Here is a 71,867-nt window from a genome sequence, read left to right as displayed (position 1 = left end):
GGATGGAATTTACTTTCACTTATTAGATTTAGTATTTTTTATCACAAATTTTAAGTAATAGACAGGTAGATGGAACATGCAATGTTGGAACTTGGGACATGCAGCTCCATGTTCAGGAAAAAACTTCGGCTTACCACGAGGAGCAGGCGGCGGAGGCGGCGGAGGGAGCACCGACGAGGAGAAGAAGGAATAGGTCTGGAACCTGAGGGCGCAGCTCACCTTTAGATCCGTCCCCCAACGCTACTGTAACAACATGTAGGCAAAAGCGCAACCGAGTGACCGAGGCACAGTTAACATTCGCTTTCCGACAGGTCACGTGTACGCTGTCCCATGCCATATATGGTCCCAGAATCTGAGAAGTTCACGGTCCCCCCCGCAAATCTGGACTCGCTCGCCGCCGCCTGCGAGGAGATCTCGTCCACCAGATCCCCGAATCGCTGATTGAACACCGTCGGATCCGATGCGCTCTGCGGATCCACGAGTGTTGGGGGAATAAGATTTTTCCCCCAAGTGACACAAATGCCCCCAAGAAGCCGCACAATCGCCGACCCTGAACAGCTGAAATCGGCGTCCGACTTCGGAACGCCCGACCTCAAGACATCCGACCTCGAGACCTCCGACCTAGGAAAATCCTGACGCTCAAGGTCTACCCTTGTCAGCCACCTACTACGGCCGTACTCCTCCGAGGTCCAACTGAGGACCATACCCTGCCACTGCTTCAGCATTTATTGCGCATGGCCGCTGTAACCCTCCGGTTCACTCTACAATTAATGTGGATCTCCGGCTTACTCCACCATTAATGCGGATCTCCGGCTTACTCCACCATCAATGCGGATCTCCGGCTTACTCCACCATTAATGCGGATCTCCGGCTTACTCCACAATTAATGCGCATGGCTCCTGACATCTACAGATCCTCGGCTCTCCACGGCAAGTTAGCCCAGCAGAGTCTGGTCAACCATGATAAGTCTCTGATCTCGGCCATACCTCCGACACCAATGCAATGATTCGCCTGGTAGCGTACTGGTTCGGGTCGTACGACGCCCTCACCGCCGACATCAGCACAATGATTCGCCTGACCGTGCGCCGACCTGAGCCACATGCCGAGCCGTACTATAGCCTCGCCCTGTTACATCACAGGTAAACCGACCCCCACCTATAAAAGGGAGCCTCAGCTTCTCAGGAGGGGGTTGGGAAATTCCGCGCCTTACAAGCACTCTTCATCTCCTCCTTACACTATCTGCCCCCTCCCTGACTTGAGCGTCGGAGGGCCGGCGGCGGAAAACCCGGCCACCGGTTTGTCTGTAGGCACCTAGACGGAGGACGCCGCCCGCTGACGGATCGCTGCCCCGCCGTGAGGATCCCCAGCTCCCTCTCTCCGGCCACCCCAGACGAAGGACGCCGCCCGCCGACTGGTCGCCGCCCCGCCGTGGTGACCCGCAGCTCCCTCTCCCTCGACCGAAGATTGCCCCCGGGTCCAATTTCCAGCAACAGTTGGCGCTAGAGGAAGGGCCCGAGTAGCAGTCATGAAGTTGAGAAGTAAGGGAGCCTCCAACGTCTCCCGGCGTCCCCCGCAAAGTCCTGGACGCTCTGTCCAGAATTCTCCAACTCCGGCTGACCCAGTTCCTCAGGTCCAGCCGGAACAGTTCAACGCCTTAGTACAGCAAGTCCAGGCCCTGGCTGCCGCCGTTCAGGGCCTGCGACGCGAGGAAGCTTTACCAACGCTTCCCCCGCGGGCCCAGGTCCCGCCGGAATTTCTTTCCAACAGCCCGGTTCTCCCCGGCCAGAATCTACATGGCTCCTCCAGAGCCAATAACGAAGAACGGACTTCCCCCCAGAGAGAGCTACCGGGGGAGGATCTCAACAGAAGACTCCAGCCTTCTGAGGCTGAGTCAGCCCCGGACCGCCGTGAGCCGGCGCAAACCGCGGCGACAATCCCGCGGGTGGGGGAGCTCGACAGAAAGGTTGAGCACTTGGAGCGCCAAATTGCAGCGCTCCACAGTAAGAAGAAGAGGCAGGAGGGAGACTTTGAGTTCACTACCAAGTCCCCCTTCTCTTGCCGGATCGAGGATGAGCCGGTTCCCGCAAGGTTCAAAATGCCTCAGGTGGAGCCCTACAGCGGAATCACCGACCCTCTTGACCACTTGGAGAGCTATCGGGCCCTCATGGCCCTACAAGGGTCCTCGGAGGCCATACTTTGCAAGGCCTTCCCAGCAACCCTCCGAGGGACCGCTCGGCTTTGGTTTTCTGGACTGAAGCCGAACACGGTGTCCTCTTTTGAGCAACTCGGCAGGCAGTTCGCCACCAACTTTGCTGCCAGCCGGCGCCAGCGACGGACGTCAGACTCCCTCCTCGACATCAAACAGAAAGAGGGGGAGTCCCTCAAGGAATACCTGGACCGCTTCACCGCCGCCACATGGGAGGTCCGCGAGCTAGACCAGTCGATAGCCATGTCGGCTCTGAAGACTGGGGTTCGCTCCTACCGATTCCTCTTCTCCATCGAGAAGAGCTTCCCGGCCGACTTCACCGAAATGTTGGCCCGGGCCCGGAAGTATGCCAAGGCCGAGGAGGCAGTTGCCTCTAGGCGGGGAGCAATCGAGCCCGCCTCTAAGGAGCAGAAGAAGCGCCGCGAGGAGCGCGGCCAACAGAGGAGCCGATCCCCTCGCCATGAGAAGAATCTCCCCAGACTGAGGAGCCCGCCCCGTCAGCAGGGGCGACCTCAGCAGAGGACCCCTCCTCGACCGAGGTCCCCACCACGGCCTCGGACGTACCCGAGAAAGTACGAGAACTATACACCCGTCAACGCCCCCCGGGCCGAGATCCTGATGGAAATTGAGGGTCGGGACTTCTTCCGACCCCCGCCACCTATGCGAGACATGGGATTTCCCCGTAATCCCAGAAAGTACTGTCGCTTCCACCGAGACCGTGGGCACGACACGGAGGACTGCTTCCAGCTCCGGGACGAGATAGAAGCACTCATCCGTCGAGGAGTACTCAACCGGTTCGTGAGAAACCGGCGCGAGGAAAGGAGGCCGGCGGAGGATCTCGTACCAACCGAAAATCCGGACGACAACAGGCCCATTGCCGGCACCATCAACATGATTGGAAGGGCCTCAGCAGGAGCAGCCACCCCGGGAGCACCCCCGAAACGCCCACGCACTGATGAAGTCATCTCGTTCTCGGACGAGGACTTAGAAGGGGTCGAGACCCCTCACGATGACGCTGTGGTCATCTCAATGATTGTAAATAAGTTCGATGTAAAGCGCGTCCTAGTTGACAATGGAAGCTCAGCCAACATTTTGTATTATCATGCCTACCAAAAAATGGGGTTGACAGAAGGACATCTCCGGAGGATCAACGCCCCACTGGTCGGGTTCACCGGAGATTCGGTCCCGGTCGAAGGTGAGACCAGCTTCCTTGTCACAGTTGGCCTCGCCCCCCGGGAGAGCACTGTGAGGACGGACTTCCTGGTGGTCCGACTGCCCTCGGTCTACAACGCCATCCTTGGGCGGCCAGGGCTGAATGCCCTTCGAGCCGTAGTTTCAACCCACCATTTGCTCATGCGGTTCCCCACCGGCCAGGGAGTAGGCGAGGTCCGAGGAGACCAGCTGGTCGCCAAGCAATGCTACACGGCGGCCCACGGAGTAAAGCAACCGACCGAGGCGACAATTCAGCCAACGGGCCCTTCATTGCCCATAGAAACCCTCGATGCGAGGGACACCCTCTGGAAGAAGCAAGTAGAGCCCGGTGAGCTTCTTGTTCAAGTTCCACTAAAAGAAAATTTTCCCGAGCTAACCGTGCAGGTCGGCTCCGGCCTCGGCGCCCGCGAGAGGGATCGCCTCGTCAGCTTCCTGCGGGACAATGCTGACGTCTTCGCCTGGTCGCTTGCGGACGTGCCGGGAATTGACCCTGAGGTCATGGTTCACCGACTCCAGGTGAGGCCAACCAGCAGGCCTCTAAAGCAGAAGAAAAGGGGCTCCGCCCCGGAACGGCAACGTGCTGCGGCCGAGGAGGTGGACAAACTCCTCGAAGCCGGCTTCATCCGGGAGGTCTCCTACCCGGACTGGCTCGCCAACGTAGTCCTCGTAAAGAAGGCCAACGGGAAATGGCGTATGTGCGTGGACTATACCGACCTGAACAAGGCCTGCCCGAAAGACAGCTTTCCCCTTCCAAGCATCGACCAGCTCGTCGACTCTACTTCAGGGCACCAACTGCTAACTTTTATGGACGCCTTTTCAGGGTACAATCAAATCCGAATGGCGCCAGAAGACGAGGAGAAGACGGCCTTCATCACCGACAAGGGCACCTACTGCTACAAGGTGATGCCCTTTGGCCTAAAAAATGCTGGGGCCACCTATCAGAGACTGGTCAGCCAAATTTTCAAAGACCAGATTGGCCGAAATATGGAAGTCTACGTGGACGACATGCTGGTGAAAAGCCGAGCGGCAGAACACCATATAGCCGATCTCGACGAGACATTCGCCAAGCTCAGAAGATACAAAATGAAGCTCAACCAGGCGAAATGTGCGTTCGGGGTCACCTCGGGCAAGTTCCTGGGTTTCATAGTGACCCAGTGCGGAATTGAAGCCAACCCGAAGAAAATCCGGGCACTGCAAGAGATGTCGCCTCCGAAGACAGTTAAGGAGGTGCGGCGGCTCGCAGGTCGAGTTGCCGCCTTGGGAAGGTTCGTCTCTCGGTCAGCCGAGCGCTGCCTCCCTTTCTTCAAAAGCCTCAAACGGCCGAAAGACTTCCGGTGGTCAGAAGAATGCCAGCGAGCCTTTGAAGAGCTCCGGAGCCTTCTGGCCTCTCCCCCGCTGCTCACCAAGCCCCAAAAGGGCGAGGTTCTTTATCTATACCTGGCCGTCTCCCCGGCCGCAGTGAGCTCAGTCCTCGTCCGGGAAGAGGACAAGCTCCAAAAGCCGGTCTATTACACCAGCCGGATTCTCAGGGATGCTGAGACCCGATATTCTAAACTTGAGAAGACCATCTTCGCTCTCATCATCTCGGCTCGGAGACTCAGGCCTTACTTCCAAGCCCACACAATAGCTATATTGACCGACCAGCCTATGAAGCAAATATTGCAAAGGTCGGATCGTGCAGGGAGGATCGCCAAATGGGCGGTTGAGCTCGAGGAATTTGACCTCGAGTATCGGCCCAGGCCGGCTATCAAGGCCCAAATACTCGCCGACTTCATCGTGGAGTGTACCTTGCCGGACGACCCCGAGTTGCCACCCGTATCTGCGGAGGAAGCCCCGAGGCAACCATGGGTCCTGCACTCGGACGAGTCTTCAACCTCGGGGGGTAGTGGAGCCGGACTCATCCTCACCAGTCCAGACGGAGTGGTGGCCGAGCAAGCCTTGCGCCTCGAGTTCCCGGCTTCGAACAACGAGGCCGAGTATGAGGCCCTCATCGCCGGGCTCAAGCTGGCGAAAGAACTGAAAGTGGAAGACCTGACGGCCTTCAGCGACTCCCAGCTGGTAGTGAACCAGATTCAAGGAGACTTTGAAGCTAAAGAGCCATCCATGCAAAAGTATCTCCAAAAGGTGCGGGAACTTACGTCTGCCCTGAATTCTTTCAATATTCAGTACATTCCCAGGGCGGAAAACTTCAGGGCAGACCAGCTGTCCAAATTGGCAACCTCCCGCATGAGCGAGCTTCTCAAGGGAACAATGCTCGAGTATCTTCAGATCCCCAGCACGGAAGAACCCGAGCCCACCATGTGCATCGACTCCGAGCCAAGCTGGATCGATGGGCTCGTCTGCTACCTCCAAGACGGGACCTTACCTCATGACGAGACGGAGGCTCGCCGAATCAAGCGCCAAGCCCCCCGGTATGTCCTGTACGAGAATAGACTTTATCGTCGATCATTCACTTCTCCCCTTCTCAGATGCCTCCGCCCCTCCGAGGCGGACTATGCCCTCCGAGAGGTCCATGAAGGGATCTGCGGAAATCACATGGGGAGTCGGGCACTGGCCCACAAGATCCTGCGGCAAGGATATTCTGGCCCACACTCCAGAAGGATGCGACGGATTTCGTCCGGAAATGCGATCGGTGCCAGCGAAACGCCAATATCCAGCGCCGACCTTCGGCCCTGCTGACTTCTATCATCGCCCCTTGGCCATTTGCCCAATAGGGGATCGACATCCTGGGGCCCTTTCCCCAAGCCTCCGGACAAAGGAAGTTCCTGGTCGTCTCCATCGACTACTTCACCAAATGGGTCGAGGCCGAACCCGTCGCCCGGATCACCGAGCAAAAGATGCGGGACTTCATGTGGAAGTCCATAATCTGCAGATTCGGACTGCCCCGTATCCTTATATCTGACAATGGTCGACAATTTGACAATATTCATTTCAGAAAATTTTGCTCTGAGCTCGGCATTGATCACCGTTTCACCTCGGTCGCTCACCCCCAGACAAACGGGGAAACTGAGGTAACTAATCGCACTATTTTGTAGGGACTCAAGGCTAGGCTTGATCGGTCCAAAGGACAGTGGGTCGAGGACTTGTACAATGTCCTTTGGGCGTACCGGACCACGTTCCGACTGTCCACAGGAGAGACCCCCTTCAACCTAGCATACGGCTCTGAGGCCGTCATCCCGTTGGAGATCGGCCTGCCTTCTCCAAGGGTGGAGCATTATGACCCCGACACCAATTCCTCCCAGCTCAGGAGCAACTTGGACCTCGTCGAAGAGACACGAGAGGTCGCCCGGGTCCGCATGGCAAGATACCAACAGCGAACGGCCCAATACTACAACTCCAGAGTCAATCCCAAGCTCTTCAAAGTAGGGGACCTCGTCCTCAGGAGAGCCGAGGCTTCTCAACCGACCGAGCAAGAAAAGCTCACCCCGAATTGGGAAGGGCCGTATCAAATCGCCCGGGTACAACGACCAGGGGCATACAAATTGAAGTCTCTGGAGGGGACTCCGATCCCGCGAAGCTGGAACTCCGAGAATCTACGAATGTACTACCAGTAAAACCCCTAGGGGTTCAAGACAATCAGGACAATGGGCTCAGTTTCTTTTCTGCAAATAATTCTCTTATCTTGACGACTGTAATTCTCTTCTAATGTTGGGCCGTCTGTGATCCCCAGATTCTCCGGCCAAAATCGGGATGCCTCGAGACTCGACCGTAGAGTTCCAAACTCCCTCGACCTCGAGAAGTATCGCAGGACGATGAAACATCGGCTTGACGCAAGGATCCCTCGACTAAGGTCGGGATGCCCCGAGGGTCGACCGTAGAGAACCAGACTCCCTCGACCTCGGAAAGAAGCCGTGAGGGGTGGAAAGGGTGGTTCCACCCGGGGCGCCACAAAGTGGACCCCCGAGAGCGGTCGACGATCCCCGATCCCCGAAGCGGACAATACTTTCCCTCGACTAAGGTCGGGATGCCCCGAGGGTCGACCGTAGAGAACCAGACTCCCTCGACCTCGGGAAGAAGCCGTGAGGGGTGGAAAGGGTGGTTCCACCCGGGGCGCCACAAAGTGGACTCCCGGGAGCGGTCGACGATCTCCGATCCCCGAAGTGGACAATACTTTCCCTCGACTAAGGTCGGGATGCCCCGAGGGTCGACCGTAGAGAACCAGACTCCCTCGACCTCGGGAAGAAGCCGTGAGGGGTGGAAAGGGTGGTTCCACCCGGGGCGCCACAAAGTGGACCCCCGGGAGCGGTCGACGATCCCCGATCCCCGAAGCGGACAATACTTTCCCTCGACTAAGGTCGGGATGCCCCGAGGGTCGACCGTAGAGAACCAGACTCCCTCGACCTCGGGAAGAAGCCGTGAGGGGTGGAAAGGGTGGTTCCACCCGGGGTGCCACAAAGTGGACCCCCGGGAGCGGTCGACGATCCCCGATCCCCGAAGCGGACGATACTTTCCCTCGACTAAGGTCGGGATGCCCCGAGGGTCGACCGTAGAGAACCAGACTCCCTCGACCTCGGGAAGAAGCCGTGAAGAGTGGAAAGGGTGGTTCCACCCGGGGCGCCACAAAGTGGACCCCCGGGAGCGGTCGACGATCCCCGATCCCCGAAGCGGACAATACTTTCCCTCGACTAAGGTCGGGATGCCCCGAGGGTCGACCGTAGAGAACCAGACTCCCTCGACCTCGGGAAGAAGCCGTGAGGGGTGGAAAGGGTGGTTCCACCCGGGGCGCCACAAAGTGGACCCCCGGGAACGGTCGACGATCCCCGATCCCCGAAGCGGACAATACTTTCCCTCGACTAAGGTCGGGATGCCCCGAGGGTCGACCGTAGAGAACCAGACTCCCTCGACCTCGGAAAGAAGCCGTGAGGGGTGGAAAGGGTGGTTCCACCCGGGGCGCCACAAAGTGGACCCCCGGGAGCGGTCGACGATCGCCGATCCCCGAAGCGGACAATACTTTCCCTCGACTAAGGTCGGGATGCCCCGAGGGTCGACCGTAGAGAACCAGACTCCCTCGACCTCGGAAAGAGGCCGTGAGGGGTGGAAAGGGTGGTTCCACCCGGGGCGCCCCAAAGTGGACCTCCGGGAGCGGTCGACGATCTCCGATCCCCGAAGCGGACAATACTTTCTAAAGCAGAGCTCTGCCATTGAACTAGCGCGCACCCTACTTCGGTAGAGCGCCCACAGGCCCGCCGACCTGACACAAGACTCCTCGACTAAGGTTGAGGCGCCCCGGGGTCCGACCAGAGGGTCTCAAGCTCCCTCGGCCTCGAAAAGAACTGTAGATCGATAAAGCCTCCCCAGATCCTCTCAACTTCGGTGGGTGTCGTCGGGTCCGTGAGAAGCCCGAGCCCCCTTACAAGTCAAAATGACTCCGGAGGACGACGAGGAAGGGAAGCAACCTACCCCGCCATGTGAAACACAACTCCGAGAATGCAAGAGGTACATCCAACTCGATGCCCTCCTTGTCAAATTTTATCTACATACCGCTAATCATCTAACGATGGAGTCCTATCTCGCCCCAAAGTCGGGCTACTCCAATGGGTCGGCTTAAGACCGATCTCCTAACTACATTATGCATGCTCCGTTCGACAAGTCTCCGCTCGTCAAGTCTCAACTTGAACAAAGTCTCCGTAAGTTAGGGCCCAACTCGGCCCCCATACATAGACTCCGATGTCTAGCTGAGAAAGCGGTCCCGGCCGCAAGTGCACCAGCCGAACACAGATACTAAGGCGATCTTCAGAGATTCCAGCCTTACTCACTGAAATCTCGGCAGAGTCCGAGAGCAATAACTATGAAAACCTTCGGCGATAATTCGACTATTAGCCCGCGCTCCCTACAAAGGACCCGGAAGTCAAGTTCGGAAACCCGACTAGACTCCCCCGAATAGCGGCACGAACAGACCTAGCCCGGTCCTACTCGAAGGGCTAAGGCCCGACCTCAATGCCTTGGATTTTCCTAAAGGCCGAACGTGACGACTTTCGCGATTCTAAGATCCGAGTTATAGGACTTAGAAAATTTTCTGGAAACCTAAGCTCGGAGCTCCCTTTGCTCGGAATGACCAAGATCCGAGAAGGCTAAGGTATAACTCAGGAAAAGGGCAACTTCGTTAAGTGGCCCGAGAACTAAAATACAGAGTTAGAGGTCGTCGAGGCGGTTAGCTAAGACTCTAGCCTCATTCACGACAAGAAAGGGAAAGACGAGCACAAAATGACAAAAGTATTTTTTCATTGACAAAGGGCCGGAGGGCCAATTACAAAATTGGAAGTCGGCCATTCAAGAGCCGACCTCGGATACAATGAAAAAGAAAAAATACAAGTCTCAAGCTGCGGGGGCGACATCCGGGGGGTCGTCTGGCACAGTAATGACCTCAGCCGGCACAGGCTCAGGGTCGGGGGCAGGGGCCTCGGGTGCCGCCTCCGGGATGTCGTCCGTCTCGGCCGCCGGTGTCGCCTCCGGGACGTCATCCGTCTCGGCCGCCGTCGTCGAGGGCCCGGCGGGGTCTTGTTCGTACAATCCTGCCTCGGACGTCAAAATGGCAGGAAGGTCTTGCATATCGGACCTGTAACCCAAGTCCATCCTCGGACGGACCGTTGAAAGGTCATACTGGGGGCAGTACCGGCGCATCTGCAGCCGAAAGTTCTCGAAGCCCCGGAGGAACCCGTCCACCGTCTCCTCCTTGAGCATTTCGCGGAACTCCTGCGACCCCTTGAAGAGCTCCACGGCGTGATCAGCCCGCTCAAGTGCCCTCCTCTCTCGGGCCTCAAGCTGCTCGATTCGGAGGCGGGAAACCCCGTCCTCATACTTGAGGCCCGCAACCTCGGATTGGACCTCCCCCAGGCGCGCCTCCGAAGCGCGCAAGGCCGACCTGGTTAGGGCGTGACCAACCTTCTCCTCCTTGAGCCCCTCCGCCATAGCGAGGCGCTCGGCCTCGGTGGCCGCCCTCCGAGCCTCGGCCTCGGCCAACGCCGCCTCCAGCTCGGCGATCCTTTTCTTAGCCGGCTCCAACTGCCGGCTGACCCGCCGGGTCTCTTCCTGGCATCCCTGGGCGATGAACATCAGGGTGTCGAGCTCGTGAACATGCTGTAAAGAAAGAGACAAAATGATCATGAGTTAAAAACATACGGATTCACTAACAACTTTAAGGAAATCGAAAAAAGGACTTATCCGGGCGGTGTTGCAGTAAGCACTGTCAACGACCACCTCCAGCGGAATGTTCCGAAACTCAGCCCGGTCCGCTGGAAGCATCGCACGCCGAAGCACGGAGCGTGCGACCTCGGCGTTATGAATGGCCGAGCTCCCCTCGGGAACAGGGGAGTCCGGCTCGACTGACTCCTCCCGGGAAGCTCGGGAAGGGCCCGGCATGCCCGAGCCCGAGGTCCCGGAGCCGCTCGCTTCGGGGCCTCGAGTCGGCTCAGGTCCCGGGCGCTGCTGCCGGATCGTGGACGGCTCCCCCCGCTGGGCAATGGGGGCAGGGCAAGGAGGGGCTGATGGGCCCACGTCGCTGAAGACCCGTGCCTGCCTCGGGTCGGCTGTGGAGGCCCCCGCCTCGGGGCCACTCGTCCCGGCCGACGTCGAGGCGCCGTCTGATCTCGCCCTCTTCCGAGGCTGAGGCATAGCTCCGCCGGCCTCGGCCTCTCGCCTCCTCAGGCGGGAAAAAAGCGATGTGTTGCTGGTCGGCATGAAGGGAATGTCTGAACAAAAATTTCACTAAGTGTCAGACCAGTAGCAGTGAAAACAAAGGACAAGGAAAGAAAGTAATATAACTACCCTTACCCTCGGGGCGCGCCGAGCTCAGACCCACGCTCGCCAGGGCGCCCTCCCGCAGGAGCTCGGTCAGGTCGTTGCCCCTCCCGAGGGCTCGCAGAGAGTCTAGGGTCCTCAGCTCCCTCCCCGACGGCTCGGAGAGCCTGTTGAGGGCCTTCAACCGAGGGTGTCCCCACCTCGGGTCGAACCCCCAAGGCGCCTCGGACGCCAGGAAGAAAAACTTTCCCTTCCACTCATGAATCGAGGAAGGGGCGCCTTGGAAGAGTGACATACCGCCCCGAAAGGCAAAGTATAGCCACCCTGCGTCCGCCGGGTTCTTCTTCAACAGAAAACACTGGCGGAAAAGACCCACTGAGATCGGGATCCCGTGCCCGAGGCACAGGGACAAGAACCCGATTATCGTCCTCCACGACTTCGGAGCCAACTGCGCCGGGACGAGCTGGTACTCGCCAGCAGGTTGTTCACGAACTCGTGAACGGAAAACCGCAGACCAGCCCAGAGTGTCTCGCGGTAGACCGCGATCCGACCTGGGGGCGGCTGCGTCACCCTGTCCTCCGGCCCCGCGGTTTCAAGGCGAAACCCGGGCCGGAAGAAGAAGCGGGAGCGGATCAACTCCAGCTCCTCCTCTGACAGGCTGGACCCTACCTCCTCCGGACCAAGACCCATTTTACAAGAGCGAAGTGAAATCGAAAACAGAGAATGAAAACTGGAGAAGGAAAAGGAAGGAGAACCCTAGCAGTTGCAGGGTAGGAACCTACTAGACATTGCCGGAAATCGCTCCGGGCACCGACGGCGAGGTTCGGTTGAAGAAGGAAGCAAGGAAGAAAGACAACAAAAATAAGAGGCAGCCAAATAAAACCTTTAGGGCAACCTCGAGGGGTTTATATAGACCCCCTCGGCGGTCCAGATCGGCAGGGTCGGTTCCCATCCCCCGATCGGATTGCACCACGTGTTGACCTCGGAGACCGAGGCACCGTATTCACTCCGGATCAATAAACCGGGTACGAAATCGAAGCCCTGTCCCATCGGATCTCGGGGCCTCATTATGGGTCCGCAGAATCGAATCGCCTTGAACAACGAACGGACGGCACCTCCGCTCCCCTCATTTAATAAGGCCCTGGGGCACGTGGAGCTCCGACGTAGCCTTCACCTCGCCGGATCCATGATCCAGTAATACGAGATCGGAAGCGTCCGATCCTAGGTCATGCCGCGTGTCCGTTTTGAACCCCGTAACGGCACGCTTATTGATGAGCGGAGAATTCCGATTACGGGATCGAGGCGTCGCCTCGTCGAGCCCAAGGACCCTCATCATGAGTCCGCCGCACGAAGCGATCTTGGCGATCCAAGAGATGCCACCCCCATTACACCCGCTCCGAGAAACGTAAAGACACGAGCTCCACCATAAGTTCGCTGAATAAAGCAACCTCGAAACGCCCAAGGGCGCGGGTCTCGCCATAAACACTCCGAGAAACACGAGGGCGCAGACGAGATTCGCCCCCCAACTTTAACGATAGACTTTACTTCCCACGTCCGAGCCCGCAAGCCGCTCGAACTCGGAAGTCGGGGGGTAGTGTTGGGGGAATAAGATTTTTCCCCCAAGTGACACAAATGCCCCCAAGAAGCCGCACAATCGCCGACCCTGAACAGCTGAAATCGGCGTCCGACTTCGGAACGCCCGACCTCAAGACATCCGACCTCGAGACCTCCGACCTAGGAAAATCCTGACGCTCAAGGTCTACCCTTGTCAGCCACCTACTACGGCCGTACTCCTCCGAGGTCCAACTGAGGACCATACCCTGCCACTGCTTCAGCATTTATTGCGCATGGCCGCTGTAACCCTCCGGTTCACTCTACAATTAATGTGGATCTCCGGCTTACTCCACCATTAATGCGGATCTCCGGCTTACTCCACCATTAATGCGGATCTCCGGCTTACTCCACAATTAATGCGCATGGCTCCTGACATCTACGGATCCTCGGCTCTCCACGGCAAGTTAGCCCAGCAGAGTCTGGTCAACCATGATAAATCTCTGATCTCGGCCATACCTCCGACACCAATGCAATGATTCGCCTGGTAGCGTACTGGTTCGGGTCGTACGACGCCCTCACCGCCGACATCAGCACAATGATTCGCCTGACCGTGCGCCGACCTGAGCCACATGCCGAGCCGTACTATGGCCTCGCCCTGTTACATCACAGGTAAACCGACCCCCACCTATAAAAGGGAGCCTTAGCTTCTCAGGAGGGGGTTGGGAAATTCCGCGCCTTACAAGCACTCTTCATCTCCTCCTTACACTATCTGCCCCCTCCCTGACTTGAGCGTCGGAGGGCCGGCGCCGGAAAACCCGGCCACCGGTTTGTCTGCAGGCACCCAGACGGAGGACGCCGCCCGCTGACGGATCGCTGCCCCGCCGTGAGGATCCCCAGCTCCCTCTCTCCGGCCACCCCAGACGAAGGACGCCGCCCGCCGACTGGTCGCCGCCTCGCCGTGGTGACCCGCAGCTCCCTCTCCCTCGACCGAAGATTGCCCCCGGGTCTAATTTCCAGCAACAACGAGCATCGAGGGCTGGTCCTCGTCGAGCTGGGAGAAGAAGCACCGGTCGGAGTACCGGAGGACGCAGAGGTCGAAGCGGACGGGCGGCGGGCAGGTGCGGCGGCAGCGGAGCGGTTGAGGCAGGCGGCGGCGTCGGGGCGGCACTGAGCGAGGCCAAAGGCGGGGGCGGAGGTGCCAGCACCGGCGGTCGCGGTGGAGAATATACCAACGGCGAGGGGGACGGAGGCGGTGAGGTTGGAGAGGAGGAGGCCGAGTTTGGTGGCGAAGGTGCTGGGGACGGTGTAGTTGGCGTCGCTGCCACAGTTAGTGTACACGGGGACATTTTGGGAATTGGATTTTGTGGGCATAAGGAGCAGAGCGGGAAGGATCAGACGAGGGTACAGCGAAGAGGAGGATGCCATCAGGGGCGGCCCAATGGCCCACTGCATTTGGAGGCCTAGGATGGACTTACAAAGAGAACTTTTTTTTTAAAATAAAAATAATAATAATAATAAATTTTTAATAAGTACAAAATATTTTAAAAATTTATTTAAAAATAATCTGTCTAGCTTTTTGAGATGCAAAATTCCTAATCAAACTTTTGTACTCAAGATTCATTAAAATACTATTTTCAATCGATAATATAGCTTATCCATTTAATCTTTCTTGTGACATAGTTAACCGCAAATAAGATTTTATCAACTTTAATTTTAAAAAACTTTTTTCCGCAGAAGCAACTGTTACAGGTATTGTTAACAATATCCTGTAAGCAATGCATGCATTTGGAAAAGAATCTATTTTTTAATAAAACTTAAAGTATCAATAGAGGTACTAGTTTCTATTTGTAAAACTTCTTTTAAAATATTTAACTCCAAAAACATATCAAGACCATCAGTATCAGAATATTCACCGCACTTTAAAAAGTTTTCAAGATTAAGACCACCTTTTCAAATTCTCTTCATTCAAATATCTTAACTTTCTAAAATTAAATAAAAAACCAAAAACATCTTCATATATGGTGAATTGTTCAAACCTATTTTGAATTAAAAAAATAGCTTGATCTACTATATATAAAAAGTAATCAATTTTAAAAGATTCTTCAGCTGATCTTGTTGTCTCATCATCAGTATTTTCATCAAATTATTTTTTTCTACGGATCACACGTTTTTCACAAAATGTAGGTTCTATTTTCATTTTATTTGCAATTTCTTTAGATGAAGTCAAAGCATTCATAAATCCATTTTCTCTATAACTTTTCAAATAAGAAAGAAGACCTTTTAATTGATCTATAGCAACATCAATATGCATGTCTTCAGATTGTAAGTTCTTACTAACTGAGTTAACAGCAAACAATATATCGTACCAAATATTCATGCCTAATAAGAATTCAAAATTTTCAATCTTATATGTAGCCAAGCATATGGCTTCACTCTTTATTTTAGGATCTTCACTAGTTTCCGCTAATTAAACTAAGGCATCTCTTATTTTAGGAGCTTGATCTTTAATTGCTTCGGCACTTTCAATACGACTTTCCCAACGTGTTTGTGACAAAGGTTTAAGAGTTAATGTAGATACATTATCTTGTAAAATTTTCCATCGTTTTGTAGAAGAAGAAAATAAGGTATAAATTCGTTATATCACTCCAAAAAAAGATATAGTCTTGGACATGAGTTAGCAGTATCATATAATACTAAATTCAAGTTATGACATTCACATGGTGTGTAAAATGCTCTAGGATTTATATCTAATAATCTCCTTTGTACATTTTGATGTTTTTCTTTCATATTAGATCCGTTGTCATACCCTTGTCCTCTTATATCATTAACTTCAAGTTTATGTTTTTCTATTATATTTATAAATTCATTAAAAAGGCCCTTTCCAGAAGTATCATCTACTTCTAAAAATTCTAAAAAATATTGTTCTACTTTTACTAGACTTGTTGAAGTATCTACACATCTTAGAACTAGGGTCATTTGCTCCTAATGGCTTGCATCAGGAGTGCAATCAAGTATTATAGAAAAATATTTTGCTTCTTTAATCTTTTTAGTTATTATAGTTTTAATTTCAGATGCTAATATTTGAATTAATTAATTTTGAATATTATGACTGATAAGAGCACAAAAGTGCGATCTAAGTACCAATTAACTTAGCCTAATGCTAGCAAAATAATGATAAATAATAGATGTTAACATTTGCATGATTAATATTTTATCCTTAGCACTTATTATAATTTTTAACATTATTTTATATAAATTCATCTAAAAAGGATGCATCCTCCCAACTGCAGAACAGAGTCTATGACTCTTCTTCCGCACACCCAAGCGACTTCCCAACTTCCGCAATGCAACTCAAGCTTCCAATCGTCCGTGAGCCGAGATATGTGATCTGATCTCCCGCACCCAATCCTAGCATCCTGATTCCATCCGCACCAGTGATCAGCTCCCTTCCCGTCTTGACCGCAATCACCTCCCAAGCGTCCGTGGAGCACCCGCATCCAAGCTTCCCGCTCCACAGCGTCCATGCGGAGTCTTTCCATCTTCGCCAGGACGATCCCGTTCGTCCGCTCATCCCAGCACTCGTCCGCCCGTCTCAACCGTGATCAGTTCACTCGTCCCAGTCATCCCGTCCGCTCAATCCGCCTCCTCCAGGGATGCAACCATTTCCATCTCCAGCATCCCGATCAACGCCCCTTCTTCCGCCCGTTTCACACGCCTCCCAGCTCCCGGATCAAGCAACGTCACCTCCCAGCGCGGCATCTCCTCCGGTTTATCTCACATCCGAGCCCAATGTCCGCTTCCGCCCGTACCAAGGTCTCAGCATCCCGTTCTTCAGCCACACCTCTTCCGCATTCACAGCTTCTCCCAACGCGTCAACCGTGATCCGAGCGTCGATCCCACGCAAGTCCAGCTCCCGATTCGTCCGCTCATCCCGCGATCGCCTCTCCCGTGATCAACCACCCTCTTCTGCATCCGTTCCCAGCGTTGAATTCGCCCGTGTGCATATCCAGCATCCTCCCAGCCGCGATCAACGTCCGAGATTCCTCTCCGTCCGCCCATCTTCACCGCGTGCGCTCAGGGGGGATCGAATACTATCTATAAAGCTCCCTCTCGGCTAAGAGAGGAGGGCATTCGGGGGGGGGGAAAGGCTCCGATTTGAAGAAGAACAGAGGCGCCGGGCTGCTGCAGTGGAAGAAAACAAGAAAGAAGAAGAGAGAGGGAAACAGGGGATGCCCTGTTTCCGAAAAGAAAAAGAAAAAAAAAGAATAAGAGAGGGAAAGGCTAGAGAGGGAAAGGCTAGTGTTTTTGTAATGGGAGGCTAACACCTTTGGTCAAGGGTGATGGAAGAACCCTTGATAGTTTGCTTTCTTCACGTAAATTCTGAACGATTATTTTCTTTAATTTACATCTATTATATGCTCTTGGTTCTTGCATACTTATTTGTTAGATAGATCTTGTACGGTTTATATTTATTGATGCATGGGTTGTTTCGATTTTTGATTTATCGTAGACGTAACCGGCACGATAAATACTTGAATGTTGAATTCATGTTTTCAAAGTATATATTCCATGCTTAGAACTATTCTATCTAATTAATCCTTAATCAAGAATCGCAAAAATTTAATTGTTGAAAATAACATTATCAAGGGGGAATCCAGATCCCTAGCCTTCTCTATATTCTTGAACGTTGTTTCATTATCTATTATTATCTGCTTTTAAATTTTGAAGATCAACTAAAAATTACATCTAAAAAAATACGCTAATAATCTATAGATCGTTCCCTGAGGAATCGACCTCGGACTTCCGAGTTATACTACTTGTGCGATTCTCCTGCACTTGGGAGAACAGTTTTTCAAAAGCACCAATGACCTAAATAATGATTGTGAATTTCACCATGTTGAATGCATCGAATATGTTCTTGCATTACTGGATCAAATTCTGTAATCGTTTCAATAAAACTTCGAAAATTTTCGTTATTTCTTTCATAGATCTTTTTATTCTTTCCTCGAAATGCTAAATTATTTTTTGCAAGATTTTTTACGACAGCAATAATTCTCAATAGAACTTTTTTCCAATAATCATTCTCTTGGTTTATTTGTTCTTGGAGACTTTTATCAATTGTTTTATTTTTTAGCAATCTCATTTATAAATGAATCCACCTATTTATGCTAATGATATGTTCATTAGTTATTTCAAGACGTTTAAACTTGATATCTAGATTTTTCCAATCCCTACTTCCTTCATTGACTAATTGACTCGTGCTAGGCTTTGAATCAAATAATTTACAACAAAAACAATATACCCTATCCAAATCCTTTGAATATACTAACCATCTTCTATCATATTTTTCACCATTAGATAACTACGAATGTAATGTATCGTAGAAAAGTGTCTATTATTTTCATCCCTAGGAAAATAAAGATCATAATCTCTAATTGGACCTCTTTCTACTAATTGATTTCTCAACTTTGTATCAATATTTTTTCATTGACCAGGATCATATATATTTATAGAAATAGAACTAGTTTCATTAAACTCTACACTATCCTTGTTTATCCTATCTCCATCTAATTTCTTATTTGTGTTCTTCATTAGATATTGTTCCAGTAGATATTTGAATACTACTATAAATTTGGTTGTCAATCTTATTTTGTTTCGTTCTTTTTATGTCATCTTCCAACCCTATTTCGTTCTGAGTTGAACTTGATGTAGTGTTTTGTTTATTTGTGACAATAAATCTATCTAAAGCACCTTTTGAGATTGAATGAGTTTTTTGATTTTTCTTTTCTTTTTGAGTTTTTCATACCCATATTCAAATTTTCTATTTGACATTTGAATCTAAAAATAATATTATCAAACAAAACAATTAAGACAATCACTACAAACAAATCAAAATAGAATAGAGTTGAAAATGATAAAACCCAAAATGTCAATAGAAGCGGTGCCGGACTCGACGATGAACTCAAGTCCCAACAAGCGGTGCCGGACTTGACAACGAACTCAAATCCCGACAAGTGGTGCCGAACTCAAAGGCGAGAAGGGGTGCTGAAGCTACTGTCAATTTTAATGGAGACCCCTAGACATGAAAAGCTATTGTCAATTTTTAAGAATAGACATAAAAATTTATTTTCTTAAAATAATAGCTTGAACAAGAATCCGACAATAAAAATTTTGATGGCATTGAAATGAAAATAGTAAAGTGGAAAGGGGTGCAAAATGGAGCTCTGTAACACTCTAACAGAGAGTACATCATGATATTAAGCTCTGTAACAGAGAGGCCCTTATCAATTCAGCTTTGCATAGGAATTGACCTTAAATGCTTTATTTTACAAATTACAGGCTAGTGGCTACTAAAGAGCTCCAAGGGTGTGTTGCGTGTGTACTGTGTAAAAAAAAATAGAGGAAGAGAACCAAATCAGAGTCATTGCATCACTTTCCATCAACACTACCAATAAAAAATAAAAATAAAAACAGAGCAAAACAGAGGAAGAGAACCTAATCAGTATTATTCAGTATTCAGAAACCTGATTATGAAAAAATAATCAGAGCAAAACAGAGCAAAGAGAACCTGATTATGATTTATGAGTATATAATAACAAAAATAAATAAGTAATAACCCATTACCCAAGTAACCCAACAAAGATAACACCCTAAAGGGCCTAAACCCGTTCTCGGAAGGCAGAAGCTCACCTGAGTCACCTCTGGGCTCCGGTGAGGGCGGCGAGGACGAAGGGCTGGGCTGAGAAGGAGAAGAGATAGGCGAAGGATGGAACTCGGAAGAACTGAGCCAAGGACGGTGAACGCGAAGCCGCGAAGGACGGAACTCGGAAGATTAGAAGAACCGAAGATTGAACTAGGGCTAGGGATTAGCGAATAGCGATTAGGGAAGGAACTGGAAAGGACTCCGACTCTCTCTGGTTATCTACTTATCTGGGAGTGGGAGACTGAGATTCTGCTATTCTGGTGACAACGGCCGGCGGATGGAGAAGACGGGCTATGGAGGCCCTGGATCGTACTTCGTAGGCAGCCATACGCCCATACCCCGTTGTCCGTTGCCTGTTGGGCGTTGGCCATGCCTCGAGGCCCTGGATCGTACATCGTAGGCAGGCAGGGCAGCACCGCGGCAGCCAACTGTGAATCCTACCTATGATGGGCAGCTGGAGGCTTGGAGCAGCTCGTAGGCAGTAGGCTTACTTCCGACTTCTTCTTCGACAGCGAATGGCGATCCCAAATTCCCAATTCCCATAATAGCGATGCACTGGAGAGTGGAGGGCCGGAGGCCTTCCGATGGGCCGAGGCCTTAGGCGACTAAGACGCTTAGGCTACCCCTAGATGCCATTAAGGGATACTTCGGGAATAGAGTTCGGGATGAAGAGGGGCGTACAGACGGGAATGTTTCGGAAAAAACCTTGTGGTTCACGAAGCGAATTACGCAGTTAATAAAGAATGGGGGAATGAACAAGCAGCCCTCTCTTTCGCTTCCATTTTACAATTAGTTTTTGTTGACTAAATCTACATTAGCCTAGGAAATTAGGGTTAGTTTTTTTCCTTTTTGCTTAAACAAAAAAAGGGAAGGGGGAGGAAGGGATAAGCCCACCCCCATATAGCAGCCCCCACTAGGCCCCACCCCACCAGAAGAATGTTCGATGCGGGCAGAAATGACCGTATGTTGGGCACTCCAGCCAGTTTTACTCATATCCTGCCCATCCGTGGGCCCGGCTCGATTACCTGTCTGGGCTCCGGCACGAACCCTTCGTGTGAGTACGTCACACATGGCACCACCGAGGTACCAGTGGACCAGTAGCCCTTCCAGACTCCGTATTCGAGCAGGTCTCCATAATTTAATCGACGCCTGCACGTTGCGAACTCGGAACCACTTGGTTGGAAGTAAGGCCCCGTTCCACTGAGCTACCACCTCAATGACGATTAGGGTTAGTTTGATTCATGGAAAAAGAAAAAGAAGAAACAATTTGGTCAACACAATATATATATATATATATATATATATAAAATATTTGATTGAAATTTTTATAAAAAATGAAAAAGTGGCCTTTCAAGATTTCAATATTTTGTAGAAATTTTTTTTTATGAGATATGAAGAAGTTCAACTTCTACCTGTTGAAAAGTAGGATATTTTTTTTTCCCAAATATATTCTTAAGTTTTTAGATAAAATGTCGTAAATTTTTTATTAAAAATATAATATATATATATATATATATTTATACATTTTTTAGAAAATTAGATATTTAATCAAATATAAGTTATTCTGAAATATATATTTTTTTGTTATTTTATTATTGATCAAATATAAAAAAAATTATTATTATTAAATATTATATATCTAGACATCCGTTTTCGAAAAAAAAAATTTATGAATCAAATAAATTTTTAGTACCTGTTGACTAAAATCTGTCGCGTAGGATTTAATCACTACAAGAAACTTGGACATTAGCGACGCTTTTTTTGGCTATTAGCGACGCTTAAAAGTGTCGGTAGAAACCATCCCGACGCTTTCCAAAGCGTCGGTAAAGCGTCGTCTATGCTACAATGGTAAAAATATTTCCCGACGCTTTTAAAAGCGTCGCTAATTCTAATTTAGCGACGCTTTAAAGCGTCGACGCTTTAAAGCGTCGCTAATTCCATTTGCCAAAAAAATACCATTTGCGGTCTGTATCTTCTCCTCCTCCATTCAGAAATACAAATAACCTCTCCGATCGGTACCTTCATTCCATCCGTGCAGAGTGGTTGGGTTTGGCTATATAAACTGTTTTTTTTTTCAGATCTGCCGATGTGGGACTAAAATGAGGTGATTTTTTGGCTTCCGACGACGCTTTTAACGACGCCTTTAAGCGTCGTTATTTAACAACGCTAAAAAGCGTCGTTAAAAGTGTCGTTAATTACAAATTAACTTCCACGACGCTTTTAAGCGTCGTCATTAGCCGACGCTTTTAAAAAGCGTCGGCAAATGTTGACGGAAAAATTTTTTTGCCGACGCTTGGAATAAGCGTCGGCAAATAAGAGTCGGTAATGTTCTTTTTTTGTGTAGTGAATGCATTGGTGCTCAAAATTAAGAAACCATTTGATGGCATCATTCTTTTTTATTGTTTTTTAAATCAAGCATATCTTGACTTGGATTAGTCTATTCAAAAGAAAAGGAGCAGGCTTGGAATAAAAAATTAAAAAAATTAACTTTTCCATTTCTGAGGGAGGCTTGACAATAAAAGCCAAGTTTCTCCGCGTGCCGTCATGGTTGCCAGGAGCGACCAAAAAGGCTTCAATTAGGAAATAGGTACTCAAACATGCCACTCTGTGACACACCAGGATAGCCACACAGTAATAGGGTTTCTCGCGTGGGAATTCCTTGACAATTGACATACTTCAACTATTTTCTCATGTTCTATTTTTTATTTTTTTTCCTTCAACCCCCTGTACGCCTTCAATGAAACAAAGATGGAAGAAGACCGTAGAATTTTCCACTTTATTGATTCAATTAAATCTGCTTACATAATCAAATGGACCATTTCCTTTATGATGATATAACATCTTTCGCAGCGAGGCAAAAAAGCGATCCAAGAATGACTTGTTGTCTCCCAAACCACGCTCACATAATAGACTTTATACAACTGCTAAATTAATTAAGATCCTATAAACAACCCAACTATAGCTAATTCCATGACTACCCTTCATGACAAGTTTTGCAAAACACAAAATAAAAAACTAATTTTATTTTTAACACAGTTAAAGTACATAAAATTTTGAGTTAACATATATATTGAAGTTCTATAAATTAAAAAATTTAGCCAGCCATGCTGCATCATCCCTCACTAATCCAAAGTTAATTTTGAGATATCCAAGCTGTGGGTATAGCCGAGAGAGGGAACGCATTACAAGGGGCACAGTCTTTTTTTTTTTTTTTTGATATAAAGGGAGGCAAGATAGCCACCCAGATTTTTATTAATAGAGAAGTGTCAAAGAATGTACAATCAAAGTTTTGCTCCTCTGAGGAAGCTGGTATTTGCCACTACTAACAAAACCCCAGCAGGTGGAAGCCAACCAAGATAGCCAAAATACAAAACTCTGCTTGGAGAATAAGCAGAGGTAGGAAACCTGAATGACAAAACCATCCGAAAAGCAGAGGTAGAAGAACCTTGCCTCCAATAGTCTGAAATTCTGCATGATAAAAGCAATGTTTTGTAGTCTGCAGAGAATTGGAAAGCATTTGAATCCTGACCACTGAAGGATATGCTTCTGACTATTCCAAAGTTCTTACAGGTCCAGAGATTGAGTGGACCAACAATGGTATTCATGGTACCAAAAATTACCATCACAGTAGAGAATCAGTGTGATGGAGAACAGCGGAATGCATGGGAACAGAAGAGAGATAGCTAGGCGCGCATCACTTTCATTTGCAGAAAATTCTGACTGTTTAGACATCATCATTTAACGTCAGTAGATGAAAACGTATTCACAGGTTGTCTTCAAAAATATTTACCAAAAATGTATATATATTCAACAGCCACCATCACAGTACTTCTGACCACCCCAGAGGACTCCTTCATGCGGAAATATGTAAGCATTCGTTGAATCGCAATGTGCTACATGGGCAGAGGGAATACATATATACTCTAATGTATGAGTCGGACCAAGGGCATTCCTTGTTAGCACTAGCAGCTCTGCAAGGAGGAACCAAGAGAGGTTGCCAGCTTTGTCCGTTCCTTTCCTCCCCCAAAACACCATAGCTCCACAAACACACAAATCTTCCAATGCCTCTCAACCTCCCCAGTGAACTTCCGGCATCGGATACTGCGAGTGCTCGACCAACTCCAACTTCACGACCAACTGCGAGTCTCCTCCCTCCTCCGCTCCGCCTTCTTCAGGCGCGGCGGGAGCGGAGGCGCCGCGGCCGATCCGCGGCAGCCCCGCGGCTATTCCGCGGTTGCCCCGTGACCGCTTGAGTTGCCGCCGATCACGCTCAACCGCCGCGGTAATCGCGGCGGTGAGCCGTTCAAAACCTGCTATCAATCCACCCTTTTTTGCCACCAAGCCACCATCTCCGAGCCTCTCCCCCCTCTCCTCCCCCTTCTCCTTCTTCTCCAGTGGCCGGCGTGCCACCCCGGCAGAGTGCCACTGCCCCAAAGCCCCCTCTTCTCCCTCTATGCCGTCCGAGTGCCCTGTTTTCTTTGATTTCCCCTCGTTGCCGGGAAGTGCCGCCACCGCCGCTACCGAGCCACCCTCGGCCGAGAACCCTCCTCTCCGCCACTCGCCGGTGCGCCTCCCTTCCCTCTGTTCTTCTACTTTTGATTAAATAGAGGCCAATTTCTTCATCTGTTCTGGCCCCAAACCGAGACTACTCTCGGTCTCTTCCTTCTCGCCGGTCGTCGCAGTGGCTGCCGGCCGCCAATACGGTCGGCTGGCCGTTGACCGGACGACGGCCCCCGGCCACCAGGACCCGACCACCCTGCCAGCTTCTTCTTCCTTCTTTTCCCTTTATCTCTTCTTCCTCCCTATTCAACGGGATGAAGGACGCCCACGGTGATCTATTTTAGGCCGTGAACATTCAATTGGGCCTTGTTCAATTTAGGCCCAACTCAGTGATTTTGGGCTGTTGGGCTGTGCCCATTGCTGGCCAAACTAGGGCGCAGTCCGGCAATTTTAGGCTCTACTGGGCCAAACCAAGTATGTGGGCCCAATTTAGTCATTTTAGGCCTTGTTGGGTCATGCCTTTTGTGGGCCAAATTTGGGCCCTATTAGGCCATGTCCATCATGGGCCGACTTCGGACCATGTTTATCCTGTTGGGTCGTGCCCATTATAGGCTATGTCCGGGCATATTCACTCATTTGTGGGCTCGTTCATCTATTGTGGGCTCGTTATCCGTTGTGGGTCGTATTCATTTTGGGCCCTCTTCACCCATTATGGATTGTGTCCATTGTGAACCTTATTCATTTTGGGACTCCATTTGTCCATTATGGGCCATATTTATTTTGGGCCGTGATCATTCATTTTGGGCCCTGCTCATCTATTATGGGTCGTATTTCTTTTGGGCCCTATTCATCCATTGTGGGCCAAGTCCATTCATTATGGGCCTGATACATTGATTGATGCAAGTCGACCCAGGCCAAATATCTTTTTTTTTTTAATTTTGGTTAAACTGGACCGAATAGGCCAAACCTTTGATTGGATTTAACTAAGTGGATCAAGCCGAAAAGTTCAATTAGGCTTAGATTGTGTATCTCTTTCTCTCTCTAAGCAAGCTCACGTTCTGCCCCGTTCTAGACCTTTTCTCAAATAGTTGATTCGAACCATTTGGACCAAGCTCAAGCCCAGGATCAGACCAAATCCAGATCCGAGCTAAGATCTCTTTTTCTCACTTTAGACATGCTTGGGGATCATAGTGTAAGCCTTATTCTTCTTGTTGCTCGGATCTATGTTGACCCAATACCTGGGTGGTAGACCGGCCACTACTTTAGCCCTAACTAGATTTGACCACTTTTGATTTTCACCTCTGACCCATTAAATCCTCATTGCTCAAACTGAACTAATTTGGGGGTAAGGGACCGTAATACTTAATTTTGACTTCTGAAATTATGTAGACCGTAGTACTTAATTTTGACTTCTGAAATTATGTTAAAATTTATAATATTTTAATGATATTAAACAAGCGTATCTCACATGTTTGCCTGAAGTGGGACTTAAAACAAAAAGAGGTAAGTAACTTAATACTTTAAAGTATATTTTTCAAAGTGTTTGGCAAAGTAATTATTACTAGATTTAATTTTGAAATATGTTTTATATTTAGTAAAAGGGGTCAAGCATGTTAACTATTATTTTGAAATTTTTGTTATATGCTATAAAATTTGTAAAATATAACTGGGCAATTTATGAAATTTATTTTTATATGTATATATTCTCAGCATGGCTATGATCTGTTCTGGCCCCGCCAATGGGGATTATTCGTTAGCTCTGTCGACTTGTATCTGTGAGAATCTAGTTTCGACATCGTACCACCGGTAATTAGAATAGTGGTATTTGGACACCGTACCACCGATGATTAGAATAGTGATATTTAGACACCATAGCACCGGTCACCATAGGAAAAGGAGCTTTTTCCGACTTTTTGTTGCGGACGCTAGGTAGAAGCGTCCGCAATTTTGGCTCAGGGGCCAAATTTTATCGGTGTTTTTTTGAAGCGTCGGCAAGTACGGAAAGCAGGTGAGGCAACCTAGCCTCTGACGACGCTTATAAGTGTCGTCAGGGGCCATTCCCTCTCTCTCCCCAGCCTGGCGCCAACACCAAGACAAGAAAAGAGATAAATTCTAATCCCCTTCTTCCGATCCCTAAACCCTGCAGCCGCCCCCTACCCCCCATCCCTAACCCCTGCAGCCGCCCCCCAACCCCTGCCCCCCCTCCCCCCTCCGAACCCTAACCCCTCCTCCTCCTCCCTAACCCAAATCCAACAAATCCCTTTAGAAAGCACGAGATGCTTAACCGGAAGGCCGTCCACGGCAAGGATGACCGTGGAGTTGAGGATACCAAGGAGGGATTGGTCCTGGAGCCCTCCGACGGTGGTGGGTAGCGGGTTTTACAGTTCAGGCGGTGGGGTGGAGAATTGAGGTCGAGATCGGAGGGGAAGTCGAGGAGGAGTAGGTCGTCAGTGGCACGGCAACCCTCCGGTGGCTCTTCGAGGGGCTCCACCATCGTTGTTTCCGAGAGGACTCGGGTTTCCCTCTGGTTTCTCTTCTATCTTCTTTCTTCTTTCTTTTCTCTATTTCTATCTGCTCCCATGGTGAGGCCCCCTCCCCCGCCTCTTCCTCTTCTTCTTCCTCGCCTCTGGACGATTAGGGACCGCCTCATGCCCGTCACCTTCTTTGTCGCCCACCGCACCTTCCATCTCTGCCTCCTCCACGGCCTCGTCGACCTCCTCATCAATGGCTATGCTGCATCCGACGCCGTCAAAGCGAGGCCTCTTAACCTCCTCCTTTGGATGCACACCAAGTGTTCGATGGTTGACTGAGCCCTCCAACCCTTTCTCCCCCAAGGCCATCTCCGGTGAGTCCCCCAACCCATTCTCCCCCAACTCTAATTTTTTGCTGGTTTTTGTTGCAGAAACGGAGAGGGTTGAAGGGAATGGAGAGTATGGACAGTGATTCAGAATGGTGATGGAGATGAAGAAAACTAAGTATCCGAAGCCAGGGCTTCACTTTTTTTTTGATTTCTGTAATCCTTTTGGTTGTTCTCTCAAGCGGATGGAGGAGCAGTGTGGCCCTTCCAATCCACAAGCTCTTGTATAGATCTTCAGTCCCCATTTTAATGAGAAGAAATTTATCGAAGGAATTATAACGATGCTTTCAATCCAAGAGTTAGGATTTTTAAAATATTTTTTTTAAAAAAATAATTATAATTTTGCTGACGCTTATAAGCATCGGCAAAGGCTCGAACTAGCCCCACGTTTAAAAGCATCGGTAAAACTTCGGCTTTTACCAACGCTTTACAAAAGCGTCGGCAAAAAAGTTTGCACTCCCACCTACCAAACGCTTTTACGACGCTTTAGAAAGCGTTAGCGCTAAAATTACCGACGCTTATAAGCGTCGGTATACGCTCTTAAAGATGTGGAAAAAAACTTTTTCTTGTGGTGGATGGTTAATAATAGTGGTATTTGGCACTATGTGCAACCTATGCCGTTGGGTTACGTGGCCATAGCCTATTTATGTTGGAATTCTGATATCAAAGTTTTTGTTAAAAAGATAATAAGTTTCGAAAAAGAAAATATATTATTTGTGATTTATTTTTCAGTCATTATTTTGTGGTTTGATTAAATATCTAGCATGCTTTGACCCCACTCTTGGGTATTATGTTGCTTATTGGGCTAGTATAACTCATTATCATATATTTCTGTTTTTTTAAGATCTGAATGCATAGACGCCTGATAGCTCGGGACATGGGGAGTGCGTTAGATTTTTTTGATGATTTCTTCAATTATTGGCATTTTAGATAGACTACTTAAAGTACTTGACATATGTTATTTTGAAGCTTTGAAAGATAGCTTTGAAAGATTGCTTTGAATAAATTATTTATTAAAAAAATAAATAAGTGCTCCGGACTCAGGGTGCGACACCAATGGCGACATCGGCACGTCTCCGGCATCGCTGAATGCATCCTCACGGTTGTCAGGTGCGTCGAGTGCCGCACTAAGAAATGTCGCGGCCTCGCGGTAAAGCCTGGCTTCCAGGTTGCGGATGGCGTCGTTCAAGTGGTCGATCGCTTCTGAGCAAACACTGAGGCAGTCTTTTAAGGAAGGCTTGGACTCCGCCACCATCAACTGATCTATTCTGGATTCAGGTTTTGTAGCATCGGCCACGGTCAATCTCGTCGCGATGACCATGGGGACAGTTGGTGGACTACAACTGTTCCGCCTAAATCCCCAGGACAGTTGGTGGACTACAAAGCAGACGTAGGCCAAGCACGGTTCGCTGAGAATTACCGCATTGTGCTCCTCAATTCTTCCAATGACAAGCAGCCAATTATGACAGCCTGCTCGTCAATTCCTAAATAACAGGGCGGACCCTCCGATTAGAATTTCTAGCTCCTGGATTGAAAGTTTGTCCAAAATTTTACAGGTTATATCAATTCCCTAACAGCAGCATCTCTCGAACATCTAAGCCTGAGCCTCATTTTTGCTTAAATATTTTCCACGGTCAATGTGCTACATGTGATTATGTGAGACAGACGGTCAGTTACGACTTATGATGGAAAAGAAACCATAAATGGATTTACAGACGTTAGACTCCTCTTGCCTAATGCTAGAGGCCGTTTACCGTGGCTTACCTTGACAGCAGATGATGCGAAAAAACCCAAATTACGTGGATTATAATAAGACAGCAAATAATGTTCAAGATCATTATATTTATTATTTTGGTATTTTGCTTTCAATCACAATCATAACTTTTAAATATAAATAAATGATTAACAAAGTTTCGTGATCCATGAGGTTTTTACATTGAGTGGCAAGTCTAGATCTATCCATTTTGTAAAACGAAGAAAGAAACGAAAGAAAAAAAGAAAAGAAATACGGCGAGTCTTTCCCCACCGAAACGAGTATAAATCAGGAATCAAGCAATATAATAATTCTATATTTAGAATACACATAGCACAGTAGGAAGTTTAGCCCTGCCAATGTGGTCTAGATAAATCAACAAAAGAATATGGTCCAATTTTTAGAACACAGAAAGCAGGGTCTTTATCCAAATATAATCTAGTTTTGCCCATCAAACTATATAGTGCTTGTAAGACATTACTCCCAATGGAGAAGGATGGTCCCTCATTTATTACATCTCAGTGGATAACAAATCAAGTTCCAAGCTACCGTCTCAATAAGGTTCCCTTAGACGTCCAATATCTTGCGATCCTCTAGATGATATCCAGAATAGATCCTATTTGTTGTACAACACAGCTGACAGAGAAATTGGTATCCTATTGTTCATAAAAATCATTAACATCAACTAATATTCAAACTTGCACTTATATGTATCGATCACAAACCACTATCTCGGTTCCATGTCAGTGATTGAGACATTATTCACTGAGACCGGTCCTGATTTTTCTGCCCTTCTCCTTGTTTTTCTTGTTGTGCTTCCACTGGAGCTCTCACTTCCTGATAAGCCAGTCCTCATGTCGCTCTCGATCACCTGTGACTCACTGATCGTACCACTACTTATAAAGAAGGCAGGTGCTGATGGAGCTGCAATAGTGATGGAGTAACTACTGAGCATAAGAATGACGGACGCCATGCTGGGTCTCTCTGCCGGCTCTTCTTGGACGCAGAGGAGCCCGATGTGAATGCACCTCAGTACTTCTCGTAGTTGATACTGGTCATCCAGACTTCGGTCGATCACCTGTGATGCCATTCCTTCATTCCAGTGTCGCCAGACCTGTTCAAAGAATAGGTTTAGAGGATTTCAAAATGCTAACATTATGGGAGGCTACTGAGAGCAGTAGATCAACCTATGTTTTTTTTTTTCCTTTTCCTTTTTTTTTTGGGCAGGGAGGGGCAAGTCAGATAGCTAAGAAGATCTGAAGAATGCTTACATAGCTAAGAAGGTCTGAAGAATTCTCAGATCCCTGGAATCCATTATTCCTCTGCCCAGTCACAATCTCCAAAACTAGTACGCCATAACTGAAAACATCGGATTTGGTGGAGAAGAGCCCACGCAAGGCATATTCTGGTGCCATATACCCACTACCATAAAGAAATTGAGAAGATATTAAAATTTTCTCCACAAGGAAATACTTATGATTCAAGTGGGTAATCAAAACAGTAATGGACTGGACATCTTTCCACTGATTACTCAGAAGAGGAAATTAAAAAAGTATAAACTTACTATGTCCCAACAATTTGACTAGTGTTTCCATGGGTCTCATCCATGCCGAAAAGTTTTGCAAGCCCGAAGTCTGAAATTTTAGGGTTCATGTCCCTATCCAGCAAGATATTACCTGCTTTCAGATCCCGATGAATGATCCTTAATCGAGAATCTTCATGAAGATAGAGAAGCCCGCGGCCAATCCCTTCAATAATTTTGTACCGCCTTCCCCAGTCTAGTTGTTGTCGTCCAATAGGGTCTATTTCATCCAAGTAAGATTGATAAATTAAATTGATATCATAATGACTAACATGTACAGCTAGGCCATGCGATCAACAAGATGTTAGTAACACTAAGGCCCTGTTTGGGGAAGTTGTTGGCAGCAGAGTTTTTAGAAGTAGAGCTTTCTGAAGTAGAGTTTTTATAAAAGGTTGTTTGCTGTTTGATAACTACATTTTTAAATTGCTGTGGCACTTTAACATGCATTTGGTAAACAAACTGAGAAAGTACTTTTGTATAAAAAATTACCATAAAGGACATTGCATAATATTATACAATAGAGCATAATAAAATATAATATATATTAATATATAAATATATGATATAGTATAATATTACTGTAATATAATATTATTATAATATATTAATATAACATTGTATACTATAGCATAATAATTTAATATAATATTAAATTATTTAACATAACATATCAATGTATTATGATATAATGTAATATAATATTATATTTATAGTATAATATAATAATAAAGGTACAAAATATTATAATTATTAGCGTACATTAATTTTTCATAATATAACATAATATTAAATTATTTAACATTACATATTAATGTATTATGATATAATATAATATAATATAATATTTATAGTATAATATAATAATAAAGATATAAAATAATAATAGGAAACAAGAATACCTTTTCTTACATGGAAAGGAGTCTGATCTATGGCTAGGATTCTTTGTTAGGGCTCCAACAGATTTTTAGGTTTATAAAAGCATAAATTATGTAATTGTTATATTTTATTATGAGTATTTTAGTAAAAAAATAGCTTTCCGATAAAGCTCAAAACAGTTTTTTCGGAAAGCTCCAAAATGGAGCTCCTCTCAAAAAATGAGTGCAGTAAGTGTTAAGCTGCGTTAGAGAGAGAAACTCCAGTTCCAGAGAGAGAAGCCAACGGCTAGTTCTCTGGTTGATCTATAGCCTAACGGCTAGTCTCCGGCGGCCGCGCAGGAACTTCACGGCGGCCGTGGTGGTGGCAAGTGAGCTGGGTAGCGACTCTGTGCGACCTGCTTCATCGACGGCCGGTCTTGCTGACAGGATCGCTGAGGGCTGAGGCGAAGGGGAACGGATCGGGCGGCTGGTTGGGCCCCCTGCGTACCCGGGGGAGGGTGACCGGCACGGTCTCCGCGGGCAGCTCGGCGTCTCAGTGAAGCACCTCCCGCTCCTAACAAAAGGTTTTTTGCAGGGGCATTCCATCTCCATGGATCGGAAGGGGAAGCAGCCAGCGGCAACGATAGTGGAGGGACCGGCGAGAGGAAAAGGTATGACCAACGGGAATGGGCGTGGGGCGAACTCTGGCGCCTGGTCGAAGCCGAGGCCGTGGGTGACTCAGTGGCCTACGGTCGCTGAGGTGGAGCGGTTGAGCCGCCACTTCCCGGATGTTCCGGTTCTCCCGGAAGAACCGATCGCGGCGGCTTGGGTCGCGTGGGAAGGACGGGCGGCAGTGGTTCGCAGCTTCGGCCGCTGCGTTTCGGCGGAATGGGTGTCCAAGGACGTGGCTGCCCAAGCTCAACTCAAGGAGGTGGTGGTTGTCCCACTCACGGACGACTACCTTACCTTGAGATTCCGGTCGACGGAAGACCGGGACCGGGCCCTCGGCAAGGGCCTGTGGGTGGTGGCGGGGCAGCTCCTCGCCATGGGCCCCTGGGTTCCGGACTTCGAGCCGAAGGATGATGCTGTGAAAACGGCCTTGGTGTGGCTTCGCCTGCCCCGACTACCGCAGGAGTATTGGTCGACATTGACTATTGATGACCCAAAGATTGATTCATAGATTGATTTTGATGATCACAAAACCTTGAAGTATAGATACTAATGTTTATGTTGCAAGGAGAAAGATATTTATGTTGCAAGGAACATAGCAAGTTGGAAGAACACAAGAAGGCCTCTAAAAGCACTCAAGAAAAGTTGGAAGAAAGCTACAAGTTATTGGCCCAAGTCTCAAGTTCAAAAGATTCAAATTGGAGGAGCAAATTCAAGGAAAATTTAAAAGAATAGTCTTCGAGTCGACTCCTGAGGAATTCGAGTCGACTCCAATGCTTGGCGAGTCAACTCGAGAGTAGAACGAGTCGACTCCAGGGTGTAAAAGGCAGAAAAGTCAGAGAGGGATTTTCGACCCTGAGATTCGAGTCGACTCCTGAGGAATGCGAGTCGACTCCAATGGTTGTCGGGTCGACTCCAAAGAAAGCGAGAGTCGACTCTCAGTGGTACACAAGGGAAAACTCAGAGAAGCAGTTTTTGGACACTGAGATTCGAGTCGACTCCCACAAAGTCCGAGTCGACTCCAAAGACAGCGCAACCCCAAGACAGAAGACGGTATTTTCGTCTCTGAGAGGCGAGTCGACTCCAAGACAAGTCGAGTCGACTCCAAGGCAGCGCGGCTCCAAAATACAGAGGATCAGTTTTCCGACTCTGAGATTCGAGTCGACTCCCAGACAGCTCGAGTCGACTCCAAGGCAGCACTACACTAAGATGGCAGAAGACCAACTTTCGAAAACTGAGAGCCGAGTCGACTCCAAGGAAGTTCGAGTCGACTCCAAGACTGGACGAGCCAAAAGACAGAGGATCGGGAGTTCGGACTCTGGGATTCGAGTCGACTCCCAGGATAGTCGAGTCGACTCGAGTGGACAAAATTCAAATTTGGAACAGTTGCCGAGTCGACTCCGGAAAAGCTTGAGTCGACTCCCGCTACAGCCGAGTCGACTCCTGATCGCGCGAGTCGACTCCGATCCCAACGGTAATATTGTCAGGAGGTGCAGACTGGTTCCAACGGCTATATTTTTGTCTCTAACGGCTATATTCTTGTTTCCACTCCATCTAAAGCTATAAAAACAAGAAGAGAGCTAGGGGAGAACTCATGGAAGTGGGAGAGAACATTTAGGAAAAAGATTCCAGAGAGATTACACGGAAAATCTCCCATAAGCACAAAAGGGCGCCATTCAAAGGAAAATAGAGAGAAGAAGAGCATCCAAGTGAATCCCAAAGCTTCCTCTCCATCCGTGTGCTGCCTCGGTGATCCTCTACTTCGTGCCAAATCAGAAGAGGGTCAAGTAAAGAAGAAGCCGAGCTCCTTCATCTTCAAAACTCGTTTGAGGGCTTCTCTTTACTCTATTTGTTTATATTGTCATATTTGCTTGTTTAAGAAGCTTTGTTTTGTTTTATACCTTGTTTTAATATCTTGTAACTTGATTCAATCAAGGGATTGAATCAAGGGGTTAAGGTTTGTTGGTGAGCCAAAGGGAAAACCAACTGTGCAAGGTTTGTTGGTGAGCCAAAGGGAAAACCAACTGTGTAAGGTTTGTTGGTGAGCCAAAGGGAAAACCAACTGTGTTAGGTTTGTTGGTGAGCCGAGGGTAAAACCAACGAGTAGGGTTCGATTGTGATCCCGGAAAAACAATCGGAGTGGTTCTAGTCGGTGAGCCTGGAAAAACCGACCGAGTTCGTTGTGCGCTCGTAAAACAACAAGTTGGGTTGTGAGCTTGTAAAACAACCGGCTGTAATCGGTAGGATTATAGTGAAATTCCCAAGAGGTCTTGGGGAGTGGATGTAGGTGCTGGGGTGCACCGAACCACTATATGTCCTTTGTGTTTGTAATGCCTCTAGTTATTGTCTAACTAACACACTTACTTACTTAGATAAATTGCTTGCTTAATTCTTATCCGCACATCCTTTAGTTGCAAGCATATTTAATCAAGTCGAAGTCTATACATCAAACCCTTGCTAAGTTTAACTTTCACTGTGCATCTATACAACTTAGCATAGTTAATCAAAAAGTTTTAGAAGTAGCATAAAAGTTTTGAAAGACCCAATTCACCCCCCCTCTTGGGTTGTATCTACTGGGCAACAAGTGGTATCAGAGCAGGTGCTCTAAGTTTAATCATTGATCTCACGATCAAGAGCCAAAGATCATGACAACTCAAATAGATAGTTTTCTAGGAGAAGGACAATCAATTAATACACCTCCACTATTTAATGGCATAAACTATACACATTGGAAAATACGCATGCGCATCTTTATTCAATCACAAAACTATTATTTATGGAAAATCATAACAAATGACCTTCACACACTCTCACAAACTATTAATGAAAAGGACTTAGCACAATTGAACGCTAATGCTATGAACATGTTATATTGTGCTATTCAAGAAACGAAGTTTAATGAAATTTCTGCATGCTTATCTGCTAAGGAGATCTGGGATACTTTAGAAAATATTTATGATAAATCTCAGACTAGCTCACATGTGCTTCAAATATATACTAACAATGAGACTGCAGAAAAGGGTGTTGAATCTCCCTCAGTCGAGTCGACTCCAAGTATCTCAGAGTCGACTCTCAAGTTCACCGAGTCGACTCCAATAAGGTCCGAGTCGACTCCGAGGCAAATCAGCTTCCTAAAGACAAAGAAGAAAAGGAAGCAAGAAGAAAGGAAGAAAGAGATAAAAAGGAAGAAAGCCTTGACCAAGAAAGAGTCAAGCCAGAAAATAAAAGTTAGGAGCGACAATGATGATATTAGCTCCAAGAAACTACAAGAGGTAACTGACTTGTGCTTTATGGCACAAGAAGACAAGGTAAAAACTGAATCTACTCTTACATCAAATAATTTTCAAGAAGAATTTTCTTATGATGAATTATTAAATGCTTTTCATGATTTGTATGGTGAATGTAGAAAATTAGCTGTAAAGAATAAAAATCTTAAGAAACTAAATCTGAAAATTTCAAAAGAAAGAAATTCTAATGATGAAATACAAGAGAAACTAAATTCTGAAAATGAATGCTTAAGGTCATTTTCAGAAGAATTGATTCAGAAAAATCATAGCTTAATTAAAGAAAATCAAAACTTAAGCGAAGAAATTAATCAATTAAAATCTTGCATTAACAAATTCACCGTAAGCTTAGAAAGATTAAAAATGATGTTTGAAAGCCAACATGCTGATTTTGATAAATCAAAATTTAGCTTGACTCCTTCACTTAGCCATAAATCTCTAGAGAAAAAGGTTATCAATTTACCAAGCAAACCATTAAATAAGATAATTTATTTCAAAAATAAAAAGGATGGGAATAACAACTTTACCTATCGTTCTAGTATAATTAAATCAAATGGTAAAGTTATTACTATTAAACAGATATGGGTTCCAAAAGGAACCATATGTCCTAACTCTCAAGGACTCAAGCAAGCTTGGGTACCCAAAATGAGAAAATGAGGATGTACACATAGGTGTACCAAGGTACCCATGGAACATAAAGAAACTTAAAAAGTTATTAACAAAAAAAATAATAATGAAATCAGTAATTCTTGCATCTCATCATTATTTGTGCTTTAGTATTTGATATGATTTGCTAGTAGTGATCAATTTTGTATATAGAAAATACTTTTGGAAATATAATCAAATCATTTCATTTTACTCACTAGTGGATAAGGTGCTAAATGATTAATCAACTTATTAAGAATAACTCTATGAATTCTCTATATGCTTGATTGAAAGTTTTTATCTATGGCATTATTGTTTATTGATCATAGATATGATAATGTGTACTTGGTATGCTTTTGAATATATGCACTATGAATACCAAGATTAAAGAAACCATATTTGGCATATGAAATCAGCTCATGCTAGTATGTACTTAATCTCAAAAGACCTTGCCATAGGATTACTTAGATTATCCTCTTAAAGGTCAAAGTTTTACTATGCATGCTAACTAAGGAAACAAACAAAAATAATTTCTAAATCTAGAGATGTTGTTTCCATCACTAAGTTTTCACAAGCTTACATTGGATTTGTTTTTGGCAAGTAAAATTAAAGTATTTTCTACATTTGCTAAATCTTGTGAAAGGGATCAAATGAAAAAGGTTTGCAAACTATGAAAGTAAAAGAAGTATCATGGCATAGTGATTAAAAACCAATTTTGTGTTAAGTTGTGCACAGAAAAATAATATTTTCAGCACCAAGGACACCTTAAGTAAAATAGGATTAATAGAATTCTTGAAGAAATGAAAAAGACAATTGTGTATGATAGTCATCTACTTAAATGATTTTTTTTTAAAAAAAACTATCATCACTGCTTGTCATACATATGATTTCTATTAGATCTATTTTTGATGAAAACTCCTTTTGATCTTCTGAAAAATGGAAAATGAACCATTGCATATCTTTCATATTTTTCAGTCGTACATGTTATGCTTGATATGTTCTCTTGAAAAATAATGCCAAATCTAATAAAGATATTTCTATCCTTGGATATCATTCATCAAGCAATGCATATAGAACATTCATGAAAAATTCTAGTTGTAGAAGTATCAATTCATTTTATTCTTTATGAGACTAATGATCTATTATCAAAATACTAAAATCAAATTATATGGTTAAATCTTTTACATATAACAATCTGAAAAACTTGTTAATTAGAACCAAATTGGATTTTTCAGATATACACTTAATGATGACTACTAGAAGATTAAATCAAGAAAAGATGAAATAGATCTTGATAAGATTCTTGCATGATTAGAAGTAAAAATCACCTTTATCATTTGTTTGCTTTATAAACGTTATATCCTATCAAATGAGTGTGTAGAATGGACTTCTATGTGCTTACTTTATATATGTTAGATAACCACCATATTTAAAAATTACACATTACATATATGATAAAGCAATATGTGATTTAAAACAAGCATCAAAAGCTTGATATATAAAAGCTTAGGTAACCTTGTTGATAGAAAGTAATAGTGATAAATCTATGCATCAAAAAGAAGAATCTATGATATCTTGCTTGCTCATAGCACACATTGATGGCATCATTTTTGTTCTACCAATGAAAATTTATATGAATAGTTATATTGCAAAGTGAATTTGAAATATGATGAATGAATTAACATCTTCTCTCAAACTCCAATTAAGACAAACAGGAAAGGGGATCTTCATTGACCAACGTTAGCCCACAAGAAAACTCTTATGGAAGATTGGCGTGAAGAAGGTATATCTATGACCCCATCTTGTAGAAATTGTAAAGGATGAGCAAAGTAGATCTATTGTTTAAAGCTGTATTAAAGCATGATAGAATAATTATTTTATCATACAGCTAGTAGACCAGATTGTATGCTCATTATGTGACCTTGTGCAAGACTTCAATCTAACTTTAATTAATCATATTTTATTGATAACAAATACGTCATAATCTGAATTTTGATAGAAACAAACGCTTAAGATAAGTTGATTAAAACTTAGTTAACACATCTTATTGATAATTATCTTAAGCAAATAGAATCTAAACTAAATTGATTTGACCTTGATAAATCTGTCTATTGCCTCACATGCTTGTCCTTGAACTATCTTGGTTAATGAATCTATCTCTTTAGTTCAAGTGATATGTGCTTGCTTATATTTAGGCAATCTCTTGAGTAAAGTGACTCAACATGCAACTATTGTCATATCTTATATTGAGTCATCTAGTTAAAAATATATATGTTGGATGAATGCTTTGTATCTTAAAGAAACTAATGACCTTCCTTCAAGAAAGAAAAATGAGAAATTTCAACTTGAAGGATATCTTCATGTAAGATACACTAAAGATTCACATGCAAACAAGAGAGAGGATCTTCTTCAGCCAAAAGTTCACACATAAGAAATCTAGTTTGGCTTGAAGAACATATAATGAATAGGTAATTTAGATACCTTTCTCACAAATTAGTTGAGCAAAGTCAGTAACTTAAACCTTATTATGGCATGATTAAATTCTTTAATTATTAATTTTTGATATCATGTCTATATGTGTAGTGACTGACTTATACTTTTAGAAATTATTTCATGGTTTGCCCAAACTAAAATATATCTTTGCCTATATCATAACCATGAAATACACAAGTATATGCTTAAAATTTTGATGTAAAATAACTTGTGAGAAGTTATGAATCCTTGAGCACAATGAAAATGTTGTTTGCATAATATACATCTATATGATACATAAGATTATCTCTTTATTCTACTCTTTCATGTAAATTACTTGAGAATGACAAAAAGAGAGAGAGATAAAGAAAAGAAAATGGACATTGTTCAAGAGATGAAAAATCTGAGTAAAGGCAAGTACTTCAATCTTAAGGAAAAGCAAAACAAGCATAATATATTCGGCACATTTGGAAGGGATAAAATCTATAATTAATTACACTCAAACAGGGAGAGTTTGGAGTGAATATTTTAACCTTTCTATATTGCTCATCATAGGGATGGTGCCAATGGGGAGGCTAGTGGTAGTACCCGGCACTATTTGACCCAACTATTCGGTGTAGGGCATATTAGGGACGGCACAAGAGGGAGGCTAGTGGTAGTACCTCGTGCCCCTTCCCAACTCCACCGGATAGGGAGCAAATAGAGTATAGAGCATAAGAAAGTAAAAATGAAAGACAAAGTTAATAAAAGTATATAAGAAGAATCAAGTCAATTTTTTAAACACTTGAAAACATACTTTAAGGATGAACTCAGTGCAAGATTATATATAAATAGGGGGAGTTTATTTGAAAAGAATTGATTTTGATCCTTGACATTCTTGTACTTAGTATTTTAATGCATGACTTAACACATGGTATATTTTGCATATGGTATGATGTCTTGATTTATTGATTCTCAATGTTTTGTAATGCTTCATCCTTGGACAATTTGTTTGAATGTTTGAATTGCTACATAACATCTTTTGTTTGGTTCTATTGAAAAGAAATTTCAGATTTGTCATTCATAATCATCTCTAAAATCTGAAAGTCGAATAAAATTGTAGAAAGGAGAAGAGAAGAGTATCTCTATTTAGGAAAAATAAATTGATTTTGATCTATCTTTCTAATTGCCTAACTTTGATACATAATGTTCTAATACTTGTTAAAATATCCTTATTTTGTAATAATTTAAGATGAGCCACAATGTGAAAGATACATATCTCAAACTATGACTTAAAAAGCCTCTATTGAAAATCTTTATGAAATTCAGAATATGATTTTGTATAAAAGTTTAAACTCCATATGATTACTAAATAAAATGTTAATGTAAGAAAAACAGAATTTATTTTGATCGCTCCGATACACTTCCGAAACATATCATTTCTTATCTTCAAAGTGTACTCATATTGGTCTAAATGGTGTGTCTTTCAATGATCTTGATTACAAGCAAATATTTTTAAATATATGACTTTATTTTAATATTTAAAATTTTATTGAGCTTCATGTGTACATAGCTGAAAAACTGTGATTAAGAAATTGAAGTTTATAAAATATATACCTCAATGATCATCTATATGTTTTTCCCTCCTACATTATAAAAGACTTCCATTAATATAGTGAATGATCTTAAAGCCTAGAAATATTTCACCTCACTCAAATGAGTCTAAAAGAAAGAAAATGTAAATGGTTTTGAAAGAAACTGAGCTTCAAATGAATCATTTTTGATTAATATTTCAGTACATTTTCTCAAAGTTGAAGAGGAAGCATACCTTGTTCTTAAAGGATTAGAAAGAGTAATTGCTACAAATTTTGAATAATACTAGATTACTCTACATTCTCGATGTCATAGAATTTCAGTGTTATTCACGTTTATCACTATAATCTGAAATTCAACAATTTAAAATGATTAAAGAAGAATGCATCTTTTGAGGGGGAGCTTTAGATATTCAGTATCCTATCCCAAAGACACTTTATTTTGATGCATGCTTTGAACTTTATGGATTGATTTTGATGAACCTCCTTATATTGCAAGACATGCTTTAATTACCTTGAGATGAGTTCTATAAAGGTTGTCTTATCTCAAACCTTGAGTCTTATGAAAATAAGCTGAAACTTATAGAAAATATATTTTTGAGATTGACAATTTTGTTGAACATTATCTTAGGATTCTAAACTCTTAAATGGAATGATCAATTGAGGGGGAGAAAGAAAATTTCAGAAGGAGAGGTCTTATGGAACTTAATTACATGAATCTATAGGAGAGGGAAAGAATACTAAATGAAAAGTGATCCTAATACTCTCCAATATGTATCATCTGAAATTTAAATCTGAAAATCTTTATGATACACCTTGAGGCGTGTTATTTGGTTAGTATATCTTATGCATCACTCATGAACCAAATTACAAATCTTGAGAGCCTCTAACTTAATGAAAAAGGGGGAGAATAACGTGTAATTGACTTGAACTTTAGAACTTAAATTGTGTGCCAATTCATATTGTTATGTATCAAATTGTGCTTACTTTCTACAGAGATAAAAGAAAGTCTCTAAAGAAATCATGTTGCATGATTTCATATTTTGGTGTTTGTGCCCCAATGATCTTATTATCATTAAAGAACTTTGAAGTTATTAAGACTTAATGATCCAACATGATGATGTGTCTTTTACATATATAGGTTTTGACCTGTTACTCTGAAAATTAATTAAATTGCTCTCCTGTTGATAAAACACTTAATAGATTGGGCAAAAGATCTTAAATGAACAAGCTTTCATACTTATTATTGAAGAGATGTTAGACTTCCATTCGTGCTTTTCATTGAATATCATTTGTGGTACTTCTTGAATTAACCTAAGAGAGATTCCACCCACACTTGATTAGAAAACTATCTGTGGTATCAAATTAGAAAACTTCTTGAAATCACATTCAATGTGTTCTGCTCTGAAATTATCTTAATTGGCTCTGATCTGTGCTCACTAATCTGATTCCAATATTATTGCCTTGAGTTATATGATTCATATTCTTGCAATAATTCAACATTCAAATCAGAGTACAATAAGGAAAAGAAATATTTGTGCTTAATGTTTCCCTATTTTTTTTTTTTTGATGTTGTCAAAAAGGGGGAGAAATATTTAAGTATATGCTTATAATGCTTTTTGTATTGAGTACAAATCAGCTTAAATTGATTGTGTTAAGCTGATTGAATCTAAAGCAGTATCATGAAGTATGTTTCAAATATATATGTTTTCTACTTCATGCAACTTAGCTATGTATTACTTCTAGAAAACAATATCTTTTATATTGCATATACTCCAAGTTTTGTCATCATCAAAAAGGGGGAGATTGATGACCCAAAGATTGATTCATAGATTGATTTTGATGATCACAAAACCTTGAAGTATAGATACTAATGTTTATGTTGCAAGGAGAAAGATATTTATGTTGCAAGGAACATAGCAAGTTGGAAGAACACAAGAAGGCCTCTAAAAGCACTCAAGAAAAGTTGGAAGAAAGCTACAAGTTATTGGCCCAAGTCTCAAGTTCAAAAGATTCAAATTGGAGGAGCAAATTCAAGGAAAATTTAAAAGAATAGTCTTCGAGTCGACTCCTGAGGAATTCGAGTCGACTCCAATGCTTGGCGAGTCAACTCGAGAGTAGAACGAGTCGACTCCAGGGTGTAAAAGGCAGAAAAGTCAGAGAGGGATTTTCGACCCTGAGATTCGAGTCGACTCCTGAGGAATGCGAGTCGACTCCAATGGTTGTCGGGTCGACTCCAAAGAAAGCGAGAGTCGACTCTCAGTGGTACACAAGGGAAAACTCAGAGAAGCAGTTTTTGGACACTGAGATTCGAGTCGACTCCCACAAAGTCCGAGTCGACTCCAAAGACAGCGCAACCCCAAGACAGAAGACGGTATTTTCGTCTCTGAGAGGCGAGTCGACTCCAAGACAAGTCGAGTCGACTCCAAGGCAGCGCGGCTCCAAAATACAGAGGATCAGTTTTCCGACTCTGAGATTCGAGTCGACTCCCAGACAGCTCGAGTCGACTCCAAGGCAGCACTACACTAAGATGGCAGAAGACCAACTTTCGAAAACTGAGAGCCGAGTCGACTCCAAGGAAGTTCGAGTCGACTCCAAGACTGGACGAGCCAAAAGACAGAGGATCGGGAGTTCGGACTCTGGGATTCGAGTCGACTCCCAGGATAGTCGAGTCGACTCGAGTGGACAAAATTCAAATTTGGAACAGTTGCCGAGTCGACTCCGGAAAAGCTTGAGTCGACTCCCGCTACAGCCGAGTCGACTCCTGATCGCGCGAGTCGACTCCGATCCCAACGGTAATATTGTCAGGAGGTGCAGACTGGTTCCAACGGCTATATTTTTGTCTCTAACGGCTATATTCTTGTTTCCACTCCATCTAAAGCTATAAAAACAAGAAGAGAGCTAGGGGAGAACTCATGGAAGTGGGAGAGAACATTTAGGAAAAAGATTCCAGAGAGATTACACGGAAAATCTCCCATAAGCACAAAAGGGCGCCATTCAAAGGAAAATAGAGAGAAGAAGAGCATCCAAGTGAATCCCAAAGCTTCCTCTCCATCCGTGTGCTGCCTCGGTGATCCTCTACTTCGTGCCAAATCAGAAGAGGGTCAAGTAAAGAAGAAGCCGAGCTCCTTCATCTTCAAAACTCGTTTGAGGGCTTCTCTTTACTCTATTTGTTTATATTGTCATATTTGCTTGTTTAAGAAGCTTTGTTTTGTTTTATACCTTGTTTTAATATCTTGTAACTTGATTCAATCAAGGGATTGAATCAAGGGGTTAAGGTTTGTTGGTGAGCCAAAGGGAAAACCAACTGTGCAAGGTTTGTTGGTGAGCCAAAGGGAAAACCAACTGTGTAAGGTTTGTTGGTGAGCCAAAGGGAAAACCAACTGTGTTAGGTTTGTTGGTGAGCCGAGGGTAAAACCAACGAGTAGGGTTCGATTGTGATCCCGGAAAAACAATCGGAGTGGTTCTAGTCGGTGAGCCTGGAAAAACCGACCGAGTTCGTTGTGCGCTCGTAAAACAACAAGTTGGGTTGTGAGCTTGTAAAACAACCGGCTGTAATCGGTAGGATTATAGTGAAATTCCCAAGAGGTCTTGGGGAGTGGATGTAGGTGCTGGGGTGCACCGAACCACTATATGTCCTTTGTGTTTGTAATGCCTCTAGTTATTGTCTAACTAACACACTTACTTACTTAGATAAATTGCTTGCTTAATTCTTATCCGCACATCCTTTAGTTGCAAGCATATTTAATCAAGTCGAAGTCTATACATCAAACCCTTGCTAAGTTTAACTTTCACTGTGCATCTATACAACTTAGCATAGTTAATCAAAAAGTTTTAGAAGTAGCATAAAAGTTTTGAAAGACCCAATTCACCCCCCCTCTTGGGTTGTATCTACTGGGCAACAACTATTCTCCATATTGCGGCTCGGGCCGGCCGGCCGATTGCGGTGGACGAAGTCACCGAACAGCAGGCGGCGATGGGTTTCGCCCGAGTGAAGGTGGTGGTCGATGCCACCAAACCCCTCTTACCAGGGGTTTTGATCCAAGGGATGACGAAGGTGCGGTGGCAAGCTTTCGTCTTTGAAAATGTCCCGGTGCTCTGCCCTCGGTGTGGACGAATGGGGCATGCGGAGGCGGCCTGCAGCTTTCCGGCGACTACCCGAGCCAAGGGGGGCCGCACTCCGGAGTGGTGAATCCGGGGGGCGGTTTGGATCAGCTGCCTCCGGTTGCTGAGGAGGAGAACCAAGGGCTAGTCTATGGCCCTTGGATGGTGGCGACGCGGCGGAGACTCCCGCGGGAGAACTATCCGCCGCGGCCGGGGGAGACGACCGAGCCCGACCTGGGATTGGGGCCGGCCTCGACCCGGTAGCCACCTCCAGTGGCTCACCCGAACGCGCCGGCGTCCCCGGCGGATACCGACGGTTAGCAAAAGCCAACGAAGGTGGCATGTCGTCGGTTGCCGCTGGCCGGTAGGGGAGACGAGCCGTACCCGAAACCCCCATTCGGCCACCTTCGAGTCGACCTGGCCGGTGAGCCAAGAGTCGACTCGCCGAGTTTGGGGACCCGGGGCTAGGCAAACTGGTCGACCCAGTCTCTCGGCGGTCCGACCCGAGGCCCTGTGGGGCTGTTGCAGCCCGAGCCCAAAATCAAAAAAGGCCCAGGCCCCGAGCGGGCCTTGGCCCTCTCGGGGGCCCAGGGCCGGTGGCCCAGCAGGCGGTCGGGCCTGCCCGGAAGCCAGCCTAGCGCGCCCGGGCCCAGCGAGTCGGGTGCTAGACTCGCGGGCTGGCTACCGAGGCCCAGGGCGCGCCCCGCGCCGTGGCCGTGCCACATGACCGGGGCGCGCGTCCGCAAGGGGAGCAGGGCCCGTGAGCCGGCTTTGCCATAGGGTCGCGGGCCGTGGACGCGATGGTCCAGGCAGCGCTCGGGGTTGGCCCACAGGTGGTTCCGAGCCAGGCTTTGGAGGGCCCACAGGCCCTGATTGTGGGGGCCCACAGGCCCAGGGTGAGGGAGGCCCACTAGCCCAGTCAGCCTTGGGCTTGGGGGTTCAGACGGAGCCGGACTTGCCGGACCAGGGTGAGCAGACCTTGGTTTGGCCTCCTGAGGCACCAGTAGGGCCTTTGCAGTACAGCCCACCCTGTCAGGAGCTGGAGTCAGGGTTGGGGACCCCTGTGGCCGCTGGCCAGGCCGTTTCCATGGGCATGTCTAACGAGCCGCAGCTGTGGGATACTCATGAGGGCCTTGGGGGTGGCCCAGATGGGGTCTTTCGGTTCGGTCCTCCGCCACCGACTTCCGGTATGCTGGAGGAGGCTGCCTCAGGGGGGTGTGAGGCCGGGGACCACCCTGTCTTGCTCTTGGAGAGGAGCACGGCCGAGCCGCAGTTTTTAGATACGGACCACCCAACTATCGTGCAACGCGTTAGGGCGGCAGTCATGAATGTCGTATCTACTGCATGCGACGGGATGTGCAGCATGGTGACCTGGGCTGCAAACCTGAGGCTGCCACTGCGACCCTGAGAGAGGAGTTGGAGGCCGATTATGTGGATTGTGATCCATGATGATTCTAGCTTGGAACTATAGGGGGTAGCTAAGCCATCCTTCATGTCTTCCTTTAAGCGTTTGGTATAGGTCCATTGTCCGGAGATCTGTTTCCTCTGTGAGACTCGATTATCTGGCAAGGGGCTTAGACGACTGAGGCGCCGCTTGGAGAGGGACTGGGAGGCCTATACAGTGGACTCTCGGGGGCTGTCGGGAGGCATCTTGGTCCTGTGGAGGCGGGGTGTGGCGACAGTTGATGTTTTCCACAACTGCCCCCAACAGGTAGTCATGATCGTATCGAAACCTGACACTGCTTCGTGGGTGCTGTGTGGTGTATATGCGAGCACGGATCATAGGGTCAGGAGAGTCCTCTAGCAGGAGATCACCAACCTGGCCGCCCAGGGTATCCCGACGGTGGTGGTGGGTGACTTTAATTGTATCCAGAGTGCGAGTGAGAAGCGGGGAGGCGCCGCCTACATGGATAGAGTGGACAGGAGGGAGTTTCGTGATTTTGTATCACGAAATGGCCTAGTAGACTTAGGTTTCTCCGGACCACAGTTTACCTGGTGTAATAACCAATATCGCAGTGCTAGGGTTTGGAAGCGATTAGACAGGGCCTTTGCGTCCCCAGATTGGATCTTTCGATTTCCTACCTGTCGTGTCAGTCATTTACCTTGGATTGCATCGGACCACTGTCCTCTGCTGCTGTCCACTTCATCTGGACCTAGACATCACAGCCCCTTCCGCTTTGAGAAGGTTTGGCTATCGTACCCCCAGTCTTGGGATATTGTCCGCGACGCGTGGCGCCTCCCGGTGCGTGGGGATGCTATGCAGCGGGTCTCGTGCAAATTGGAATTAACCAAGAGGCGGCTTCGCCGTTGGAACCATGAGGTAGTGGGCAACATATTTTGGAGACTGGAGGGAGTAGAGTCTACCATTGCTGAGTTGCAAAGGAAGGAAGACCTAGGAGGTGTGCTCCCGGCGAACGACATGACCGACTTCAGGGGGCTACTAGCGACCCACCACTCGTTGCTACGGTAGCATGAGATTTTCTGGCGATAGAAATCTCGTATGCAGTGGGTACATGAGGGTGATCGCAACACTAGGTTCTTTCACCGGACGACAGTTATTTGGAGACAGCGAAGCATGATCCACACTCTGCGAGATGGGTCTGGCCATTGGGTGGAAGGTGAGCCTGTTGTCCGATAGGTCTTACTGGACTTTTTTTGAGCTAGATGGACGGAGGAGGAGGATGCTGGTGAGGGAGATCACCCCTCGAGGGTGGATGCGAGTATCAATGATGATGAGAATGCATCCCTGATCCGACCGGTGTCGGCACAGGAGGTGCAGAAGGCAGTCTGGGCTTTGGCACCGGACAAGGCACCGGGACCTGATGGTTTCCCCCCTTCTTCTTTCGACAGTATTGGGGCATCATTCGGGGAGCTGTGGTGGAGGCTATTCAGTGTTTCTCACCCAGGCAGCGATGCCTGAGGACTGGAAGGCCACCTTCATCATGCTCATACTGAAGCGTCAGGATGCGGCTGAGCCTTGTCACTTCAGGCCCATTAGCTTGTGTACAACCTTATACAAGGTTGTGGCAAAAATAATGGTGGGCAGGATGAAGCCCCTTTTTTCTGGCATTATTAGCCGTGAGCAGAGGGCTTTTGTAGTCGGCAGAAATATTTCCCACAATGTTATGCTGGCTCAGGAGATGATGTGGGATCTTCAGCGAGCGTCGAAGCGGAAAAGCTTAATGGCAGTCAAGCTGGATATGGAGAGGGCTTATGACAGGATCAGGTGGAATTATCTTCGGCAGGCATTGGAGGTGTATGGCTTCCACAGGCGGTGGATTGGATGGGTCATGGGGTGTGTCCGGAGGCCAAGGTTTTCTATCTTGGTCAATGGCTCTCCATCATCTTCCTTCGAGTCCACCATGGGCTTGCGTCAGGGATGTCCCTTATCCCCTTACTTGTTTATTATTTGTGCTGACACTCTGTCTCGTACCTTACAGAGAGCGTGTGCCAGTCGGGAGCTGGAGGCCTATGTTTCGGCACCGGGGGCTAGGCCTATTTTCCACTTACTCTTTGCTGATGATTGTCTTCTTTTGACCAGGGCGCAGGCTGCTGAGGCACGGGTCCTTCGTAGGGTGTTGGTGGGCTAATGCGCGGCATCAGGCCAGAGAGTGAATTTTTTGAAGTCAGCTATATCTTTCAGTCTCAGCACGGAGATCAGAGTCAGACAGAAGATCCGAGGGATACTGCAGATACCATTGCAGGAGGGGACATTGACTTACCTAGGAGTCTCTATTACTGGTTGGAGGCTATGAGTGGTAGAGTGCTCGGGCCTGGTGCAGCGAGTCCAGAGTAGGCTGGAGGGATGGAGGGCGTCCTCCCTATCGATGATGGGGAGAGTGACGTTGGTCAGATCGGTGTTGGAGTCCATGCCAGTGTATCTCATGGCCAATACTATGGTACCAAAGACGGTTCTGTTGAGGATTGAACGTCTTCTTCGGAGCTTCTTGTGGGGGTCACACCGTGGAGGCCATGGGGTGCATTTAGTAGCATGGGAGCAGGTCTGCCTGCCCACTAGTGAGGGCGGTTTAGGGGTGCGGTCCCTCTTGGAGAGGCGTGAGGCGTTCATTGCCCAGTACGCGGTTTGGTTCATGTTAGAGCCACACGGATTCTGGAGTCAAGTGATCGCAGCTAGATACGGTCGAGGGGGTTCAGAGGTGACACGGAGTCGTCGAGTCTCCTTCATGTGGCGCGAGATTGGAAGGTACCTGCCGACAGCGTCGGCGAACACCAAGTGGTTGATAGGCGATGGGCAGAGTGTTGATGTGACCAGTGATCCATGGGTGGACGCCCTCCTCCTGAGATGTTGGCCGACCATAGTTGCTACAGAGGCAGCGGAGGGGCTGCAGGTGTGCGACCTCCTAGCACCAGGAGGGGCAGAGTGGGACGGGACCAGACTTCAACAGCTGTTTGGGGCACACCTAGTTGAGAGGATCTATTCTATTCCAGTACCAGGATGTGCGGGACCAGATGTCAGGGTGTGGGGTACTTCGTGCCGGGCCAGTGTGAGATTGGGTGATCTTTCCCATATTATCCAGCAGGAGTATGAGCCGGGGCCGGACTGTACTTGGATCTGGAGGTCCGGGCTCCACCCAAGGGTAGCCCTCTTCTTATGGAAGGTGACTTGGGATCGCCTTCCAACGAGAGCAGTGCTGAGCAGGCGTGGCTTGGGGCTCCCCGCAGAGTGTGGGACATGTGGAGCTGAGGAGTCGGTGGACCATATGCTTTTCCAGTGCACATGGGCGAGGACGACATGGCAGTGGTCAGGGATCCCGCAGGAGGCTTGGAGTGCGAGGACACAGTTTCTACAAGTGATGAGACAGTGGCTGGCTAGTTCGCGGACTTTTCAGGCGGCTATTAGAGCGACTTGCACGGCATATCAGATCTGGCTGGCAAGGAACACTCGCATATTCGGTGAGTGCCGGGTGTCATCGAGGTTCGTTGCGGAGTTTGTTCGGGCACAGGCCACGGAGATCGGGCCCACCCACCCTTCAGATAGATTTTTGTTAGCTTGGGACACCTGGGGTTCCCCCTCTACTTCGGCAGCTCCTCAGACGGTGTTTTTCACTTAGGAGCTCCCACTCCCAAGCTTCCTAAAGGTCAACTTCAATGGGTCGGTGTTGGATGGCAGCATGCATGGCGGTGCAGGCTTTGTGATTTGGGACCCGGATTCCAGGGTGGTGGCGGCAGGCGGCTGCCCGCTATTTGACACGTCGGTTCCAGGGGCAGAGTTGTGAGTAGCCTGGGCGGGCCTTCGACATGCACGGGTGGTGCTGCAGGCCCGATCGATCATTTTGGAGGGCGACTCGGCCACAACCATCGGATGGATTCGGAGGGGATCGAGGGGTGAGAGCACAGACCACCCCCTGATTCGAGACATAGGAGTGATGATGAGCGATGGGGGGCCTTTTAGGCCAAGCATGTTTTCAGAGAAGCCAACGGGGCGGCTGTCTACGTGGCCCACCACTCAGGGTTTACCTTTTGGTCCGAGGAGGGGGAGTTGCCATTGACACTCCGCAAGTTGTTGTATTTTGACTTTATTGGGTGTATTCGTACACGCCTTGTATGAAGCACCCGTTTTAAGCAAAAAAAAAAAAGCTATTTTTAGCTTTTTAGAAAAGCTAAAACAGCTTTTCAAAATTTTTACCAAACACTCTTTTTATTCAAAAGTATTTTTGGAGGGTCAGAAAGTGTTTTTTGGCCCTCCAAAAGCTCCCCCCAATGGGGCCTAAGCAGTTACATCATAAACATTTACCCAAAAATAGCATGGAAGGCAATTAAAGCTTGGCAGCATGCAAAGATGATGCCATCATTGATAGTCATCTTAATAAATGGGTGTAGTACAAGAAATCAGGCTATGCAAAACGATGGCATTTGCATCTAACCATAATGCAAGAATCATAGTATGCAAAGCCAGATAACTGCTGAACAGAAAATCCCGGAGTACCAAAGTATGTTCAAGGTAATGCAAACTTAAAATTAGACTGAATAAAGAGCATAAAGTAACCCTAAAGAGGAAGAACATGTATCAATTAGTGTTGTAATAGGCTAGTAAGAAATATATACAGCTTAGTTCGGTGGACGACTCATCAAAACAAGGTTATATAAGCAACAACCTAATGATGTTCCGATTTGCTTAAAACCAAGGAAGTACTGTGGCAATGGTTATGAATAATATGAATGTGGAAAATGGAGCATACCAAATAAAAATTTATCAAGGCTTGTATTTGGAAGGTACTCATAGACAAGCAACCTCTCTTGTTCCTCGAGGCAACAACCCAACAACTTGACAAGGTTTCTATGTTGAAGCTTGGCAACCAGAACAATCTCATTTCTTAATTCTACTAATCCTTGCCTAGAACGTCCTGAGAGCCTTTTCACAGCTATTTCTTGTCCATCCCGCAGGGTCCCCTGGATAAGATTCAAAAGGCATAAGAAAGCAATTAACGTTCGTCTATGAGGGACCTTGAAGACCTCAGTCTAGATAATTACCTTGTAAACCGGTCCGAAACCACCTTCTCCCAGCTTATTTGCATTGGAGAAGTTATCCGTGGCAGCTCTAAGGGCGCCCAAATCAAATAATAATGATTCTGGACTTCTGAACTCCTCCTCATCTCCATCAACTAAAAAAACAAGCTCAATTACATAAAAAAGCAGCCTATTTGTTTTGAATTGGATTTCTTAGAACTATAATGCACCAAGAAAAACTTACGGAGTACTCTCCTGAACACTTTCCTTCTTCGTAAGCAGATACAGATGGCGAAAAGAACAACCAGTGCAGCAATGACAGGGATGACAACAATTAGAACTACTTTTGTAGTGTTATTACTTCTCCCTGCACCAAAAGAAAAGTTAGCAATTATTAGGAACGAAGATAGAACCAAGACCAAATTAAACTGCAAATCGCCGAGCAAACGATGATATAGCAAAGACCAAATTAAACTGCAAATCGCCTAGCAAACAAAGATATAACTAAGACCAAATTAAACTGCAAATCGCCTGCCATACGCACTGAAGACCAAAAATTTAAATTACTTATTGATTAGACACAACCTATCTTCCTTCTAAGAAATCTAAGCAATCAATAAATAAGTTTTCTTTTGAAGTTTATAAACTAAGGTAGCTTGAAGAGAAGTTTTATGCCGTAACTGATCTACCAAGTGCACATTAACGTGCCAATATGCAGGAAAGTTGCCTAGGAATTAGTATATTTGACAATGATATTCAGAGTTGAATCGTGGACGGAAATGGCATTTATTGTGCTGGATGGTTCCAAAAGCTATGGTACATATGATGCAGAATGTGTTTCTCCCGGACCTAGGACTTAAACTTACAAATAAATAAATAAATAATACAGCAGCATGAGGCACCAAGATGCTATTGTGCCGGGGTACCAATATATTTAGTTCTAATAATGACTATGTTTTCGTTCCCCCCGCCTGCGAGGGAAAAAAAAAAAAGCAAACAAGCAAACAAACAAGAGTTTGGAATAACTATGCAGAAAAAATATGTAGCCTTGCGATGAGCTCTAACTATAGTATTCATCATCTCAAGCTGATTGAACTCAGCGTTCTGTGAAACTATGCTTACCATCTACATCATTCCTCAGGGAGGCATTCCACATCAGGGTGATAACTATACTTACCATCACCGGTCGTGTCAGTGCCATTGCCACCGTTCGGTGAAGAACTCGATCCCGGTGGTGGCGGAGGTGTGGCTGAAGGCGGCGGCGGAGGTGTGGCTGGCGGCGGTGGCGGAGGGACCAACGACGGGGAATAAAAGGGATAGATCTCAAACCTCGCGGCACAACTTGCCATCAAGACCTGTCCTCCGATGTGCCCGTAGCAACAGGAAGGCAAAAACCCGACCACCTTATCGAGACACGTGGAACAATCCTTGTCCGATAGATCACGGGTACACTGTACCATCCCGTATATATTTCGATCATCGGAGTAATTCGTGATCCCCACCCCAAACTTCGATTCCATCATCGCCGCCTGCGACGCGATCTCATCCATCAGATCCCTCATCTGCCGATCGAACACCGTTGGATCCGACGCGTTCTTACTATTAACGAGGAACATCACGGGCTGGTCCTGTTCGAGCTGGCCGAAGAAGCTTTGGTCGGAGTAGCGGAGGACGCAGTAGTCGAAGCGGATGGCGGCGGACTTGCGCAGGTGGCAGCGGGTGGAGGCGGCGGAGGCGGAGCGGTTAAGGCAGGTGGAACAGTCGGAGGCGGAGGCGTCGGGTCGGCACTGGCCGAGGCCGTAAGCGGGTGCCGAGGAGGCGACTCCGGCGGTGGCGGTGGAGAAGTAGTCGGCGTAGCGGGGGGAGGAGGTGAGGTTGAAGAGGAGGAGCTCGAGGTTGGAGGAGAAGGTGCTGGGGACCGTGTAGTTGGTGTCGCCGGCGCAGTAGGTGAGGATGGGGTCAGGCTGAGAATAAGTTTTGGTCGGAGCTAGAACCAGAGTATGGAGGATTACCAGAGGGAATAGGGACAAGATGGATGCCATGGAGTATTGTGGGAAGCGGAGGGATGGTGTTAGGGAAGCCACGACAGAGACAGAAGATTGAGGAGAAATGTTTTCTTGTAATGGTGGCTGAGATATGAGATATATAGTAATAGTGGATTTATACATGGAGAGAATTTAAAGCGGTCAACAATTTGCTAAGGTGTAATATTTATATACATGTAATACTCCTCCTCAAGTTGGAGCATAGAGGTCCATAATGCTCAACTTGCGTGGAATATAGTGGAAAAAGTCATGACCCAAAGCCTTTGTAAAGATATCTGCGAGCTGTAAATCAACAAACACTTGGGCAGTGCAGATCAACTTGGCACGAAGTTTTTCACGGACAAGGTGGCAATTAATTTCAATATTTCATTCGATTGGGAAAAGCAGGATTGACAGCAATATGGAGGGCAGCTTGGTTGTCACAGTAAAGCCACATGGGTTGCAGATGAGGAATGACAAAATCGTAGAACAACTGCTTTAACCAAACAAGTTCACAAGTTGTGGTGGCCATGGCACGATATTCAGCTTGAGCAGAGGAGCAATAGACAGTAACTTGTTTCTTCGTGCGCCATGCAATGGAACTAAAATCGAGTAGAATAAAATAGCCAGTAGTGGAGCGGCAAGTAATAGGGCAACTGGTTTAATCAGATCTGAAGATCGGATCGTGAAGAAAAAAATAAGCCTTTGCCTGGGGAAGACTCGATGCATCTAAGAATGCGAAGAGTGGCTTCATAATGAGGTTGGCAAGGTTGATGCATAAACTGACTCAAAAGGTTGACAGAGAATACGATATCTGGTCTGGTGATAGTGAGGTAGATAAGACGGCCGATGAGACGATGGTAAGAGCTTGGATCTGCAAGAGGGTCACCATCATAATCGGTAAGCTTCAGATTTTGCTCCATGGAGAAGGTGATTGAGCACCAAGATGGCCACTGTCAGCGAGAATTTCCAAGGCATATTTCCACTAGTTGAGAAAAATGCGAGTGAGGGAGCGAGCAATTTCGAGGCCAAGAAATATTTGAGAGTGCCAAGATCTTTGATTTTGAATTATGTAGTAAGAAAGGCCTTGGTCTTGGTGATAGCCTGAAGGTCATTACCTACTACAAGTATATCATCCACATAGACAAGAATTACAGTAATAGAATGATGATTAGAAAGAGTAAAAAGAGAGTAATCAGCCTGCGACTGGTGGAAACCAATAGTATGAAGGGCAGAAGAAAGCTTGGAGAACTAATTGCGGGAGGTTTACTTGAGACTATATAGTGATTTATGGAATCAACAGACTCGAGTCTCCCCCTTACGACAATAATGCTGTGGAGGAGTCATATAAATTTCCTTATCAAGATCACCATGGAGGAATGCATTATGAACATCAAGTTGATATAAAACTAATTTTTGGCAGCAACAACAATAAGGAAACAACGAACAGTAACCAACTTAGCAATGGGAGCAAAAGTGTCGTGATAGTCCAACCCTTCAACTTGAGTGTAACCCTTGGCAAAAAGGCGAGCTTTATGGCATTCAATGTTACTGTCTGCTTTAAGTTTGGTTTTGAAGATCCATTTGCATCCAATAGGTTTCTTTCCAGGAGGAAGAGGTTGGAGGGGATTTGTTCTTAATATTGGGAGATGGAATGCGATTTATGTGATGGGTGGTAGTTAAAATGCATTCATCCTAGAAAATGAGAGGGAGGTTGGTTTGAAAACATAAAGCTCGGGCAACATTAATTAAGAAGGTATCATTGTTTACGTTCTGCAATGCCATTCTATTGCGGGGTCTCGACACAAGTGCGTTCATGAAGAAGGCCATAGTCATGGAATAAACTTTGCATAGAATGAGATAAAAGCTCTTGACCATTATCAGTGCGGGTATGGTGAATGGTGGACTGAATTTGATTTTTTATGAGAGAAAAAAAAATGTTTGAGACAGGTGAATGCTTTAGATTTGAAACGCCTATGGTAGACCCATGTATGGCATGAAAAATGATTCAAAGAAAAGAGTATTCGAGTATGTTTCGCCCGAATACAAACATCACAATGTGCAGATATATTAGCAAAAGAAAGATTTTTACTTAAACTAGAAGTAGGATGTCCAAGACACTGGTGACATAAGGATGGAGCAATGGTGTAGAAAATGGTAGATGCTGAGTGCAAAAAAAGATTTCCAGATGATTTTATATAATAGATGCCATCACGAACTTCACCCATTCCGATCAGCTTCCTCATACACAGGTCCAAAAAAATTTCCTGTTGGATTACAAATAGGTGAGACAAGGTCCATCAATTGCCTATATTGCTCTCCCGTGAGACCTAGTATTGCACTTTCAATTATTGTGGGTGGATTTTATTCGCTAGTTGTATGATAGTAGCATGGTGTGCATTCTGTTTGCTACCATTAGAGCGTGAATTCTCTCTTGATTAGTCCCAATTTGTAGGATACCCTATTATTTTGTAACATGAATCCTTCCAATGATCAGCTTTTCCACAATGGTGACATTGTGATCGTCCTCTTCCTCTACCTTTAGAATCAGATTGGCGTGATGTGGAATTCTGGCAACCTTGATAGCGTGCAGATGTCGCGTTTAAGCTTGAAAATCTGTAGATTATTGCAGTGACAGAATCGTTCTTCCAAATCAAGCCAGACTTCTCTTGGATTGTTGCAGTAGATGATGATGTTGATGAGAGATTTATCAATCAAGTTTATCAACCATGAAAGTACCATATCCTTGCAGCGCTCCCAGACTTGAATTTCTACAGTATTAGAAGTTGGTCTGAGAAGAGATCCATCGATAAAACCAAGTTTATTCTTGACATTGAGGGCCATTTGCATGGCGTGCTTCCATGTCGAATAATTGTCACCTGTGAACGACATGGAAACAAGGTTTGTGCCTGGATGGTCAAATGAGTGCAAGAAAAAAGGTGAAGCAATATCACCAGAAGAATTGGAAAGACCAGTTTCATATGATTGGAAGGAGGTTTGATGGTTGGATGTCGACATGAAGAGATGAAGAGCAAAAAATGGATCATTTAAAGCTCGATTTCATGTTAGAAAAGTTATGACAGAGAAAAAATTGAGGAGAAATGTTTTCTCTAGATATTTCATAAACAAAAGCATACAACATATATATACAACTCTAGAGAATAAGGATCCTTTGAATAGCGCTGAGATATGGGATATACACTAATGGTGGATTTATACATGGAGAAAATTAGAAGATGTCAACGATTTGCTGAGCTGTAATATTTATATAGCGGTAATATATCTCTTGAATGATGGTTGAGATATGAAATATATAGTAATAGTAAATTTATATATAGAAAAAATTAGAAAAAAAATAATAATTTGTTGAACTATAATATTTGTATCGCTGTAATAGATACAGTGAGAATGGAGACGCCATTTGCAAACTCTCTGATTCGGGACGTGGCCGGAGTGCATGATCGCCGCCGCCCCCCCCCCCCCCCCCCCCCCCGGGTGACTTTTGGACATTTGCCGATGGTGGGTCGATGGTGGGACCGGTAGTTAAATTCCCTTCAAAAAAAAAAAAAAGGGTGGATGGTGGGACAGGCAATAAATTTCCTCGCAAGAAGTATGCAGTAGAATAGTCAGCGTCCATATTCGGAAAAAGTATGCAGTAGAATAGTCAGCGTCCATAGTCACCGCACAGGCTCCATCACGACGGTTGGCGTGTCCCACCAGGAGACCAATCTGTCTGCGATGACCGAGGGAATAACTACCGGTTCCCCCATGTACCCAGCTGTCACAGGAAGCCCTTTAATTGCCGGTCCAGCTGGTTGCCGTTGCTTGAACATCGAGTCCCCATCTCACTCCTCGGGTCCTTCTGAACTATCAAGAAATAACTAGGGTTTGTAGAACTTTTGTCAACTCCGTGAACCCAACGGACCGCAGCCCTTTTTTTGGTAAAAAAATATAGGAGGGGAGGGGGAGGGACCAGCCCACCCGCGTAGCAGCCCCATTACTGGGCCCTCCTTCTACCAGGAAATGTTCGATACAGGTCGCAGGTTTCGCGTGCCTTCCCCGACCCGTGGGCTCACCCCACTGGGTTCACCGCCTCACGTGTGGGTACGTCACCCCAGCGCCACCTTGGTACAAGTGGAAGGAAAGCATAACCGCCAACAAGCCAGCCGGGCGTGGGGCATCCGGTCCCCTAATTTAATCGACGCCCGCGCGTTTCGAACCCGGGCAACTTGGGCGAAATTATCGCCCCCTTACCACCAGGCTACTACCTTGGTGGCGACCGCAGCCCTTTTGCGAGTTCCTTATGGACCAATTCACTTTGCGTGGACTGACTCAACGCACGGCCTTCCACTGGTGGCCAGTCATGTTTTTTATAAGATTAATCGTTACTCGCATCAGCATCCTCGCTTCCGATATCTCCCGGCGTTATCACCAAAGTCTTCCCGGATGGACAGAGTTCCTGCTATTGACATTTGATAACAATAGTGTTGTAATTTAATTTAAATGAAGTCATTAACTTCTACTTGAGGGTCAGTAGGGGTGATGATTGCTTGTTACTCCATGTTAGCAGTAGATAGATGGGACAACAAAATGACCACAACTTATATAAACAAAATAAGGTAATCCAAACTACGAATCAAATCAAATTGAAAGTTTTTGGATTAATTAAAGGCAAAAAAAAGAAATCCGAACACAACCTTGAACATTCTCCATCAAATAATATTCAATTTTAAATGACAAGAAAGTATAACACAATGAACGTTTGGTAACCTTTCACGCGAAGTGGATCTCAATGGGTATTTTTCCTTGGCTATTATTTAGAACAAGCTTAGCTTGAATTAGAGAATCCACATGCACGAACACTACAAACTCTAAGCGACCCAGATTATTATATACACAAGTATTCATGTTCTGATTGGGAGTACTCATGTTCATACTACATAATTTCAGTGCCATGTGCATGTATCAGACATTGAAGTAAATATCACACACCTTATATAACTCTCATATACAGTTACTAAATATGTGTACAAACTTAATGTACCCCGGTACATACTTAATATGACACAATATAATCTTATTATATCATAGTACATATTTATATAGTACGTAATTAATATACCACAATACATAATTAACATACTACGATACATAGTTAATATACTATAATATGTAGTTAATATAATAGAGTACATAGTTAATATAACACAGTACACAGTTAATATGATACAGTACATAGTAAATATATCATAGTACACAGTTAATATACCACAATACATAGAGAATGTACCCTAGTACATAGTTACTAGATACCTGTATAAACTTAATATACCATAGCACAAACTTAATATACTATAGTGCATATTTAATCTATAATAAAACATACTTAATATACCACAACACATATTTAATATACCACCATACACACTTAATTTACCACGATACACAGTTAATATACTGCAATACACAGTTAATATAACACAGTACACAAATAATATACCACGGTATACAGTTAATATCATACGATACATAGATAATATATCCCAATCTGCATATACTAGATACGTGTACACAGTTAATATAACACAATACACAATTAAGGTATCCCCACACACATATAAGATCTTTATGCATATAGTTAGCACCTCTCTGCATGTAATTAATATCCTGTTGCATACAGTTAAGGTCTCTCTACACTCAACTAAGATCTCTAGGCACATAATTAGTCTCTGTACACAGTTAATATCTCTGTGGATCACAGATAAGTGTGTGCAGAGACATAACCCGGCGCTTTTTTTTGTCTCTACCGACGCTTATAAGCGTCGGCGAATTCCCAGCCCACGCTTCGCAAAGCGTGGGTCAGACGTCGGGCAGGTGGGCGTGGGTCGGGTTTAACCCGACGCGTCAAAAAAGCGTCGTTGGTCTATGCCGACGCTTTTAAGCGTCGTTCATTTTATACAAACCCGACGCTTTCAACCGACGCTTCCCACTGTATTTGTGTTGGACTATGCCGACGCTTTTAAGCGTCGTTCATTTTATACAAACCCGACGCTTAAAAGCGTCGGCATAGACCAACGACCGCTTCCCACCGTATTACATGAATTGGACTATGCCGACGCTTAAAAGCGTCGGTTTAGGCTACTTGAGCGACGCAATAAAGCGTCGTTAAACATCAAAAATATGGGTTGCGAACTTCTGGGCTATAAAACTTTGCAAGACAACCAACTACCTGGCGCAAGTTGCCTTCTCCCAGGTCTATCTCCTCAACCAATAAACTATAGAATGGACTAAAAGCTATGAAGTTCTTCTAAAAATTTAAGGTAGATGCCTTGAAAGAAACAGAACTACCTGTCAGCAGATGGATGCTTCCATGCCTTGCAAATAACACCGACATGTATATTAAGAATAGTAATGCTGCATTCTGCTTCCTTCTCTGCAGACTCTTTTTCTAAAGCTTTTTTTTCTCTCATTGGTTTTATTACTTTTTGTTGATGACTCAGTAGCTTTATCATTCTTGAAATTTTCAATTAACCAACTAATGATGTCGCCAACTGAACAGAAACAATTGTAAAAATGAAAAGAAGGTTATGACAAAGGCAGATAAGCAAACCAATGTAGAAATAGCAAAAGATATCACATTATGTGATCTTTGGAGATGACTTTGCATTTCTGTTTTATAAGCTTTTATATGCTTAACACCGGCAGCAAAAGCACAACATTATCAACAAGGAAAGATATGGGGGCATTACACAGTAACAAAATTATGTCATGAGCACACCTGAACCAAATGGCCCATGAGCACATAGTAGCTGATGGACAGCACTCCATTAAGGTAAATAAGCTAAACAAAAGGCGTATCGGCATTATTTAGGGCGCAGATTACCTCAGCACACTGCCGGCTCGAGCCTTAGGCGACCGAGGCGGTCGCCTAAGGCCCCCGGCCCAGGGAAGGCCCCCACCAAGGCACGGCAGCCACGTTTTTTTTTTATTATTGTTTAATTAGAGAGTGGGTGACGACGGATGTGAAAGGCACTGGGGGCTGGGGCTGGGCAGTGGCGGTGGCGTCTGGCAGACGGCTGAGACGGGAAGGGGACTGGGCGACAGCTACGAGCTCCACCCGTACGCCGCTACAGTGCGTCCCTTCGGCGTCTCCCCGGTGTCACAAGCTAGGAACGTAGCTACGGTAGGCCCTGGGCAACGGCTACCGGCTACGACAACGTCGACAAGCAACGGGCAACGAGCCAACGGGCATTTCCTCCCCGGCTCCCCCCTTCTCTCCCCCCTTCTCTGCCGCCTGCGGCTGCGGCCTGCCTTTTTAATGCCTGAACCTTCTCCGGTTCTCGGCACTCGGCAGAATCGGCATTCGGCAGCTCGGCTTGCAGACCGCAAAAGAAACGATTTTAAGCTCCGCTCTCAGACCTCTCCAGCTCTCCTCGCCGGCTCGCCGACGTCGCCATCCTCGGCTCCTCGACCTCCTCCCATCCTCCGGCCTCCTCGGGCCTCGGCTCTGCTCGACCGCTCGGACGGTCCGCTCTAAAGTCCACGGTCTACCTCCTGGTCCTCCTCCGGACCTCCTCCTCCGCTTTTGTCCGTGCTGCCTGCTTGCCTCCTCCTCGGCTCTGAGGTCCGAGCTCCGGCCTCCGGCCTCCCGTCCTCTCCTCTCTAGCTCTCCTTGCCGAGTCGCCGTCCTCGGCTCCTCCGACCTCCGGCCTCCGGGCTCCGCAGCGACCGAGGCCTCCCGGCTCCCGACTCCCGACTTCTGACCTCCGACCTCCGTCCTCCGGGTTCCGCGGCGATCGAGGCCTCCCGGCTCTCCTCGGCAGTCGGCTCCTCCGACAGTCCGACTCCGAGTCGCCCCCACCCATGCACGGCCTTACGGGTCGGTTGACTCGGTTCCCACAGCCATAGGCCACAGTCCCACACTCCCACTTCACGGGTCGGCTGGCCCAGTTCCCACTGATCCCATTCCCAGGCACAGGCAGTGAGGCAGGACCGGCAGGTGAGTTGGTTACTTAGTTTATTAATTAATTTTTGGTCCAATTAATTTTTATTTAGCCAAGTAATTAATTTAGAATTGATTATTTTTAAAATATTTTTATATTTATTAAAAGATTTATTATTTAAATAATAATAAAAAAAGGCCTCTTCTATTGAGTTCGCCTAAGGCCCCCAAATGTATTGGGCCGCCCCTGCCTCAGCAGCACCTTTCTTTAGATCAATATTTCCTCCAGGCTTGTCTGCATTCTTACATAAATTACATAAATTACATGAATCAACATAAATTACATAAATTACACTAGTCATCAGATCGCACTATTGCTCCAAATCAACATAAATTACATGGTTCATAGATATATTATATAAAGTATCATTTGGTTGAAGAGAAATAGTTTGCCAAGAAGCACATCCATCATGGAGGCTAGACATGGAAAAGCAAGCACGTGTTACCTTAAAAACTAAGATTTACCAACAATCAGTGCAGCAGTAGCTCTGTTCCATTGCTTCCAACACTAATTATAACGAGGTATGCATTTCTACACCACTGGGATTTGTAAGATAGAACAAGAAGTTCAGTACAGATGACACAAAACATTTAGTCTACGAATACATAAACCATCAAAGTAGCTTCCAAAAATTCCTGTGGCTTACTTCCACAGCTTAGTACACTACATAAGATCAGTTTGACCGGCGCGACAAACGTATCACTTTAAGTACCAAATATTCAATACATACAAGTATCCAAAGTACCAAATATAATGATAGTCTTTTTTTTATTCTAAATATTATCTGACACTTCTAAACCAATTATACAAAAATAGAATTAGAAGAATAAATGCTCAGATCAAATTCCAACATAAGGAACAAAACAAATCGTCCTTTCTTTAAGTTGGCAGAAATCATAAGCTTGTCACCCACAAGCAGAACACAGTGGTGCAGCCAAAAATACCAGACGGAGGCTATATTTTAAAAATAATACTAGTATATAACCTGCATGATGCATAAGGTACAATTTTTGTTCTTTCTTCCAACTTTTCTTCAAATACAATATAGCAATATAATAATTATAACAAACAGAAGGCTTCAATAATTCTATTGCACATTAAATAATTAACTTTAATGATGGCCGAGTAGAAGCCCCCATCATTTTCCGCTGTGTATATCTTTCTGTCTGTCTCAACATCAAAAATAGTCACCACATTTTCCGCTGCTGCTGCTAAATACTGTCCAATGTAAGGCTGAAACCTAACTTGCACTGTACCACCCTGTTTGACCAACAATAAAGAATTAATACATGAGCACAATTAACTACAACCAAAGGTGAACATATAAAAGCATAATCATGAAAGCTAACCTTAGAAACACGTGAGCATGAAAACTGGCTGACACTCCATAACCGAATTTCACCATTGCCATCACAAGAGCAGAGGAGATCTGTCTTCTTTGGTTTTAATAACTCGGCTGCAAAACAAGCCGAGATACTCAAATATCAGAGAGTTGATAACATTAAGAAATAAGAGATACACTTTAAGCATCTCTTTATCAGAGAGTTGGATACTCAACAAGCATGTCAAACTAGCAGGGAAAGTCATAAGAAATAAGAGATATCTTTAGCAAAACCTCCAAATATCAATCTGCAGAGATCAATAACATTAAGACCTCTATATGATATCATATAAAAAAATAAGCAGCTTAGAGAAAAACTCAAAAACTTTATAGTCAAAAGCACAAGGTACCTGTCTAGCAGTAAATAAAGTTCTGGACTGGTTAAGAGTCCTAGGCTTCAGAGAAGCATTAACAAAAAAGAGCTATTGGAGATAAAGAAAATGCATGCTCTGTTTGATCCAGTGATCCCTGCATGATGGTTGAAACAACTGAATTGGCAACTTCACTGCTGCCGTGTTCATACATTCCTGGACAGGCAAAATTTGCAAATTCCACATCTCAAGGCTTCACCTGCTCCCTGGGTGCGAGCATTTTTTGATAGCTGATTTTGAATAGACTTTGACTAATGACAACCTTATCAAGCCAAGGTGGTCAGGAGATATCCACTTGTGTAATCTGCCAAGTTGGTGTATAGATAACCATCAGTTGTTAATCAAATGCTTGTATCAGGCCCATTTGGGAGCATCAGTCTTGTTGGTTTCAATGCCAGTTGGCATCTCTACCAACAGCATAGTGTAAATGGAGGCAGGGCCATCTGCTGCCCTGAAATAGGATTTGCCGAGCCTCATAACCCATGCTAACATCAATATAGCAGATCCGCAGTTCCTCACCTAAACCAGTTAAAATATTAATTAATTATCAAGACAATTAGCTTCCATTCATAGTAGAAAAGAAAAGGATAGTATAATGCAAATAGTTCATAAGGTAACTGGAACAAAGATTGTGCCTTAACAGACCTGCTTCGATGTCATGGACAGCCTTCAATTTTGCATTTGCATTCTCTATCCATAATATATGTGTATTTGGATCTGGAAAAAAAAATAACAATTGTTTAGCTTATCTATTTCTTTTCCACAACAAAGTGTTGGATACAGATGCCAAAGTTACTATGACGGAATTCAAAATGCATACAAGAGCACCTACAAGAGCACCTTATGCTCATTTTGAGTTTATAAAATACTTGTCCACCAAGTAGCACAAAGATTGAATACAGACTGGCACATACACTAACGTCGATCATTACATGAATTACCTTCATTTACCACAACAGTACTGGGATGCTGGACCTGTACCAAGTATCTGCAAATGATCCATGTCAGTCACTAATTTGCAGAGAAAAGAGCGAGAAGACTTGTCAATAGTGCAAGGGTTATACCATTATACCTGTAATGGGACCGGTCTATTGGCCCTGGAGCCCGTTAGGACCTAAAATGGAGTGGAGTGTCTAGATAGTGTTTCTTCCTTTGGCTGAGGTTGACCGAATCTGCATTATCTATCTTAAACCGATCAAACTCTACAAACTAATTGTTATACATAAGATTTTGGAAACCATGTTCCTGTCAAGTCAACATAGAACATACTAATTAAAGTCCTTTCCAAGATCTATACTTATCAAAGTTCTGGCATAATCGTATTTTGGAAATTGAGGTAAGTATCAAAAAAAAAATTTAAAACAATCTAAAAACATTCATCCCAAAATCGTAAGTACACAATCTACGATGTATCAAGAGTCGACGGCATCATCATCTCTACGAGTAGATGAAGTATCAGCAACCTACAAGAAAAAAAATACTTTAGAAACTAAAAATACGAAAGTCATCACGCTCAGACAAGAATACATTATAATTATATAAAATATTCAAATATATTTAGTTATGTACCGGAGAAGCAAATCTCTGCAAAAAAGATGAAATATGGTCAAGCTGATCCTGCAAAGATTGTATTTTCAACTCTTGGCTCTGCTTCAACTCCGCCATATCAGTCATATGACTCTGCCTCATCTCCTCTATCCTTGTCTCATATGACTGCTTTATCTGTGCCATCTCTGTCTTCAAACTACAAACCTCTGCAGTGCTAGTACCTTGTCTGGCATCTTGGGTATATCGGCTCACTGCAGACAGCTGAGTGGGGGTAACTCCGATACCGTAACCCCTCACGCGTCCATAACGTTCTGGGCCCATCAATTCTGCATAGACCTGAGCCTCAACGCGACTGGCCGCGTCGGATGATGATGACTCCCCGACGCGCTCTGAAATGAGATTTGTAGCTCTTTCCTATATCTCTCTCAAAAAAATAAACAGTCACATTAATAATTTAAAGGAAGTAAAATTAATAAAATAATTATGATCAAATAAAAAATGAATACATACAACTATATCTCTCGACTCGTCCCGGACAAAGCTGCCATCTCGGTGAGTGTGGGTCATCTTATAAAACTCTACCTCACCAGGCTCCCTTCCATGCTCTACTATCTACACATACGGAAAGTATATTGCCAAACTATATATCATGATACGTGCTATATGTTAGTAGAGTTTCAAATAGTTTCAAACAAACTTACGAATTCATTTCTACATCTCGCATAACTCTTCGAGCCTGAAGTATGAGGAACTGCTTGAGATGCTCGTGCAGCTCTACCAATATTAGAATATGTCTGCCAAAATAAAAGCACACAGTATAATATTATTCAATGTATATATTTGCAATCTATATTAATAATAAAGATCTATAAGATATTAAAACAATATACGTGACCTGTCCTTTTTCAGAAAACCAGTAGTGAACAAGCTCCCTCCACTGCTGAGGGTATACATCAGGAGGAGTCACACGAGCAACCTCCTCCTCTGTCATACCCTCACGCTTGAAGTCCGTCTTCAATTTTGCTTTATATTCTTTCCATTTGCGGTTGAGGGACTTTAGCACCCAATCATGGCTCTCTGGAGGGAGTACAAACTTACCCTACAACAAGATATAGAATGTTATAATAATATTAAACCTCAAAAGTAAAATCATGGTAGTAAGCAAATTAACATGCAGGAGGTGTCAAATTAAAAAGAACAAATTCAATTCATTACCTGTATGAGTCTAAGAAGCTCAACCTTATACGAAGGAAGCATGTCATTCCACTTCGTATAGTTGAGCGGACACAGCTGACCCTTGCGTGCAACCGATCCTAAAAAGCTTGATAGAAGACTTCCAGCTCTATTGATGGGCTGCCCCAATTCGTTGCATCGGATGATGATCTTCTCACCCGGAGGAAGCTTCCACACATCCTTTGCTTGAGTGGGTCCCCGTCTCGTCCTCACTGTCCCTTGTCCATCTATTCAAATTAAATAAAATATGTCTTAAAAAGTTGAAGACAAATATGAACATAAAATATGAACTTTAAATCGAATTACCCTGCATCCGGAGCTCATCCTCCGGACAATCAGCAGGAGGCTCGCGCTGAGATCCTGACTCGTGCTGCTGGTGCTCATATGGCCGCTGGGACTGCAGGGACTGCTCAGAAGTAGATCCCACCTGAGAATGCTGGAACTCCACATCTCTAAATCGTCTCCCTCGGGGCATATTGTTACCTGGTATGCACAAAAAAGAATCAATATTTGGTTAAATGATAAATTTATACTAAATAAAGGGCTAATAAAAGAGAATATAATAACTCATCTTTTTGTTAGTTCTTTGGCTTAAATTCTCCATCTTTTTGTTTCTTCAGACCCACATAATGAGGAAGTTTGCCTGGGAAACTTAAAGAGGTTTCAGTTCAGGGAGCTCCAGATTGCAACAGATAACATCAGAATAACCGGTACCCAGGCAGTTGTCAGTTGTAAGAGCATACCTTTTAAATCACCCACCAGAATACAAACGATGATCAATTAATCTTTTACTAAATAAATAAGGGGGTCTCAGGAAGTAAAAAGGTTTAAAAAGGAAAGCAAAGTTAACAGAAAAATATATTATAACGAATAATGAATTAAAATCTTGTTGGAAATCCCACATGCCAAATGTTGATAAGTGTCAAATGAATTGCATTACCTGGCATTTTAGACCATCAAGAGACCAATCTACCCCACCAGTGAATGACAGAGGCTCCAAGATATTAGAGGCATGCTGTGACCCGAATCTAGCCTAACATCAACTGAACTAAAGCATAGTTTTAATACAGTGGGTTCTCATGGAAATAAGAATAAGATAAGATAAATCCTCAATCTTGCATACAAGGCTAAACACATGATTCAGTTAAAGAATGAATAGAGAATAATTTAAAGTGTAAAACTCAAAACTAGAATGCTTGCTTGCAAAATAATGTCAAATTAACCAAAAAGCACGACATTATCACCTAAATGGTCACTTGCCCATGCTTTAACAGATCAACAACCGCCAGCATGAGGTATTAATGCACAAAATAAGGATATCGAGCAAAGCAGCATAGCATAAAAAATATTTGATTTGCAATTTCAAAAGACAGGCTATTATAGCTCAACTCAAAAATAAAAACCAAATGAATTGATGGATGCAGAGGACAGGTTAAAAAAGTAATGAAGTAGAACTTCATCAGCAAGAATATCTGCTAGGGCATCGACCGAGAGAGGATGAGGAGAGGAGGCCGGGCGAGCGTTAAAGACAAGAAGAAAACAAACAGGAGGAGGAGGAGGAGGAGGAAGAGAAGGAGGAGGAGGAGGCTTACCTCAGACGACGGCGAGGTCGACAGCGGCGGAGAATCGGAATCTTCGATCGCCGATCGAGGCTAGGGATGGAGGTGAGATCAAAACAAAGAGGAAGACGGCACCGATAGAAGAGGAGGAGGACGAGAAGGAGGAGGAGGAGGAGGAGGAGGAGGAGGCTTACCTCAGAGAAGGAGGAGGAAGACGGCAGCGGGGAAGCCACGGATCGCAATGGAGCTGAGAAGTCGGCAATGGAGCTAGGGCACCGACTGATAGAAAGGGCCTCGACCGATAGAAAATGGAGGAGACGGGGCCGGTTGGGGGGTTTAAAGTTTTCTAACGACGCTTTTAAGCGTCGTAGATTCTAAATCTTTGACCGACGCTTAAAAGCGCCGTCGTTTCTTTGGATTTACCGACGCTTACTAAAAGCGTCGGCAAAGGTTGGGCTGGGCAAAACTTTCCCGACGCTTTCCCCTAGCGTCGGGAAAATAGAGTCGCCAAAACTCCCATTCGTTGTAGTGGCTGGTGCACATAATCCACCTGCAATTGTGTCAAATGTGGGAAGGGCCTGAGTATATGCACAATTTGCAATAAATTGAAACAAATATCTGTATATATCAACTGAATTTTCAAGTGAGAAACACTAAAAGGTACATTTTTGACAAAATTTGGAAAAAAAAATAAGATGGTGAAGAAAGAATATGTGTATCATGTGAAACTACCATAAAGCTGTAAGTTGCTATCTATTGATATATCCATGGAGACAGTTGAATTCTTTCTAATCCTCAGTTTTGTTTGAACAAGCTCATAAATTTCTTGTCATCTAAGTCCAACAAACATTCCAGGTCTCCCACTTAATCAACCATTTGTCCATCTGTCAACACACTGACGACCTACCCATATTCCTTGGTGAAATTAAGCCACATTTAAGAAAGGGGATAAAATGAAAAGAGGGGACAATATGCAAAAGACATCTCTTCTTATTGTCCATAACTATAATTTGATCAGCTATTCGTAGCTTAGAAACTAGTTTTATCCAATCCGATGCTGCTGCAGCTGGATTTGTGGCCTAGTGATTGAAGTGGGACAATCTTTTTTGGGGGGGATGATGATCGACTTATCACTAGTTGGAAAGCATGACGTGCAAAAAATAAAAGGTTTTGATGAGTCAAATTGGAAAGATGAAAGGCCGTGAATGTAAGAAACAGGCCAACTGGGCCTAACCTGGACCATAGTCGGTAGGCCCAACCGGCTCTGCCTCTGGGAGCAAGGGATCGCGATCCCCCTGCTTGAGCAGCTCAAACGGCCGCATGGCCATTGGCCGCCGAATGGCCAACCGTTACGGTTGTTTGTCCGAGCCACCCTCACTCTCTGGGGGTTATAAAAACCCTATATTCCATCCCCCTTCACCCATCTCCTTCCTTCCCATTTTCTTCCTTTCTTCTCCCCCTTCTTGCATCCGTTGGGTTCATGGTGCCCTTGCCGTGCCGCTGGGGGAATCAGGATCACAGCACCTTGCCAGACTGAGGTAAGGTCTTCCGTCCCCTTCCCACTCCCTCCTCTACCTTCCCCTCCTTCTGATCTACCGGCAAGGGCTGTCGGGATAAAGGAAAAAGAAGAGAAGGAAGAAGAAGAAGGGGGAAGGACTCTGCGGCCGCCGCGGGCCCTCGGCCGCGGTCGCCGCAGGCCAGATTCGACATGGGGCCACCGAAAAGAAGAAGAAACGAAGAAGAAGAAAAATAAGAAGTGAAGAAAAAGAAGAAAAAAAAAAGAAGGGGAAGGACTCACCGGTGGTCGATCCGCAGCCGTTGCAGTCGCTGCGGGCACTCGTCCATTGCTGGCTTTGAACATGGGCACCACTGGCCTCGGCCATGGGCGCCGCAGGCCCGGCTGCAGGCGTCGTAGGCCCCGGCTAGGGGAGCTGCAGGCACCGCTGGCCCGGCCGCGGCTGCTGCTGGCCTCGGCCTTCTCTCCCCTCCTCTCCGATGGAGGGATCTTGCCCCTTTCCCCTCTTGCTTTTTTTTTTTTGCTGCTAGGACAGGCGATTCATATCTGACAAGTACGAATACATCCAATAAAGTCAGAAAATAGAATATCTCGAAGTGCCCGAGGCAGCTCCCCATCTCCAACCCACATGGTACTACCTGTATGGCTAGCCACATAGGCGGCCGTCCAATCTACAGCCCCATTAGCTTCATGGAAGACATGCTTGGCCTGAAAGGCCACTCCATCCCTGATCATGGCCCAGATGTCATGAAGCAGAGGGTGGTCGTCACCTGCACCCCTTGGACCCCCCTGGATCATCTGATAATCGTGGCCGAGTCACCTTCCAGGATGACTGAGTGAGCTTGCAAATCTGGCCAAGCATGTCGAAGGCCTAGCCGTATAGTGTTCTTCACCTGCTGCCACCACCCTGGCTTTTGGGTCCCTGATAACAAACTTCGTGCCACCATGTGTACCTCTATCCGAGACAGACCTATCAAAATTGATCTTGAGGAAGCTCGGGCGTGGGGGCTTCCAGATGAAGAACACCATATGGGGTATTTGAGGATGATAGTGTTATTTTGATGATTAACAAGCAATTATCTAGAGTATGTTATAAGTTAAATCGATACTTCATTTATAAGTCTATTACTCTCAGTATATTTGGATAAATTGATATAGATACATTTCATTGTTTATTTGAATGAATCTAACCTTGAGATGCAGCAAAGTGTGGATTGAGTCGACCCAAAGGATGATTGGGTCGACCCCGGCACATCAAGAAAGCATTTGGCACACTTCTGCAAAAATGGCACAAATGAACAGTGAGTTGGGTCGACCCAAGGAAAGCATGAGTCGACCCAAACATCAAGATCCTCAAACAGAAGACAGAAAATGGTTCTCTGGATTTACTGAGAGGGTCGACCCAAGATATAGTTGAGTCGACCCAAGCTTGAGTCGACCCAAACCCTGAGAGGGTCGACCCAAAGGCAAGACAGAACAGAAGACAGAAAAGGTTCTCTGGAAACCCTGTTAGGGTCGACCCAAGAAGAAGTTGAGTCGACCCAACTGAACCTTGAGTCGACCCAAAGAAAGGTTGGGTCGACCCAAGTGAAGGAAGGCTGAATTTCAAATTTCTGTGGATTCTGAGAGGGTCGACCCAAGGAATGTTTGAGTCGACCCAAGTGAAAGTTGGGTCGACCCAAGGACAGGTTGAGCCGACCCAAACACGGGCAGAAGCATAATGGCTAGTTCTGCAGATGTACTTTTTGTCCTTCCAACAGTGAGTAACGGCTAGTTTTTGAATTCTAACCATTGGGGATTGTCCAATGGAGGTAGGAAACTATTTAAAGGGGCACTATTCATCAGATAGAATATTTTTTTCCAAAGAATATCAAAGAGTACACAAGAAAGAGAAAGTGCCCTAATCTTCTTCATCCAAGTGCTTCATTCAAGAATCAAAGAAAGGGGTTGAGCAGATTCAAAGAGTCATCAAGAGCTCCATCCTCCCTTGAAGAGTGAAGCATCCTTGACAAAGAAGAGAGAAGTCACTACAAGCGATAAATACTTTCTAAACTCTACTTTGTTGATTATATTGTTTTATTTGCTCATCTAGAAGTTTAAATCTTCCTTCTTTATTTGTTAAACTACTTGTAAAGGTTGGTTGGTTAGCCCGCAAAACCAACGGAATAGGTTGATTGGTGAACCCGGAAAACCAATTGTAAAGGTTCGTTGGTGAGCCCGTAAAACCAACAAAGGTTCGTTGGTGAGCCCGTAAAACCAACATAGGTTTTTGGTGAACCCGGAAAACCAAAGTGTAAAGGTTTTTGGATTGTGAGCCCGGAAAACAATCCAACTGTAATCCGCGGGATTATAGTGAATTCCCAAGGGGTCGCTTGGGGAGTGGACGTAGGTGCTAAGGAGAGCACCGAACCACTATACTTTGTGTTGTTTGTATTGTGATCTGTTTTAGCTTACTAATCATTCATTTGACACAAGCAAGATAGTTAAAATTAAAAGAAACCAATTCACCTCCCCCCCCTCTTGGCTTGTCACCTTGGGCAACAGTATTGCCAGAGCAGGATGGAAACCCCAGATGTTCTGAGCTGTCAAAAGCCCTTCTGCTGATGTAATATGACTGATTTTCGCCACTTGCGCCCGGGCGCTCTCCACTACAAACCTCGACGATATGTAATCCTCACCGAACGCTCGAGCATTTCTTACCAGCCAGATCTAGTAAGCTATGCAAGTCACTCTAACGGCCTCTAGTCGTAACGGTGGCATACCCGCCTATCGACAAATGGCCAGCAAGAACGGGTCCCTCTGGCTCCAAGCCTCCTTCGAAATTCCTGTCAATCGCCAAGCCACTCTTGCCCATGCACATTAAAACACCGCATGGTCCACCGTCTCGTCAACACCGCAGATCCCGCACTCCAAGGGAATCCGTAGTCCATGACCACTGAGAACTGCTCTTATTGGTAGGCAGTCACAGACCACTTTCCATAAGAACAGTGCAACCCTCGGGTAGAGGCGCAGGCGCCAGATCCATGCACAGTCTGATCCCGGTGCAGGCTCCGGCCGGAGGACGCTAGAGATGTCCCCCACCCTAGCACCAGTCCTGTGCGAGGTATTCTAAACCCGGATATCTGGACCTGCATACTTCAAAACTAGCAAGGATCGGACCCTCTCGGGAAGATGCATCCCGAAGACCTGACTCAATTTAGCATCGTCCCATGCACCCCCCCGGGATAAAGAGGTCGCATACCCGCAGACCCTACGCTACCTCGACATTGACCGAGGTCAACCAAAGTCAAAGGAGGAGGGCATCCACCCATGGGTCTCCAACCAAATCGATGCTCAGCCCATCACCTATCTGCCACTTCGTGTGTGCTGATACAGTTGGTAGGAACCTCGCTATCTCTTGCCACATGAATGAACATCTCTACCTGCCCCTGGTTGGTGCCGCCGCCCCACTATAGCGGGCTGCCATAACCTGACCCCAGTACCCTTGCGGCTCCAACATGAAATGGGCTGCATGTCAGCCAATGAGTGCCTCACACCTCTCCAGAAGGGACAGAACTCCAAGGCCTCCCTCGCTGAAGGGTAGACAGACGCTCTCCCAGACTACCAGATGCACCCCATGACTACCTTCGTATGACCCCCATAAGAAGCTCCAAATCATGCGCTCGATTCTCATTAGCATAGTCTTCGGCACCACCGTGTTTGCCATATAGTAGATGGGCATGAAGCCAAGTATTGATCTAACCAGCATCAATCTACTCATCATAGAGAGAGATGACGACGCCCTCCATCCTTCCAACCTATTCTAGACCTGTTGCACCAAATCAATGCATTCAGCTACCCGCATCCTTCTGCCTGTGATCAGTAGCCCAGGTAACTCTAGGTCCTGTCCTGCTCTAGCATCTTGAGGATCCTATGTATCCCTCGCCTAACCCTGAGCTCCGTGCTCGGGCTAAAAGTAATGGTAGACTTCTGGAGATTCACTCTTTGCCCAGATGCGGCGCAATAATTTGCCAACACACTCCTGAGGTCCAGTGCATCCACTACCCGCGCCCTGGCTAAGA

General features: G+C 45.6%; 3 protein-coding genes across 3 annotated transcripts; all 3 read right to left on the bottom strand.

The window, feature by feature from the left end:
- Positions 1-27,775: 27,775 nt before the first annotated feature.
- LOC149768630 (uncharacterized) lies at positions 27,776-28,090 on the bottom strand. Its single transcript, XM_089923726.1, has one exon. The coding sequence runs from the start codon at positions 28,088-28,090 to the stop codon at positions 27,776-27,778; it is 315 nt and encodes a 104-aa protein (XP_089779852.1).
- Positions 28,091-28,885: 795 nt separating this feature from the next.
- LOC148715247 (cysteine-rich receptor-like protein kinase 25) lies at positions 28,886-52,247 on the bottom strand. Its single transcript, XM_089930900.1, has 7 exons — positions 51,349-52,247; positions 50,433-50,538; positions 50,196-50,361; positions 49,904-50,114; positions 30,087-30,324; positions 29,794-29,944; positions 28,886-29,636 (listed from the first exon to the last, which is right to left on the bottom strand). The coding sequence occupies exons 1-7, from the start codon at positions 52,211-52,213 to the stop codon at positions 29,250-29,252; spliced, it is 2,124 nt and encodes a 707-aa protein (XP_089787026.1). The 5' UTR covers positions 52,214-52,247; the 3' UTR covers positions 28,886-29,249.
- Positions 52,248-63,695: 11,448 nt separating this feature from the next.
- Positions 63,696-65,241, bottom strand: LOC148715245 (uncharacterized). The gene is made up of 4 exons (XM_089930899.1): positions 65,038-65,241; positions 64,714-64,958; positions 64,394-64,597; positions 63,696-64,292 (listed from the first exon to the last, which is right to left on the bottom strand). The coding sequence occupies exons 1-4, from the start codon at positions 65,204-65,206 to the stop codon at positions 64,176-64,178; spliced, it is 735 nt and encodes a 244-aa protein (XP_089787025.1). The 5' UTR covers positions 65,207-65,241; the 3' UTR covers positions 63,696-64,175.
- Between the last annotated feature and the right edge of the window lie 6,626 nt (positions 65,242-71,867).

This window comes from Phoenix dactylifera, chromosome 1, assembly GCF_051530095.1.
Source record: "Phoenix dactylifera cultivar Ajwa chromosome 1, Ajwa_hap1_PhDact_Kaust_v1.1, whole genome shotgun sequence".
Classification (NCBI taxonomy): Eukaryota; Viridiplantae; Streptophyta; class Magnoliopsida; order Arecales; family Arecaceae; genus Phoenix; species Phoenix dactylifera.
Note: the sequence above shows the minus strand (reverse complement) of the source record. Positions and strands in the feature narration are given on the sequence as shown.

What these genes read in the sequence shown, in the direction of transcription:
- LOC149768630 (XM_089923726.1), bottom strand. Translation starts at nt 28,090, where the DNA reads ATGGTCATCGCGACGAGATTGACCGTGGCCGATGCTACAAAACCTGAA.
- LOC148715247 (XM_089930900.1), bottom strand. Translation starts at nt 52,213, where the DNA reads ATGGCATCCATCTTGTCCCTATTCCCTCTGGTAATCCTCCATACTCTG. An exon ending in TGCTTACGAAGAAGGAAAGT is followed by an intron (nt 50,362 to 50,432) that starts GTTCAGGAGAGT and finishes CAAAACAAATAG; the next exon opens with GCTGCTTTTTTATGTAATTG. An exon ending in CCTTGATAAATTTTTATTTG is followed by an intron (nt 30,325 to 49,903) that starts GTATGCTCCATT and finishes TGGATGAAATAG; the next exon opens with ACCCTATTGGACGACAACAA.
- LOC148715245 (XM_089930899.1), bottom strand. Translation starts at nt 65,206, where the DNA reads ATGCCCCGAGGGAGACGATTTAGAGATGTGGAGTTCCAGCATTCTCAG. An exon ending in GGATGAGCTCCGGATGCAGG is followed by an intron (nt 64,959 to 65,037) that starts GTAATTCGATTT and finishes TAATTTGAATAG; the next exon opens with ATGGACAAGGGACAGTGAGG. An exon ending in GGTTTTCTGAAAAAGGACAG is followed by an intron (nt 64,293 to 64,393) that starts GTCACGTATATT and finishes TTATTTTGGCAG; the next exon opens with ACATATTCTAATATTGGTAG.